General features: G+C 40.9%; 1 protein-coding gene and 1 long non-coding RNA gene across 3 annotated transcripts; one reads left to right on the top strand and one right to left on the bottom strand.

Moving 5' to 3' along the window:
• Positions 1-8,509: 8,509 nt before the first annotated feature.
• CDH5 (cadherin 5) lies at positions 8,510-39,407 on the bottom strand. 2 transcript variants are annotated; one of them, XM_042438287.1, is made up of 12 exons: positions 39,262-39,407; positions 26,236-26,447; positions 23,056-23,344; positions 21,511-21,627; positions 20,492-20,659; positions 18,859-19,046; positions 17,570-17,823; positions 16,539-16,669; positions 15,606-15,733; positions 12,840-12,948; positions 12,279-12,524; positions 8,510-11,965 (listed from the first exon to the last, which is right to left on the bottom strand). In XM_042438287.1, the coding sequence occupies exons 2-12, from the start codon at positions 26,416-26,418 to the stop codon at positions 11,457-11,459; spliced, it is 2,322 nt and encodes a 773-aa protein (XP_042294221.1). In that variant the 5' UTR covers positions 26,419-26,447; positions 39,262-39,407; the 3' UTR covers positions 8,510-11,456. The 2 variants fall into 2 exon arrangements, with proteins under 2 accessions (XP_042294221.1, XP_042294222.1); XM_042438288.1 differs by lacking the exon at positions 39,262-39,407 and adding an exon at positions 28,832-28,911.
• On the top strand, positions 32,829-46,424 carry LOC121914674. Its single transcript, XR_006100557.1, has 3 exons — positions 32,829-33,165; positions 43,233-43,460; positions 43,792-46,424. It is a non-coding gene; the product is annotated as an uncharacterized LOC121914674 (long non-coding RNA).
• Positions 46,425-58,902: the final 12,478 nt, after the last annotated feature.

Here is a 58,902-nt window from a genome sequence, read left to right as displayed (position 1 = left end):
AAGGGGAAAATATACAATATCTTTCTCATACTGAGCATTTTACCTCCTACACTGTACTTCTGCTAGGCTGAATAGAGCTCAGGTTGGCACTGCTGGAGGCCATGCTGGCCTCTTATTAACCTTCTGCAGCTCATGGCATATTTTAAAAAATGAGAGCGTATTAGCATCCCTGGGACTTGGCGTCCCAGTTTAGAAGGGAGAAGATTTCCAAAAGAAGCAGCACAGAAATAATTCCGAAGGTGACAATTTCAAAGCTTGCCAGTTTTTCCTTTGGTGTGAAACAGATTCCCCTAGAGGTCCTCCAGGTAACCTCTCTTGGCATCCCTTTGTATCCTCCTGGATTGTTCTCTTTATTATGAAGCGAGTGGAGAATTTCTATTTTAGAGCCGTGGCAGCTGAAAAATGTCAAAAGGACTCTTATGAGAATGCAACACACATTTCTTCCCCGAAAGTATGTTTTAAATAAGCTTGACCCGTGAAAGGTGAGCGCACAGTAAAACGGCTGAGCAGCAGTGCTTTGTACATAATAATACCAATGTCTTTCGGAGCAAGAGGGAGGGCGGAAGGGTCACGGTCATAGGTACAGGAGAGAATAACATCCATAAAAGACTTAGAGGTAGATTGAGACTACGGGCAATCCATTTGGAGTGGAATGCAAGCGAGATTTAAGAGACTAAAAGATGAGAGGATGGAAGGTACAAAGAGACACTTCTTCCTCTTCTTCGTGCTCTTCTTTCTTTTCACTCCCTCCTCAAATGTACTGTGCATCCACCTTGGCTTTTTCAGATGCTCCTCATTTTTCTTCTTCAGTGGAATTGTTTGTGATTGTGCTTTTAGCAGTTCCTTCTTTATGAACTCCCACCATGCTGGGTATCTTTGTTCCTTGGGTTCCTGCCTAATGTTTACCTGAGCTTGATAAAATCAATTTTTGTAAAATCCATGGTTCATGTTTGACTATACTCTTCTTTGGATTGCTCCACAATCTTGAACTGTAGCATTGTATAATCACTTCCTCCTAAAATACCAACTACTTTGATTCCATTAATAAGGATAATTAAAAGATAACGACTTGTTCTTGCTTCTTGGGAGATTATCACACACAGCTTTTAAACTACAATTAGAGCAGTGAAATGGCACTTTTGGTGCTACCATGCCATTAATTTTTTCCTATTTCTTTCCTATCTCTTTTTTTAACTTAAATCACATCTGCAGAACTTCAGAATTGTGTTAAAAAGTTAAAAAGTAAAATAAAAACCAAAAGGCATGCTGGCTAGTGAACAGCAACAAATAACCATCACATCCCTAGTGTAGCACCTTTAAGACTAATTGAAAGAAAGAAGTTGGCACCATGAACTTTCATAGACTTGAGCCTACAGTACTTCTTCAGATGCATGGGAATCCGGAATCTGGAAATATTTGTGTTAAAGCAAAGACTGTTGTGCTATTGAAAGGTAGTGCAGAAATAAAAGACTGAATAGCACAAAAATTGTGCAGTTATGGTGAAAAGCACACTCGTGCGGTATCCTAGTCTTAAAGGTGCTACAGGATCCTTTTGCATACTGGGGGGAAAAAATGAGGTGTCAGAGGATGGACTGTTTGTGCCAAAGTGGGACAGTTAAAGAGTACCTTATTTGCAAAGAAAGCACACCTTTTAGGTTGTCTGAAGCACTTACCTCCGTTTACTGTTTCTTGCTTCATTTGACAAGACCCAAGTAAATGACTCTTATCAATGAAAGGTTCTAAAAATCCGTCACCCAACCTATACATTGTGCAATGCATAGTTAAATTTTGATATTCCCTTGTAACCAACACTAGCCTTTGGGCGACTCTGAATTTTAACAATGCAATTCTGCATTCTGATGGAACAGTACAGTTCAGTTTACTACCTAACTGTGCTACATTTAAGGGACACTGTGAGGGGCCTAAATAACTATGGATATTTTATTTTATTTATTTATTTATTTTATTTACATTATTTATATGCCACCTTTCTCTTGGAATGGGGCCCATTGTATGGCATATGTAAACCACATAATACCAACACACTTTATGCAAAGTATGTAAAATAGAGCAGTGGCAAGAAACAAGAGCTTCAGAATATATCAGTAATCACTGCATTGCTGGCACTGAGTGCCACCTGGCGTTCATTTATGTGCATACCACAAAAATGTTGATTTCAGCGCACTGAATATTTGCTTATACAACTATTTGAAGGCCGAGCAGCATATTACATAGGAGAGCCATGATTTCCCAAAGTATTTTATTTACAGCAGGGAAGGAAATGAAGTGGCTATCCAAAAGCTGTTGGATTGTAACACCTAATATTTCTCTTTATTGTGAAGTGTTATTCTTCTATTTTATTGTGCTTTAAGTGTGCTTTTAAACTGTTTCAACTGGAGGAACACTGTGTGTTCAAACAGGACGAGGATCGAGGAAAGGATTAATTACTTTGCAGGTGCGAAGCCGGCCTAAGTGAGACCCAAAGCTAGTTCAAGCAAATATATTTATGACTATGAATAGAGAAGGTGAGGACAAGATTGTGCCTGGAGGCCTCTACTGTGGTCTCAGTATGAATGTATGAATAAGGAGGTCTTGGCTCTTACAAATCCAAATGTCCAAACATAGGGTCTGCCCATGCCAACGGGCAGACCCTGCAAAAACGCAGAGGCCTAAATCACATGGAGAAGACTCTTGTGCACCTTTTTCATGAGTCCATAACAGCTGGAATTGACCACAAATGTAATCTGGCCCAAACCCCTGTTGAAGCAAGAAATCTGCTCCAGCAGCATCTTTTATAGATCGCATACTGTAAAGATCATGACTCTCAGTGGGTGAGAGAAATGGACACAATTCTATCTCCACAGGTTCATATACATGGGGAAGAGCATGTGGACAGAGCATCTGGTATGTGTAGTGTCTAAGCAGATGCTGCTCCAGGCTCCTTCTTATAGATGTTTTTCATTCCCTTGAAGGGAATTCTTGTTTGCACTTTTAAAAAGGGGGGAAAATAGGTCGGTTCACCTGATCATTATTTGGGAAGGTATCCAGTGATGCCTAATCCAACAGCTGTTCCCTGCTAATTTGTTTACTAAAGATGCCAGATGTTAGCAATTATTTTATAAAGCAGCTTTTAAGTCAAGAACAATGTTTGAGAACAAAATGTTTCATTCTCTGGGGCAATGGGTTTTCAGAAAGTGGAATGGAGCGTATGTGTTGAGTAGGTGTTTTCCCCAAACACCTATGAAAATGGGAAGGAGGCAAAGTGTGTTTTAGAGTATGAACAGCAGTTCTAAAATGCACTTTCCTGAAAAGCAAGCATATTGCCTGGCATGATAATTATTTTGAATGAATATGTCCATGATCATTTTGCAAATAAACGTATTACCATTGAACCAAACAAAGAATCTTTCAGTCCTTCTAATACTTTTAAGGTATTTATTTTGACATGAAGGAGGGCCAAGAAGCTTTGTGCCAAATAGAAATGTGTTCAGCTGCAACCACACTGCAGAAATTCTCCAGTTCAAGACCGCTTTAGCTGCCCTGGTTCAGTGCTAGGGAATCCTGGGAATTGTAGTTTTGTGAGAAAGAGCTCTGGTCCCTCAATAAACTACAATTCCCATGCACCTGAGGAATTACGCTTAAGTCTAGGAAAGCTCATGCTGCCAACTTTTCTTTCAGTGAGTCTCAAAGGTGCTATCATAGTTTGCTGTGGTTTGTTGAGGCCTAGTGCCACAATAAACTACAACTCCCACAACTCTATACCAGTGAAACATAGCTGGATTGGAGTTTGGTCTTGAATTAGGTCGCTGAAATTGGGGGTCAGCTGATGGGAGCCTTCCAGGTGGTTCAACCCACCTCCATGGCCCTGCTCTCCCTCGCTCAGCCATGCCTACGACTGCTGAACAAGAAGGTTGTAACCTGACAGCCAAAAGGTGCCAAAACAGATGTGCAACCCCTTAGAGACTGGCTGGCCAATAGCAGTACAGTGGGGGAAGTCTATTGCAATATGAAATTATGAAAAATAGAGTATCACACGTATTGACAAAGCCATCTTTGGAGCCCTGGTGGCGCAGCGGTTAAATGCCTGTACTGCAGCCATTCACTCAAAACCACAAGGTTGCGAGTTCAAGACCAGCAAAAGGGCCCAAGCTCGACTCAGGCTTGCATCCTTCCGAAGTCGCTAAAATGAGTACCCAGACTGTTGGGGGCTAATTAGCTTACTTGCTAATTAGCTTACTTGCTGTTCACCGCTATGATCTTTGGAATAGCGGTATATAAATAAAACAAATTATTAATTAATTATTATCTTACTGGCTCTGGTGGCGGAACTGGAATGAATACGTTACTCCCAATTCTTCTAATTAAGTGCAACTGGGACTCAAGTTGTTCTGTGCATAAAAACGAAACAAAAACAGAGTAAATAGGAAATACGATTCTGTTTATTTATTTTATTTATTTATAGTATTTATACCCCGCCTTTCCAGCCCTAAAGGCTATCAGAGCGGCTTACAGTTGTTATTTTTAATTAGAATTTTAATTCTATGCTTCTATTACTTTGTCTTTGAGTAGGGTTGCCATAACTGTCTACCTCCAAACCGGGACAAATGTAAATAAAATGTAGGACAACTGCAGGACAAAACCTGTTTTTATCAGTCTTTTAGGCACATGCCAAAAAGATTTAAATAAATAATTCAAACATGTTGCTCAAAGGTGGGTCTGGTGGTGGGATTGGAAGATGGAAGCCATTATCAGTCCTTCAAATACGTTGCAATTGAGATGCAGCATCTATATTGGCACACCCATTTATTTCTTAGTTGTCTTTAGGATGTAAGTAATTCTGTGTGTAGAGGAAAAGAAACAAAGAGAAAATGGGAAATATAATTCTATTTATTTATTTTATTTATTTATGGTGTTTATACCCCGCATTTCAGCCCAAACGGCTATCAGAGCGGCTAATAGTCTCAACCCATATTTATAGTATTAAAAATATACAAGTCTGCCTTGGTTTTTATTTTATTTCATTAATTTTTATTATTAAAAATGAACAAGTCTGTCTTGGTTTTTAATTTTATTTAATTTTATTATATTTAAAGGTGGTTCTGATGGTGAGATTAGAAGATGCAGACCGTTTTCAGTCCTTCCAATAAGTTGTATTTGGGACGCAAGACGTTCTGTGCATAAAAAACAAACAAAAGCAAAGAGAAAATAGGAAATATGACTCTATTTTATTTATTTATTTATGGTGTTTATACCCCGCTTTTCAGCCCTAAATTAACCTACCTTGGCCAGGTGTAGGTACTGCTGTTGGCTTGTTTTGAGCAATATGAACTGGTGGTAGAAGTAAACGTATCTTTCCTTCCAGTAATTTGCTTCTTCATTCACAGCTCAAAAATACAGAAACAAGGTGTTATTTTATTTATTTATGGTATTTATATCCCGCCTTTCAGCCCTAAATTAACCTACCTTGAGCCATCTGTATATACTGTTCATGCGTAGTCTTTAGGATCATAAACTGGTGGTACAAGTGTATGTACTTTTTTCCCCCTTAGAACTGTATTTCATCATTAATAGGGTTGTCATAACGGTACCTCCAAATTGGGACAAATGTGAAAAAATGTAGGACAACTGCAGGACAAAACCTGTCTTTATCAGTCTTTTAGGCACCTGCTAAAAAGATTTAAATAAATAACTCTTCCATGTATTGGCAGAGCCAGTTGCTTAAAGGTGGCTCTGATGGTGGGACTGGAACATTTAAGCCATTATGAATCCTTCGAATACGTTGCAATTGAGACGCAAGAAGTTCTGTGCATGAAGAAAAAGAAACAAAGAGAGAATAGAAAATACAATTCTATTTATTCATTTATGGTATTTATACCCTGCCTTTCAGCCCTAAAGGCTATCAGAGCGGCTTACAGTTATTATTTTTAATTAGAATTTTAATTCTTTGATTCTAGTACTTTGTCTTTGAGTAGGGTTGCCATAACTGTCTACCGCCAAACTGGGACAAATGTAAAAAAAAAATATGTAGGATAACTGCAGGACAAATCAGTCTTTTAGGCACCTGCCAAAAAGACTTAAATAAATAATTCTTACATGTATTGGCAGAGCCAGTTGCTTAAAGGTGGCTGTGATGGTGGGATTGGAAGATGTAAGCCATTATCAATCCTTCGAATACGTTGCAATTGAGACGCAGCATCTATATTGGCACACCCAGTTATTTCTGCCTGGCTCAGCCGGTGGTTCTGGGAGATGCAGGCCGTTTTCCAGCATGTTGATCAGTTGTCTTTAGGATGCAAGTAATTTCTGTGTGCCAAAAAGATTTAAAGAAAGAATTCTTACCTGTATTGGCAGAGCCAGTTATTTAAGGGTGGCTCTGATGGTGGAGTTGGAAGATGCAGACCTCTTTCAATTCTTCCAATAAGTTGTATTTGGGACACAAGACGTTCTGTGCATAAAGAAAAAGAAACAAAGAGAAAATAGAAAATACAATTCTATTTATTTATTTTATTTATTTATGGTATTTATACCCCGCCTTTCAGCCCTAAAGGCTATCAGAGCAGCTTACAATTATTATTAAAATTTTAATTCTATGATTCTATTACTTTTTTTTGTCTTTGACTAAATACCATTTAAAATTAATCTACCCTGAGACAGCTGGACATTTTTCTCATATGTTGCTTATAAAACAATATACTGATGGTATAGACGTATGTACTTTTCACGCCAATATTGTGCTTCATTTGTGCCTGAAAAGTATAGAAAATGGGTGTCAGAAAATGTCCTAATAATCCAGTTTGACACCACTTTAACTGCCATGGATCAATGTTATATTATTCTGGGAATGGTAGTTTTGTTAAGGTCAAAAACGGAGTTCCAAGCCCAAGTTCGGTTCAATCAGATGGCTTTATTTGCATGCAAACGGCACAGGGGGAATTTGCTCTCCGAAAGTTGCGCACCAAGCAGTGAACATGGGGTTCTTTTTATTGGGTTGCAAGCAGCAAAGAAACATACATCTGCGCATGAGCAACACATCTGTGCTCGCAAAAGTTTCAATTCTTATCTAACCCACATATTCCAGTTTTTCTCTTTTCTCCTTGGACAGCGCATTATGGCTATACCATTGCTGTTACTGTTGCGCCTTGTTATTATTGTTGTTACTGTGTCTACCTATATATTTGCCCTTACAGTTTGCTGTGGTTTGTTGACATCTAGTGCCTCAATAAACTACAACTGCCACAACTCCATACCAGACATGGCAGTGAAAGGAGATTTGAATCTGAGGGCTAGACATTTCTTGTTCAAAACTTACCAAGTGTGAAATTTAACATTAGAAGTTTCTAACAGATCAGCAGAGCTCTGTTCCTGAAGTATGATTCTAGTTTTTTGTGGGTTTTTGGACTCTGTGGCCATGTTCTAGAAGATTCTAGTGTTCACTAAACAAGGTTTCTGGGAAAATAGATCTCCGAACTTCTTTTAGGTATCTGTTTGGTCTCAGCCAATACCTGGGTTTGAGCTTGGTCTTTGAGGTCAGCTTGCTGATGGCACCTGGCCGAACATCTCTGCCCCACCTTCGCCGCAGCCCACCTCAGCCACCCCCACAGACATTGGAAACGACCGTTGGCACTTGACAGGAGTACTCAACACTGGCAAATACAATTTTCACATAATTTTTGATGGCCATGCTACCTGGGAAATCCTGGGAATTGTAGTCTAGACTGTCATGGCCAGCCAAGAGCAGGACTTGGAGGAGGCCGTGGCTCCTCAAGTGCAAGAGGAGAGGGAGGCTATAACAGGTCCTAATCCTGCCCTGCCAGACCCCAGCCCTGATTTCCCAGCCCCAGGGGTTGAAGCTCAGACAGGTCCTAGCTCTGTGGGGATCCTTGCTGAGGCTCAGCAGCCTAGTGGTGACTCTGGGAAAGAACCAAGCCTGGAGGTTCCTTCCTTTAGGCAGTGAAGAGCTGAGAGTTCTTGCATGCATTGATCCAGGAGGCTTGCAGAGAGGCAAGCTGCTGATAAGCCACAGCTGGCACAAGGGAGGGCGTCTTGCATTTAAGCAGCTGGGGAATGCTGACCCTTTGCCAGCAATTATTGCAGAATCCTTCTTGGTGATTGTTGTCAGCACTGGCTTCTTGTTTCCGGAACCCTTGTTTGTCTTGGACCTACGACTTTGGAACGAACTGGACTCTTGTTACCTTCTGGCTGCCCTGACCTTGGACCAAACTGACTTCTGTGAACTCTGGTATCCTGACCTTGGCTTTGTTTGTGGCTTGCTTCTCTTGGACTAACAGAAAGGTCTGTAGACTGTCTCCCAGCTCCTTTCTTGCTAAGCCATCACTGTCAGCGTTTGTTTGGATGTGTGCTGGCCGCAGTCCAGGACACAGACCACCACCACCACAAAGCAACACTTTTTTGAGTTCTGCCTTTGGCATTGATACTTGCTGATGGATATACGTTAATATTTTCTGGAAGGATCCTACTGATATGAAGACAAATGCAATTGCAGTTGAGTTTGGCTTTTTTATGTAGGTAAAAAAAACATGCAGGTACAACATAAATACAAATGAAACTCACCAGTGCAAAAAACATTGATGTACAGTAGAAAACAAAGTCAGTACTTATAAAAGTTTCAACACATATGGAATACAAAATATAGTGTTCATAAGACATTTTGGGGGGGGTGTCCCTAGATATTATTCATAAAATCTATAAACAGGTGCTCTAATAATGTTATAATTAATCACATTAGTTAAACAGCAAATTGGTTAATTACAGATGGGTATTATTGTTAGTAGGAATATTTTTAAAAAATCCACAATATATTCTTTAGTAGAACCATGCTGATACATGAACTCAATTTTGCAGAGTAAACCTACTCTAATATAACGTTGCAAGAGCAAAACAGTGGTGCTCAGCAATTTGGGGATGCATGAACAAGACTTATAGAACAGCCCTGGGCATCTTTACATAAAAGTCTTCCCAGGTAACTGTATACAATTGCAGGTCTTAAAAACACAAAACAACAATATGGTACAATTTGCAGCTGGTTAGATTCAGCCTTGACATAGCCCTTGGCAAAGAAGAATTTCAAAGAAGCTTCTTATACCACTGGTTTTCAAATGTTGGTCCTCCAGTTATTTGGATTTCAACTCCCAGAAGCTCTGGCTAGCTTGACCAATAGTCATGAATTTTGGGAGCCTAAAGTCCAAAAGATCTGGAAAGCAAAAACCTGAAGGCTACTGATCTATGTTACAAACTGGAACAAGGATGCATTTATGAAATGCAAACTACTGAGGTTCTACTGTATTTCTAAGATTATTCTCTTATATGCATTAACTACTACTGTAAAAATGATAATATAAAAAAATTAAACATTAAATATACAACAAAATCTGCTAAACTATTTCATCTTATCACACTACAGATCCTGCAAAACTGGGTATGGTGTTGATGGCACACAGGGCCAGAGTGTTCTTTGCTCTCATGCTAACAAGGGTAGAAATAGACTCCAGTAAAGCCATAGGTCCATCTTTCATGGATAAAATAATTACCAGGAAAGGCACTTTGGTTTCACATATGATAACCAGAATGGTCGAGTAAAACAATTAACATGGGATTTTATGGCATGGGCGCCGCCATTTTGACGTCTTGGACGCTGTGCATCCAGACGTGTCGCGGCGGAAGCGAGGGCGTGCTCCGCCCCTTGCGGCGCCACTTCCGCGTTCCGAAAAGGAGCGCCATTTCGGCGCTCCTTTTTTGCTGCGAAGGGAAGCCTCACGGTCTGGCTGCTGGGGCTTCCCTCCTCAGCGAATGGCGGCGGCGGGAAAACGACCCCTAGAGGGCCATCTGTAACCCGCCAAAGGGACTTTAGTATGGGTCAAAATGACCCTGTAAAACTCTGTAGCAACCTTTGGCAGACCACATGGACCCATGTGTTCCTTATGACCTGATGGACCCACATGCTCCTTACCTTCCTCCACCATTCCCACTTCTAAGCAGACCCCTGTTGATGCATCTGAAGTGGAAACAGGACACCTGGTCACGTAACACGGTGACAGGGTCTGCTCAGTAATGGCAATGGCAAAGGAAGGTAAGACGCATGCAGCGGTAGCAGGTCCATGGCATGGTGCTGGGTGACTAAACTAAGCCTATTGTACTTTGGACACATTATGAGATGACATGACTCATTGGGAAAAGATTATAATGCTTAGTAAATTGGAAGGTAGTAGGAAATGTGGGAGATGGCATTATTTGATTAAATCAAGAAAGCCACGGCCCTATATCTGGAAATCTTAAGCATAGCTATTGATGACTGGGGAATTTGAAGATCTGTCATTCATAGGATCACCACACATTGAACTTGACTTGGCAGTAAATAACAACAACAAATGGCCAATGTGGCTTTTAAAGAAACGGACACTTTCAGTTCCAAGTAGATCTTCTAGAACCAAGTAGAGCTTTTGAATTAGGGGTAGTATATATCTAGAATGAAAGATGGGTGGAATTAAAGATATGTATAATTAAATACTATTTTATCACAGGAAAGAAACAACTAGGATTTCCTTCTTGAGGCAGTAGGAGGTGGGTTTTCCCCAGACCGATGAGTGTTATCTTTTGAAGAATGTGAAGAATATAAGAATGTGTGTTATTGTGCCATTATCAGATACAGATAAGGGATTAAAAGAGATGACAATGATGAATACAGAATGATTCTATGGTGTATGTGTGTGTTCACATCACTGTGTGTTCCAGCATCAATGCTTGCGGGAGCTGCATATGGATGGAAATACAACCATATGAGGAAGTGAGGACTACCCTTGAGTTGGGTAGTGTGTTTAATGTCTTATACTTACATGACATGAAGTAATATGACCTGTGTTCAAATATCTCCCATGAATTTGCAGGGAGGTAAATCACTAGAACATGGAAAATCACTAGAACATGGAAAATGTTACAACCAGTTGCTATGCTAGATGGGGATTTCTGGATGTTGCAGTTCAAAATGCAATCTTTCCAAGCTCTGTAAACCTCTGTCTCTCAGTTGCATTTTCCCACCAGTAAAATAGAAATAATAAAGACCGCCCTCAGAGGTCTCTTGGTGTGGGATTTCGACTGATAATGAAGTTCATTAGAATAGTTAGAGTGTATGGAAGCTCAGGTGCCTTCTAATCTTTCACTCAACAAGAGAACATTTATGCCATAAATAAAATGTATTTCCACATTAAACCTTTTAAATTTCCCATTATGCAACAGGGCTTTTTTTTGTTCTTGTTTCTATGACCCTGGTTTCATTATTGGTTTATATCATCCTGATTATCTAAGGCTTGATAATCTTCTCTGCAAGTATATGTAGACCCAGTTTGTGTAAGGAAAATGTATGAAGAGCTGACTGGTCCTATCTTCTGAACTGACAGTCTCCCAATCTATTGCTAAAGGCTGGGAAAACCTGTTGACAACACTCAGTACACAAGGTCTTCGTTGGGTTCCAATCCATAAATCTCAGCTAGCATTTTAAACCTGGGACCCCAGTCATTCAGAAAATCGTAATCAATATCTGAGTCTGAAGATCCAGATCCCAAAGAGCTGAGAGATTCTGCAATGGACTCGGCACCTTCATAACCATATATGTGGAGAGTGTCATAGGGTAGTAAATCCCCATCATTGTCAGCTTCATCCTTTTTCACCTCAATCATAATGCCCATTTCTCCAGTGTGCGAAAGTCCATTTCTAGGGGGCTTTTGTATTTGGCTGTAGACACATGGTTTGGTCTCCATGGTCATCCTCGGTGACACCATTCCTCTCTGGCATGCTGAGGTGAGGACTGAAACATCATAGCTGGTAGTATCCATCTCACCACCCCCTTCTTCATCATAGGCCACCAGCTGCTCATGGATCTCTTCCACGTTCTTCTTGAGAACGTTCAGGTCCTTTTTGTGTCTCTTCCTCCAGGCTATGAGCAGCATGATCACTGCAGACAAAATGGCTGAGAATAAATCACTTATCACATGGATAAAGCAAACAAAACAAACTAGTGGATGAAAAGTAGAAGATATAATCTATCCGCAAAGATTGTGATTCTACTGTGATGAAAAGTAGACATTCTAACAATTTTTATCTGTAGTTTTTGCTTTTTATGTATTTTTATGTATCCCACACTAGAATGCAGATTCGACAAAGACTAGATATTTTTGAAACAAACAAATTTCTTAAAAGTCTTTCCCCTCCTTCCATGCCCTCTCAAGGAGAATTTGTAGAGTAAAAAAATGTGAATATTTATTTACCGATGATGATAAGGAAGCACACAAAGATGGCCACCAGGGCTTCGAAGGTGACTCCAACTTGTTTAGCTGCCTCTTCGCAAACCATGGCATTGCCTTCCTCATCGCATTTGCAGATACGGATGGAAAGGGTGCTTGTGCTGCTCTGCTGGGGTGAGCCATTGTCAGAGATGATGATAGGCAAGTAATGGGTTTTGACTAGCTCTCGATTAAACTGTCCATATTTGACAGTGACATTCACTGTGTTATCTGGGGAAGGCAATGACAACTTATTAAGTGATAATCTCAAATGGCAATTGCCTCATAGGATTACCAGACAGCTAGTACACTCCTGAAGCTGAGAAAACTCTTAAGGAACCCAAATATGTCTGGACCTGGCTTGCTGTTCTTTCTTTACAGCCAGACTTAATGTATTTATAAAAAGGAATAACATCCCCACCTCAAACCCCCCCCCCCAATAATTTCACATTAAACAGCAAGCCATCTTCGGAACATGGTTAGTTAACATTTCCACAGCATTTCTTTCCTCCCGCTCTCCGTCTCATGCAATCGACAGGAACATACCATGATTATCAACGAGAGTGAAGTTGCTCTCTTCAGAGACCAAGGAATACTTGAATTTTACTCTGGGTGACATTTCATCCTTGTCCACAGCAGAAATCTGTATGATCACCTACATGAATTGAAAAGGTCACTGTCTTCAATTATTTTCAGTGGATGTACTGTCAGGGTCCAAAGCATCTTGCAATGAATTCTGTGAGGGACCATAACTCCATGGGAGAGCTCACGATTCGCATGCGGAAGGCCCCAAGCTCATTCCCTAGCATCTCCAGTTACAAATTCAGTTAGTAAGTGAGGGGAAAGAAGATCTCTTTCATAAGACCCTGGAGAGCTGCTGTCTGAGCTAGACAGATGAATTGACTGACCTGGAATGAGCCAGCTTCTTTTGTCACCATGCAGCTTATATCCGAGTAAATACACAGAGTTCCTCTAACGCTGCAAGGCTGACCAAATTTAGAGGGTAGAGAAAGTCTCACTGAGGTCAGTTAAACTTTCCCTTGAGAAAATATGCTTTGGATTACAGTATAAGGCTAATACATATCCAAACATCTATTAGGATTAATGAAGATGCCAAAGCCACAGATGCTGGCGAAACGTCAGGAAGAAACTCTTCTAGAATATGGCCACATAGCCCGAAAAACCCACAAAAAAATATGGATGCAGGCCATGAAAGCCTTCGACTTCACAATGAACAAATGCATTATCTTTATTAAAATAATGAATTCCCTTTGCAAGTAATGCAAACAAAACAGGCGGGTTACAAACCGCCATAAAGTACGTATTCACTACGTATTAGGGTTAGGAAGGGGCGGTGCTTCCGCACCCCCTTACCCTAGTACGTAGTGAATACGTACAATATGGCGGCAGCCATTCCACATGGCCGCCGCCATATTGACGTATCGGAGCTGTGCGTCCGCACGTCGCACAGCGCTTATGATGTCCCGAGTGCGCCATTTGCGCCTTGCGGCGTCATAACTGCGCCGCAGGAAGAAGCTCCATTGGAGCTTTTTTGCTTTGCGCGGGAGTCGCGTGGTTTGGCTGCTGCGGCTCCCTCGCGGAGCAAACAGCAGCGCCAGTAGACCGCCGCAAAGTGGCGGTCTGTAACGCACCAGAGTGAATAATAATTAGCAGCTCTACCAAGAATGAAAGTCCTTTCCCTCTCTCCCTTTGCTATTTTTCTGGGGATGCCAACCATCTCCTTTACTCTGACTGGTTTTCTTTGAAATCAGAAATATAGAGAAGAATGCCTAAGCAGTGTAAATCATTCTTGAAATGACCTTTGAGGTGTGAGCCAGTTTTTCCTTCTATATCTTACAGAGGGGACAATGCGAGCCTGGCTAGGAGCCAAGGTGAAATTACTTTATTTCAGATTTGTCTGAACTTTTAGAGTGTCAAAAGCAAATTATCTCTAAAAGTAAGAAATATTAGGTTAAGGATACACTTAGGAAATTATAGCAGCTGAACAAGATAATGACTTTATAGAAAGTATGCACTTGACCCCTGCACTAATGTTAGGGAACATTATGCATTGATATTTCAGATGATGTTGATGTTGGCCAGTTACTGTTTTTCACTGCAGTAAGGTATTTTGTATGATATGTTATTAGATTTCTTACAGATATTGAATTGTTATCATTTTAAAAACCATCAATACCTTTATTTATCAAGGTGACAGAATCACTGACAGGGAGGAGATCCTCCATGTCAGGTGAGACAAATGAGAGAAAGTACCAGTTCCCATCTGAACTTGCAAACTGACCATGGTCAGGAGAGGTTAGTACTTGGAGGGGAGGCCACCAATGAATACCAGGTGCTGTAAACTATATTTCAGATGAAGGCAGTGGCAGATTCTTTGTGGCTGGAATCTGCACAATCCTTTCGCACAGGTGTGTGACGGAGGACAATGCATGGGGTACGTGCCAAAAGGTTGTGAATCAAAGGGTACTTCCCTCTGGAAATGACAACCTTTTATGTGAGATATCTGGATTGATTACACTGCCATTTCCTCAAATTCCTGGCCATTCTTCCTCCTGGACTAATCCACTCAAATGCCTGAGAAACTGACTCAGGACTAGTTTTTTCCTATAAATATGCTCATTTGGAGCAGTCCCAATTCAGTCTCGATTGAGTACAGACAGCTATCCTATCTGTTTCTCCCATGACTCCTTGGCACATGCAGGCCTCTCAGGTCCCAGCTGTGTGCGGAGACAGACTCATCTACTGCATGCCTGAATCTGGTAAAGAATTGCCTGCTGCTAAAAATCCTCTGAAATCGCTATTAGCTGTCATCTTTTAAATCATCAGTTCTTGTATGCCTTGTGCCAGTGAGCATCTTTGAGCTCCCATTGAGCTTAGAACTCCTATTGAGCTAAATCAATTCCCACACTGAAGTCAACTGTGGGTGCCCTCCTTGGACCCCAGCATTTTGGGTAATACCAGGTAGGAGTAATATTTGAATTAGCCTGTTATTAATACAATTGTCATCATCAACAGTGTTTATATCATATTTATATTCTAATCTTGGACACTTCCAAAACTGTTATTTTGATACATCATTTGAAGATAAATACTTCTAGACTTCAGGCTCAAAATACTTTGAGATTAGCCATTTTTCCTGGATATCCAGTATTTTTGTAGCCTTATGCTTTGCTACTCATTCTTGATGGGTGGCGTAATTATAGGTCGTATGTATTGGCAGGAGAAATTTTGAAACTTGAAATTTAGCGGCAAGTGATTGCGAGACATGGCATTTTGTTTCTGATACCGTACCGTTCCTTGTGCAGCATTTTCGCACACGTGAGGGTTATAAGGTTCAGCAAATTCTGGTGCATTGTCATTAATGTCTTCAACCTTAATGTAGACTGGTACATGGGTTTCTAGGTTAGGCACTATCATATCTGAAACAGGAACAAAACCATATATTCATTGGTCAGATGCTCTACTTGAAAGCAAAGAGAGGTAGAATGCTTTAGCAAAGAAGAATGTTTTCACTTGGTGCTGAAGAAGAATGCTATACTGGGGTTTCTAGGTGAAATAAAGGGTCTTGAACCTTTAATGAATGTGTAGGGGAGGGAATTTCAGCACAAGCATTAAAAGGAGATGAGTTCTTGTCACTTGATTCACCTGGCAATCCTAGCAATATCTTGTTGAAGGGATATTCTCTGTGTTTTATGTTTTGTGGATGTGTGCAAACAGTATCCATTCTATATGTGATGAGTTAAACTGAGAATGTCAACCTTTTAGCCAAATCTGTCCAGGGAGATGAAAAGTTCTCCACTTGTTTCCTGGGGTGGGTGGGGGGCATCTCATTATTAGCAGTGACAACATCAAACTTTCTTTTTCTCCTACAATGAATTTTTGCTTTTTCACGCTGTTGCAAGTGTCAGCAGGAGCAATCATTAAGGCAGCCTGGTCTCCATTTTGCAGTCTTCACCATGTCCCGTATCTAGTATAGTTATGGGATACTGTGGGAAAAATGGGAGCCACTAAAAATGGAGGTGGGTATTTGGAGAAAATTGTTGAAACTGGTCTGTTTTCAGGGGGAGGATGAGTATATATATAATATATAAGCCTTTTGATAGGTTTTGGCTCAGCTCTACCCTGTTTATTGAGAAGGACAAGTTATCTGCTGGAATGGCTAGTGGATGCACAATGGGTGGTAAGGTCACTAAATTTCCACATGGCAGCAATTAAGATACTTACTGTTTTGGCCGACTTCATTGGCTGCCACTGTGATGTTATGCCAGGCGTATTCTTCTCTGTCCAGGGGCTTTGGGGCAAAAATGCACCCATTGGTAGATATTTCAAAATACTTGGTCCTTAAAACAGAATATCTGCATTGGGTGTAAAAACAAAGAAAGTGTCGACAATTATGCACCAATCCACATACAGGGGAGAGGAGAGGGAGCATGTGTATAACATAGCTTGCGCCTTGTAGAAATTACCCTGTGAGTTCACTATACATTTTTGTTCATAATTCATAATTACAGCTGTAAAAGGGAGACAAATGATCATTATTTAGCATGAGTTATTTTTAGTTCCAAAGCTAATCCTTATGGGTCGGACTTGTAGCTACAGTGTATGATAAATCAAGTTTTTAGTTGGATCAACTAAATTAATCCCCATATAATATGTACTTGGCATTTCAAGACACACAGACTTCCTTTTTGGGATGTGTGGGTATACATTCAAGATTCTACAATTGGTGTCTGTAACTATTAGAAACATACTGATAGAAATAACAGCTACATCAACCTTGATGCTGACAATCTTCCAGCGCATTGAACTACCCTCTTAGGCAGTCAACCAGCACGTACTGCTTTAAAAAAATATGAACAAGCTCAGCTGGGGGAACACCTGATAACTATCTGGATTGCATCAAGTGTGGACAGAATAATTCTCTGTTGAGTCCCATGTTCGGTCCTGAAAAAAAATCCATTCTTTGAAGCTGATACTTGTTTTGCGAGAAAATTCTTCCCTTTCCAACAATAAAGGGGAGCATTTCATCTCACTGCAAAATTCAACCTTCAGAGTAGAGCAGGGATATTCCATTGAATCAAATTGGTTAGTTAAGGATTAGATAAAATTCCCTCACCGCAGTATCCAGAATTATGAACTTCTGTACTTTCTCCCCAGTTGATGTATTTGCATATTATATTACACATTTTAATGCCAAGTCATTTTGCTTCTTGGGTTCCCAACAAATCTTCCATGTCTGTCCAGCTTCCCGTTACCTTATTCCTCGTTTTGCTTTGTCAGGATCGTTTGCAGAAACACATCCAATAGACTTCTTGAGAACAGTTTCCTCTTTTAGCGAAAATGTGTATGATGGTTGAAGAAAGACAGGAGGTTCATCAATGTCGATGACTTTGATAGTTAAGCTTGCAAGGCTTTTGGACCCCTTTGTTCTGGAATATGCGTAGTTAATGTCAGCATCAGTTGCTTCAACAAGGAAACTGTACGTGGATATCGTTTCAAAATCCAGCAGCTAAATGAAAATACAGGCATTTTAGTATGCAATGGAAAGACTACTTCATAACGGGAATATTTGAAAAATATTTTGATAGCTACATTTCTGATTTATAAAGCCCTAATTAGAACAAACAGAGTGAGGGATGATGGAAGCTGCAATCCTAAATCATCTTAAGAAACAGCAGTTGCCCAAACTACTGACATCATGTTGAATTACACTGAACATTGAATTGCACCATATATTACTGAATGTTTATGCTTCTGTTTAGTTCATCACTTTGAGTAGACTTGATCTCAAAAGTCTTATTATAAGTGTTTATAATAACACACTGGCTCAGCAGTTAAGACACTGACTCTGATGATTACAAGGTCAGTAAATTCGAGACTCAAGTGCCGTGTGATAGATTGAACTCCCATCACTAGTCCCAGCTTCTGCTAACCTAGCCATTTGAAAGCATGTAAAATAAATAGGTACCACTTTGGCGAGAAGGTAACAGCATTCTGTGCAGTCATGCTGGCCACATGGTCACAGAGATGTCTTTGACAATGCTGGTTTAGTAACCGAGATGAACAGCACACCACTACAGTTGGACATAAGTTAACAACCTTGTCAAATGGGAAATCTTTACTTTTACCTTTTTTAAAGTACACACAGATACAATGATCCATGTAAACTGTGGGGCTCTCCAGACCTGCCCCAAAGGGGCAGGCTGGAGGTACCCAGTTTCCCTCTGGAGGGACACCGCAGCAACCAAACTGTGCGGTGTCTCTCTGGATTAAAAAGAACCCGGAAAAAGCAACTTCTTTTTGGCGCAAGGGGATGATGTCACCAGTGTGTCATTGATGCACTGTGAGGTGTCCAAGACGCAAATGCGGCATCCAGCGGTGTGGATGCGGCACCACCCTTGCATCATGCATGCGTAAAGATGTGTTAGGGTTCCAGAGTGTGCAGAAGCTGCGCCTCCGGCACCTTAATATCAACACCAGTACGGTGTTTTCAGCCTGTCTGTTTCAGGCCACTAACAGAATGAGTTATCTTTAGACACTTTACCTTCTTGGGTCGAATTATTCCTTCATTTGTTTCAGGGTTGGGTTCGATTTCAAAGGTGTCTTGGTAACGCCCTTGTACAAAACTGTACTTTGTATGTCTATTTTGTGGCTCATCAATGTCATCAACTTCCAGGCTGCCAACTTTACTCCCTAGCCTGATATTTTCAGGGACTTGGAACGTGAAGCTGTCTGGAAAAACAAGGCAAAATGTAAATTTGAAGATATATTTGAGCAGGCATTTTTACAAATAAAAGGGTGGCATTACTTATTTCAGTTTTTGCCATGAAATAGCATGAGAAGGAAAGGAAAACAGAGAGGGGCCAAGGAAAGGATGGGCACAGAATGCATCAGGAAAAAGAGAGTGTAAAGGGCAAAGATGGCTGTAAATCTACTGGACTGGATAAACTGCTACAATAGTCCCCATCTGCTAGGCAGAGTATGGAAAATTACTTTCAAAATGGAATTAGATGTAGTTGACTTTATAAGCCTGCTGTATGCAGGAATGGAAGTAAGTGAGAGGAGAAGAGAAAAGCTGGGACATTTTAAAAGCAGCTGAAAAGGTTTGATGACAGAGGATTAATCAGGATTGTTCCCTGTCAGTTTGGGACATTTGGAGGGTATGATATTGAGGACCATGTGAGGCAAATATGTGAAGGAGTGTGTGAATAGATTCTACTGTCACAAAATATTCTAGAATAAAGATCCTCAGTACTAAAATAAAGAATATATAGGTGCTTTCTGCACCGCCATTTGGGACGTCCTCCGGACGTCCCATTTTAAAAGAGGGGCGTCTCTTATAGACGCCCCTGGGCCTAGTACGGACTCTGTCCGTACAAGATGGCGCCGGCCCTTCTACATGGCCGGTGCCATCTTTGCATATCGGACGCTGAGCGTCCGTACGCGTCGCGCCACTTGTGACGTAGCGAGCGCGCCCCTGGCGCCTCGCTACGTCGCAAACGCGACGGAAAAAGAAGCTCCATTTTGGAGCTTCTTTTTCGGTCCGCGCGGGAGTCGGGCCGTGTGAAGGCTCCGGCTCCCCCGCGGATCTACTGGCGGCGGCAGCAGACCGCCGCAAAGCGGCGGTCTGTACCCCGCCATAGTATGTAGCTGGTGTGAAGACATGCAGAGAAGACATGCAGAGGAGATTAATTTCTGAATGGGATGCCTGCTTCTCTTGATTTTCCTTGTAATCCTTCCAGGATTAATTGAGGTGAAATCCCAACTGAACATTCATTAAACAGGGCACTAAGTGTGTGTTGTTTATGGAGATGCTGAACACAAAACAAACAGATCAGATCTTTCCATAGATTTGTGAGTCTTCCACCTGTGAGATTATTGAACGTATGCACCCATATTACAAGTGGCGAGTCTTCGAATATTTTTATTCTAAAACATTAAAATATTGTTTTTATTTTAAAGCAGGTGCTATTCCTGCAAACAGCAGGCTTGTATCTAATGCCATTTTGAAAATGGGGTTGCTTACTGTAGCATGTTTGTTATGTGTGTGTGTGTGTGTGTGTGTGTGTGTGTATAAAAGCAAGAAAAGTCTACTTTAAATAACTGCTTTCAGTACAAACAAATTTGGTTTAAAATTAGAGGCAACTGATTTAATTTCTCGACTCTGTAAAACGCACCTCGCCTAAATGTTGGGAAGTTGTCATTGATATCAATCAGCCGAATGCGAACTGTAGCAGTGCCTGATTCTGCTGAGTGCAGACCCTTGCCATCCATTGCTTCTATTACAATTGTATATGTGGAGTTTTTTTCTCTGTCCATATCAGGTGCAGCTGTATAAATTGTACCTGAAAAATAAAAAATAAATGTTAAAACGTTATATCACATCTGTTACTTCCACTAGCTGATCCAATTATGGGCAGAATACTACATGTGCCACTTAGTATACTTTATCACACCACCTTTCCTCCTGTGCTAGACACGAGATGTAAACTTAAATAGGAGAATTTTATCACGCACTTCCATACCTGGGCAGTAGGCATTCCGTACCTAATCCGGGCTTCTCCGGATTAGGAAAATCCCATTCTTTAAAAGGTGGTGGAGAAGCTAGGATCAGGTATGGGAATCCCAGTTTCGGTACGGAATGCCTGCTGCGAACAGACCCTTGTTGCTTGCAGTGGCTGCTGTCTGGTGAATCAGGACTTGGAGACTTTTATGATCCCTATATATTCCCTACAGTATTTAATATATAACAACCATGAATATGAATCAATTATGAATGCATAACTCTAGGCTAAGCATTCATAACTGTGATCATAAATTCCAGCCAGTACAGTGGGCCCTTGGTATCTACTGGGATTTGGTTCCAGGACCCGCTCATGGATACCAAAATCCATGGATGCTCGTCGCCTTATATACAATGGTGTAGTCAAATGGTGTCCCTTATATAAAATGGCAAAATCAAGGTTTGCTTTTTGGACTTTATATTTTTTTTGGAATATTTTCAGGCCGTTGTTGGTTCAATCCGTGGATAAAAAAAAAATATCAGTGGATATAAACAGTCGACTGTATGTACAAAATCCTGATAAGAAGCTGCAAGCTTCCAAGACCTACAGAATACTGAATGTGTAAGGCAGGAAAGAAAGTGGTAGGCTACCTTCCATGAACTGGAAAGTTTATGTATTTCCTCCATACCTACCAAATTTATCTATTCTGAAGTACTGGTTCCCCTGAATAACTTTGTAGAAAACATCTGTGTGGCCATGGATGGTTGGATCATCAGCATCTACAGCAGTCACCTTAGTAACCGAGGTTCCTAGAGAGAAAGAATTGATAAATTATACTCATGTTGGTATTGTTTGGGTTCTCTTTCAATAGAAGAAAGCAAATAAGGACTGAGAGAACTATGTTGAAGCAAGCATGAGAAACTGGTTTCTTTTTAATCAGATCATATCTTCTTGTTTTCCTATCCTGCTGTGTCAATTTGTCTTTGTATCTGATGTCATGATAAGAATGTGTGCATAGACTACTGCAGTTATCTAGCAAAGTCACTCCTGTACGTGGGCATCTTCGCATAGGGCAAGTACTAGGTTAGAGTGGTGTGTATGATATGTGTCCCCATCATCAGCTTGACTTTCATGATCATCTGAAAATTTTCATGATCATAATAATAAATAATAATAAATAAAAGCTTTATTTCTAGCCCGCCTTTCCAGAGATCAAGGCGGGTTACAATGGTGGATTTTGCAATCCAACAACATACAATTTACAATAAAAACATTGTCAGATCTTCCCTGTTCTAGTGGAAGTGCACCTGCAGCATGATCGAAGAGCCATCTGTCATTTGATAATTCCCAGAATGCACTGATGTAGCATCACTGAGCATTGTGGGAACATCAAAAATGATAATTCTTAATAAGTGTGGCTCCTCAGTTGATTCAGACTAAAGCTTAGAATAAACATATTGATTATGAATTTGTTTCCACAATGAATTAATCCCAAGGCCAAGGGATAAATGTCTCTACAATCAGCATCTAACTCAATGTAGATGAAAACATTACAAGCACAATCACACCTTTAACACTCATTGAAGAAATAGATTAAGTGATTCTGAACTTTAGACTTCTGGACAGAGGAGGAACAAAGAATCTCCATCTACTCCTAGAAGAGAGATGTGTTGCCTCAACTACCTTAATTTTATCAATTTTTTAAATCTTATTTTAAAATTCCTAATATTGTTATTGCTTTCTTTTTATGATTGGGAGGGGGGTTGGGGTAAGGTATTTTTATATATGAGATTTGTACTGTATATTGTTTCTTTCTGTTATCTTTGTTTTGTAACCTGCCTTGATTCCTTCGGGAAAAGGCAAGATATAAATAAATTAGATATTATTATTATTATTATTATTTACACTGTTACACTGCAGAATTAAACTGATTTAGTACTGACTTCAGACTACATTGGTAGTTTCTAAAAATTCACCATAGTTCACTATGGTAGTTCACTACAAATTCCTTGAGCCCTTAGAATGGAACCATGTCAATGAAAGTGGTATCAAACTGTTATAATTATGTAGTGTGGATAGTAGTTTGCCCAAAGTATGAGATTTCCCCCCAAGAGACACTCACTCATTCTTTTAATCTCACTGTATAGTATTTCCTGTTTACTAGCATTGTCTCCTTTTTGCATGGAAATCCGCTTGCTTCTTTGCTTTTGTTTTAATAACAGACAAAAGGAGCTTACCTAGTGCTGACATTTCTGCAACAGACCCATTAAAGACTTTTTGTTCAAACACTGGTGCGTTGTCATTATCGTCGAGGACGACAATTTGAAATGTGGAAGGTGGCTCCAGATATTGATTGGTATTGCGATCAATAATGAGAGCCTTCAGCTGATATACGGCTTTCTTTTCTCGATCCAACCTTTCGTTCACAGCCACATCGCCGGTATGGTCATTAACTCGGAATAAAGTCCCTGCACCTTCTCCTTCGAGAACATACTTAGCATTGGGATTCTGTATAGTTGATTTGATCTAAAATGTAAAATTAAGTAAGTAAGTAACACTTGAAAGATAAAAACTGAACAACATGGTGAAAGGAGGAGGCTATAGCTTAATTCTGAGTGCTTAATTCTTTAAAAATCTTGCTTTGAATCCCTTTATATTCTACCATTCTTGGGCTGTTATTTCTTTCCCTTTTTCCCTTTTGCTGGGAGGTTTCCCATATTCAATAACTATAAAGCAGGGATCTATAACACGGTGGTAATATCTGTACCTATTGAATTTGGTCAGTGATAGTGGGGTAGAATTTAATTTCCAATTAATTTAAAAAATCATTTTATACGAATCCAACAAACAATAACAACAATAACCCACAACATTACAAAAACAGATCAGACTACAAAAAGAGAAACGTGGTGGCTTTACTCTTCTATATCTAGTGAACAGTTCACTGTGCCTTATCCTTTCCTTTTCCAAACCTTATTTCTTCTCTAGGTCTTTCTCATTCCATATAAATCTGTTTCAAAAGATACCTTGCCTATGATGAGTAACTTGATCACTTGGACCTGTTATTTCTGTATTTGTACAGTACTTATATACTGAATAAATGGATACCATATTGCCCCAAATTTGTCATCAGCCCTGCCTTCTCTTATTGAGTTAACAGTGGCGGGATACAGACCGCTGCTTTGCGGCATTCTCCCACCGGCGCCAAACCACGCGGCTCCTGCGCGGAGCAAAAAAGAAGCTCCATTTCGGAACTTCTTTTTGTGGCGCCTCTATGACGTCGCGAGGCGCCGCTGGCGCATTCGCGATGTCATAGGCGCCGCGACACATCTGGACGCTATGCGTCCAGTACGTAAAGATGGTGGCGCCCATGTGGAAGGGGCGCCGCCATCTTGTTCGTATTGTATACGTACTAGGGTTAGGGGGGTGCGGAAGCACCGCCCCTTCCTAACCCTAGTACGTATACAATACGTACTATATGGCGGTTTGTATCCCGCCTGTGAATGTTAACTTCTCTGTTAAACAACATGCCAAACCTTACATAACACCCCCTACACATCATTTGCAGTTTTCCAACAACATGTAGTATGTAATAATATCTAATGTCTTGTCTTGCTGTTATCAACGGAACATTTATGAGCTCTTTGTTTTTTAAATGTTCTTTCATAATTGAAAATAAATGCTTGAAAATAATCATTATTTTTCATAAAATGTGTAATGAGGTTAATCACATCTAGCCAAAACGTCTTATCTTTATTTGCATGAAATCCACATGTGGTATCATTTCTAGATATTGTGTTTTAAAAAGAAATTTTCAATGTGCATATATTTGGGACGAAAAGGACTTGAAGCTTAAAAGACCTGAATGTTGCAGAAAGTGATACTGACACACTTTCTCATCTCCAACACAATAGTTACATTATTCAGATCTTATGTGAACTATCTATACAATGGTATTTACAAGCTTAAGCAAAAAGTTAATTATATTATACTGTATTTTTCACCACTAGTTTGTACCATTCAGATGCTTATATTACATTATATTCATTTTATTTTGTCATGCTATGTCACTGAATCATTTACGAAACATAATTGAGGTGGCCTAACCCAGTGCTTCTTAAAGCAATGGTCCACAAACTGTTATCTTCTGGCAGGGAGGAAATTTCCAGGAAAGAAAGGAACAATGATCCTGGTTTCTGTGGGGAAAAATGCTGGTCAACCACATGAGATATTTTAAGAGGCACGGGTCTAATCAATTTCTTCATTCATTGATAAAGCAGTAATATGGGTAATCTCATATGCTTAGTAATAAAGTTAATGTTCGGTTTTCTGATTCACTTTGTGGTTTATGTTTAATAGCTAATATAAGGACAACCTGTAAGTTGAAAGCACAACCTCAGGATGGTACACCATGTCTCTAGGCCCAAGATAATGTACACTGGTTAGTTACACATATACATATGTGTGTTGAGAGACATGTGAAACTGACAGCACAATGTAAGATCAGCGAACATACTTTTAAAGGGAGAGTACATTATAAAATGTCTCGGTTAACTATCTGGTACTCAGGGAAAGCTTTTCAGATGTTGTCCACTGTTTGAATTTGACGCTCATCTTGATAGATGCAGCTGAATGTTTTCCTCTCCCTGTACATCAGCTCGAAGGCAAACTTGTCAGGCTGCCATGGCAAAGTGAAAGAGACCTTTCCAGATCAGTGCTGTTGATTGACAGGAAGCTGGAACAAGGACTGCCAGCTAACATGAACCAGCTCTGTTCCTGATGAAGTCTCCTCTCTTCTTTCCAACAATCCTCCCCAAAGAGACTGCTTTACATTGCACTTTTGCTATTAAGACTTCCACGAAAGTATCACATGGGATTCCTTATTGAAAAGTGTGTGTTCATTCTGAGTCTGAGCTGGAGAGTAACGAGTTACAATTAACTGATTATTTATAACTAGTTCATTTCTCCAGTAATGGAGGTATAATTATCTTAAATGGAAATTGTAACTTAATGTGGGATATTTTGCTCCTCTATGGTATGGTGGTAACATTTTAGTTGCTCTTATAGTTATAGGAGTGTGACCTTCTTGACTGATGGCGGATGAATATCACATGGTTCAAGCACTGGCAACACATACACTCTTCTGTGTGTACAGATGACAATAAGATGGATCAGATTGTGTTTTGTACCATGGGCCATCACTTATGGCTGTGCTTAAAACTCTTCAACTCTTTAGTTAGTAAAGTATAATTTAACTTTCTTAATATTTTAAATTGTTCTAAACTGTCACACTGAGATCATGTGGTAGAAGGTGGAATATAAATATAATAAACATAAAATTAAAAAATGAATAAGAATGCAAATTACTTCTAAAAATGAACTTTCCAAGTTCAGGCTGTTACCAAATTCATCCTTACCTTCCCAACATGGTGAGGTAGTGTCACATTAAGATTTTCTCTAATGTGCAGATTATTCCAGACCCACTCTCTCTTTAGACGTTTGTGGTTGGTGGCGTGTATAGCAGGCTTTGAGAAATCGCCATAAAGAAAACCCGGAGCCAGAACTATGAAAAATAGAGAGCAGAAGCAACGACTTGCCATCTCTGTAGGTCCGGTGGCCTTAGAAAGCCCTGTAATAAAAGAGTAAGAAAAACGATTGAGAAGTAAATGAACAGTGGTGTTTTCTTGTCCATATTTTATACTTAAGGAGAGAAACCCAAGTGCAAGACATATCTCTCCAATTTTCTATACCAAACTGGCAGTGCTGTACCAAATAGACCAGAACCAATTGTCAGCTGTTCTACCTTCCTGAAACTGTTTAGTTACCTCTGCCTGTCTTTGGGGGATAGGGAAAATTTCACTTGGGAAAAGTACCAATTTTGATGGAAAGGTAGGTCATAAATCAAAGCAAATGAACAAGCAAGCAAGCAAAGCATTTGCTTTGGTGAAACGTCAGGAATAGGCTCTTCTAGAACATGGCCTCATAACCCAAAAAACCCACAAAAACTATGGATGCCAGCTGTGAAAGCCTTTGACTTCACGTTTACCAAATTGTCCTTTAACCTCCAGTTCAGTCATCCTGTGTATGTTGGCTGGGGCTGAGGGCACTGTCTTTACCATCACCCAGAACAGCCAAAAACCTTGGGCCTTTCCCAAGTGTGCCAATTCCTCCTTGTACACTGAAGGGTTTCCCCTTTACTTTGTTCCTAGATGTGTGCTGCACAGCTGTTAATGCTGAGTATGTCCGAAATGACAGATCTTTACCCAGTCCATTAAAAAAGAAAGAAAGAAGTTATCACCCATGTACTAGAAAGAACAAACAAGGGCGATAGTGCATTTGTTTCACTCACGTGTTTCAGTTTGATTTACAGATTCCTCTTTCTGTGTTCCCAAAGCACACAAGTGATTTCACTTCCTATCAAGGCTTTTTGAGCAGACTAGATGTCACCAGATATAATATATCTCTTGACTCACTTCAGAAATGAAGCATCAGCTCCTTCCTGTGAACAGTTTGTTCGCTGAAACTTTGGATATATTTGCAAGGCAGTCACAAGATAACTTAAACATTATGCCCTAAATATGGTTAGTAGTTGTAACTATTCTTGTTTGTCTTCAAGTTCTTTTTGACTTTTGGTGACTGTCCTAAAGGCACCAAATCCCTCCTGATCTTGGAAGCTAAGCAGGGTCAACCTTGGATATGAGACTGCCAATGGCTACCAGATGTGTAGGATATAGTTCAGAAGAAGGAACCGCCAAAGCCACATCTGAGTATTCCTTGCATAAAAAAAAAGCCCTATGAGATTCATGGAGTTGCCATAAATCGATGGTTGATATGAAGGCACATACGCATATAAGGTGACTATCACAGGTGCTTCTTGGCAAGATTTGTCCAGAGAGAGTTTGCTGTTGCCAACCTATGAAGCTGAGACACAATATGACTAGCCCAAGATCATTTAATGGCTGAGTCAGGATTTGAACCCTAGATTTGAGTGCAAATAAAAAAAACATTGAATCTTTAGATTTTCCAGCACAACTCTATGGTCAACATCCGCTAGATGTGAGAATTGTACCGAAGGACCAACAGATGCCGAAAGAAGTGTTCACTCTCGAATCTGTAGTTGTTTCCAGTGTGACTTCTTATTTTGTTTTTATTTATTTATTGGATTTATATCCTAACTTTTATCTAAAATGGTGGAAGGTGGCCATAGATTCTCACGGGAGGACATAGAGTCTTCTAGAGAGAACATGTTAATCAAATGTGTGAATAATCAAATCCGCAAAAGTCAAAACCGCAAATGTGGAGGGCCAGCGGTATACTCCATGAACCACAGAAAAAGGTTATCGGAACTGTGACTGTTTCAAGGTCTGTCCCCTTTTCTGCATTCTGCAGTTGGCCTTCTATATCTACTGATTCTTTATCGATGGATTCAACCAGCCATGGCTTGAAAATATTTTAAAAATATATAAATTTTGAAAAGAAAACCTTAATTTTAACATTTTATGTAAGGGACACCATTTTACTATGTCATTATATTTAATCCCATTGTGGGAGAAAGGCAGGATATAAATCTTTGAAATAAAATAAAATAAAGGGACTTGAGCATCAACAGATTTTGGTATCTGCAGGTTGTCCAGGAACCAAACCTCAGCAGATACCAAGGGCCCACTGTATTTACCAAATTATTTTCCTCCTGGGCCAAACCACAAGGCATGTCTAGCTGTCATTTGCCATAAAAAAGCACCCACAGAGTATCATCTAGCTGTTAGAATCCATTAAAAAAACTTATCCAGCTACATACAATCCTAGAAGTGGTACAAAAATCCTAGTATTTCTGTATACGGTCCCAAGATGTCCACTCTTTCTAACTATAGCTACTTCAGGAAAACATGCATTTGAGCAGTATTGTGCCTGCAAGGAGTATATTAATCCAAAGTAGGATACAGATTTTAATCCAAAATAGGATACAAATTCCTAAATAGGAATTTAACATATAATATTAAGAAATGGAAATACCTGAGCTGTTGCTGTTGGTAGAGAAATGTATCCAGAGCTGATCTCTGTGTCATTTGGTCTTGGAAGCAACAAAGTGGTCAACTTAGTTCAAATTGTAAAATGCTGGCCTTTGCACTTTTGAAATGCTCACTGTATGCAGAAAAGTTTAAGAAATCTTGCTTTTTTTTGGTGAGAAAGTTAAACAAGGTGAAATGGCCACTTCCCACCTCAAAATAACATAGAGCCTGAGATTTCAAGTGGCATCCAGCTTGCTTTTAATATTAATTATTAAATCAGTCATATTAAATTATTTTTATTACTAATGTATTTAAAATACATTAAGAATGACAAAGATTGAGAAAAGAGAAAAAAATTGAAAATTGAAAATAAAATACAATGGGCCCATTCACACTATGGAAATAACCTGGTGTGAAACCGGGTTATTTCTGCAAGGTTCCCACTGGCCCCCAAATGTATCCGGTACTGTTTGCGGAGGGGGGGGGGTATGGAAAAACCCACTTAACTTGGCGTATTTGGCACTGCATCCTTAAGTGCGCCTTTTTTTAAAGTGCCACAGTGATCCAGATCTTCAGTAGTGTGATTGATCTAGGTCACACTGTATCATTTGTGGAAATGGAGGCAGCTCCATTTTAAATTAATACGAATGGCAACAGGGTTAAGTGTGAATGGCAACAGGGTTAAAATGGCATGGAGAGATTTGGAACAGCAAACGTAGTGGGAACATCAATCTCTGAAGATGCCAGACACAGATGCCAGTGAAAGGTCAGGAATAAACTCTCCTACGATATGGCCACATAGCCCAAAAAACCCACAACTATGGATGCCAGCCGTGAAAGCCTTCGACTTCACACTTTTTAAAGAGAATTTTCAAAGAATATTAAAAAGATGTTATACCATACATCTGAGACAATTAAGTATGTTATTAGTTTTTCCAAAATGACTTTATTGTGTCTTTATTATTTAAAACTTCTTTTTGGAATTTAAGACCCACAGTAAACATTTATCTAACCCAGTAAGTTTCTAGCTGTCTAGCTGTCTAACCTCTGCTCTTGCCTTTCCTCCTGGTAATTCCCAGTTCATCTATTTCAGAAGCATATGGCAGATAAAATGGTGCTTGTTTAGTAAAGAAGAATAATGTTGTCGTGAATAATATTGCCAGTAAAGATATTGCAGCAAAATCAACAGAGTTCATGATGCCTTAAATATTCCTCATTTAGTCATGGCATGATGGCATTTTACTTGGCTTTCACCGAGTTCTTCGTTGTATCCTGTTGTTTTCCCTTCTCCCATTCCTTTGGCTTGGCTTCCTATGCATTGTTTGCACATAGGCAGACTTGTTTTTTTTTTTTTTGCAAACAAACAATGCTTTCCTTCAAACCGCAAGTTGAAGGAAGCTCACTTTGGTAATTTAAATCTCTGTGGAGCAAGCTGTGACTGTGAAACTTGACTCATTTGCTAAAAACTGAAAAGTAGCAGGTTCATTCCTTGCAAAACAAAGCTGCTGAATGTTTTTCTGCACTAGAAAGGCAAGAGACTTTCTTTTTAAAAAAAGAAAGGAAAAAGCTTAGAATCTGGGTCAGTTAATAGTCCAAACATGCATTGTGCCGAATGTTTAGAATCCATGTGAAATCTTGGCAACTAGGAAGTGTAATGTGATATCAGGAAAACCCAATGCAATTCATGGTTGCATCAACAGAATTATAGTGTCTGAATCAAGGTATATATTGTTATTGTGCTTTGGTTAGACCTCACCTAGAATCCTATGTGTATTCCTGACTACCACAGCTGTAGAAGAATATTGACAAGATGGAAAGTGTCCAGAGAAGGGCAACAAAGATGGCAAAAAAGTCTGGAAATTAAAGTGACAAATAGGAGAGTATCGCATTAGCTTTGCTCCCAACATAGATAGATAGATAGGTAGGTAGTGTTTTCTTTTACAACACTAATTCCAACCTCCTAATTGTTCCTTCTTCAAAGAATCCAAAGGATGCTAAAAATTCCATTCAGCGTTGTCAGTTCTGTGGGGAGAGAGAATACTGGTAAACTAAAAACTCTAACATGAATCCATCAGCCAGAATATTGGCCATGAAGCTCTCCGCATGGCAGAAAAGCTGTTAAATGCCACAAGAGGCTGTGTCTTTTCCTGCCTTCTTTCACATGCAGATGCATCCTTCATGTGGTGGGAAGTATAGTCTTCTGCGTATGTTTTTGGAACAACTGTACAGGAAAGAAGTTGGCTTATAAGCCCCTTGCACCAAAGACTCCCAAAGGACAAAGCACATCTGAGCAAATAATTGATACAGACATTAAGCTTTCACTGCCAATAAGCAACCTGGGGCATATAGACACTGCAATGAAAATACAGCAAAGTGTATTGTAGACTAGCACAGAACACAAAACAAGCATCCTTATGGCTTGTTTTTCTGTGATAACACAGTTGCTCATTATTTTTACTATTTCAGTACAAATAGGTTTTTATTTTGGTCAAACTTAGTTAATTTACAGAACCCACGCCTAATAGGATTTCTTGATTGGGATAATACTGTTGGGAATTTTAAGAGATGCAGTGTTTAAAGTTTGGAGAAGAGGCGGTTGAGGCCAGTGGCCAAAGGTTTGCAAATCCTGAGCTGCTCTTAGAGCAAGTTATTTTGCATCTCCACCCACCTGGAGTTTGCTCTGGCACTGAAGAGCCCTGTGCACTACGCAGGGCATGTGGAGGTCACATAGTAAAGTTTACAGCAGGAAGAACTTCTATAAATTGTTTATAAATTGTTCTCTACTAAAGGGTGGAGAAGTTGGAGCAGACTTGTTCGCTGTTGCTCCAGAGGGAATAACTGGAGCTGGTGAGTGGAAACAGCAAGAAAGCAGATTTCCACAAAACATTAGGAGAAATCTCCTTAAGAACAAGAGATGTTTAACAGTGGAGCAGACTAGAGGTGTAAACGCTTGAGTATTCCATCCTTGCATGCAAGGATGAATGATTACAGGAGCTTTCTCTCAATTGTGAGAGAAAACAAATATTCCTCTGCAGCACTTTCTTTGTACTTGAACATCCTGAAGTGTTGCAGAGGAATTATTTAGTGGAGAAAAATAATTAGGCTGTTTTTACACACACACACACACACACACACACACACACACACTGTTTTCCATGCATAAACAGTGAGCGAGATCCTAGATCAGGGGTAGGCAACCTTTTTGAGACGGGGGCCGGGTTGCTGTCCCTCAGACAACTGGGGGGCTGAAGTCGGGTGGTGGAGATTACACCACCGCCACTGCCGGAGCCCTCCTGGGGGCCCCCAGTGGTGGCATCGGGCCTCCCAGAGGCCCTCTTGCATGACCTCGCTGCCATTTTGGGGGGAAAAATGGCGGCGCCCGGAGCGTCGAAAAGCAGCAATTGGCGGTGGCGGTGGCGGCAGCAGCCAGGGGCCAGCTGAAAGGCCTCCGCGGGCCGGAGGTTGCTGACCCCTGTCCTAGATCATGGATTTAGCTAAGTATATTTAACCCATCCTGTTTTATTAGGCATCAGCCACTTCAAGCATAGAGGTCTGTTCTCTGGTTGATTGGGTCACATGTGAAATTTTCATCCCATCCTTCTAGCAATCTCAGATTTTATTCATTTTTATTTATTATTTATTTTATTCTATCCTGCCTTTTATTGCAAAAAGGGACCCAGATGCAACAATCGGAAGCAGGATCCCTGTTACAATTACTTCTTGCACTGGAGATCACTGGCAGAGGGAGGCTGGAAACATTAGGTATGCTGGGCCCTGATCATAGAAGAAGAGACCTCTATTGCTCATGGTGTCTGCTACTTGGTGAGGCTGGATTGTGGGACTTCTGTAATTGTGGCAATAGTGCCATGGTTCTGAATGTACAGGGATTGTGAATACAAATCAGTTACAGATGCGTAACTTTCGGTTACACATTTGGTACTGCCATAGTTAATTCAAGTCAGTATTTTCTAGTTATCTATTCTATAGTAACTCAAGAACTACTAAGATTTGCAAATATCCTTCATGAGGAAATGATATTAAGAACGGTCCTCTATGACCCTAAGTATGTGTACGTGCATTTCAGTTTTAGCTGCATGCAATTGGGTTTCCTTTAAATGAACTGTCGGGGGAGTAAGGAAGGGCCAGATGGCTGGCTTCCTGTGGATGGCAGAATAAGGAGAAATCCTGAAGATGAGAAATCCAAAGCCAGTTCTTCTTAGTGCAGACAATGGATGAACATAGCTTGAGCAAATACCATGCCTGACTTCCAGAATCTTCCTTTGTGTTTCCATATGGTTCTGAGAAAATGAACTGGGGAGATGCGAAAGAGAAATCCAGGTGATTTTTGTTTGTTTGTTTTTGTTAAGCAGTCATAAAAACAAATTAATAAATTACACAAAAAGTTTTGAATCATGTATGAGAAATGCTGGCTTAATGAATGAATTATGTCATACATTGCTTTGCTTATTATGTTCTTTGGGAAAAGACTGTGGGAATAGTGATCGCATGATGCATTGACAATAGTGGTACTTGAGTCATGGAGGGAAAATTTATTAAAAAAAGGAATACAAATCCACTCAGGGCTTTAGTTTTAACTTTAAAAGAGCTATCCGAGGTGCTGGACCAATTTAAATTTAAGCTCATGCCTTGTAGAACTTCTTACAGGTTAAGCTTGATGAGATCAACCATCTCTTTAACATGGAAGCTGCAGCCACCATTGGAATGGGTGCCCAAACATCCTTTTGCCGCTTCCCCACGGCCTGCAAAGCGGCGGATCGGGGTCTTGGAGGCTGCCGTTGTGGCAGCTGAGGCCCCGATACAGCGGGGAAAGGGTGGCTTACAGGCCACCCCAAACGGGCGGTCTGTAACGTGCCAATAATTCAATGAGATCCATTGCACATCAGCCATGATGCTGGCTGCATTTGTGTAATGTCCCAAAAGACATTATGGGGCAAAACAGATGGGCAGGAAGAAGTGGCCAGAGGCTGCGCCCGACCTGGTCACCCTGGGACTGTGGCGACCACAGGCCATGGACCTAAGGATGCCTGCTGCCGTGGTCCCAAATGGACCAAAAAAAGGAGTGGAAAATATCACCTCTTTTTGGGCTGGTTTTGGGATGCCTTAGGTCAGGGTTCGGCAACCCCCGGCCTGCGGGCCAGATCCTGCCCAGCGAGACGGCAGGACCGGCCCCAGCCCGGTCTTGCTGCCGCCGCCACCAAGGTCGCCGCCGCTTAGGGATGGCATATCCCTAATGTGGAGAGAGGCCTGGGGCCACAAGGGCCGTGAGGGAGCCCGCGGAGGCGGCAGGCTGCTTCCACGGGCTCCTTCTCGGCCCTTGTTCCCCAGGCCTCCCTCCGGAGAGAGAGGCCTGGGGCCGCAAGGGCCATGGAGAAGCCCAGGAGGTGGCCTGCTCAAGCCCTTCCCTTCGGCCGAAAGAGCCCCTTGTAGCCCTTTTGGCCGAAAGGAAGAGCCAAAGGGCCTGGGACGGGTGCCCAAGCCCTTCCTTTCGGCCGAAAGCTCTGCCCCTGGCATGCAGCTCTGCCCCCGGAGGGTGGAAGCTCCACCCCCGGCACGCGTCCCCGCCCCCAGAGGATGGAAGCTCCCCCCCGGCTTCGGCTCCCCAGTTGTCTGAGGGACAGCAACCCGGCCCCCGGCTCAAAAAGGTTGCCTACCCCTGCCTTAGGTGGTCCCGGCACAACCCTGGGTTAGCTTCAGGGGCATGTAGTGTCTAAACATCAGCTCCAGACCGGCTGGAAGTATCTGTGTCTCCCATTTCAGGTCTATGTCTCCCTTTTCTTCCTAAGAATATGAATGTCGTGAAATAGTGTAGTTCAACTTTATGTAGGTTTATGATGGCATAAATACCCAACTGAATGCCAGCCAATATTTCTATTTCACACTCTTCATCCATTGACTTTCAATAGATTGCTTAATCCTAAAAGACAAATGGCTAGAGTTCTTGAGGGCCAAGGGAGCAATAGCAATTTTGCACAAGGCATGGGGTGCACCTGAGACCTACATTTAGTTATGAGTCCCAGTGTAGTTGATCTACTGAGTCAGTGAGAGCTTGGCAAATAATCTGAGCTCTTTAGAAGATGGGTGTGATAAACATCCTGATTATTTTACTCCAACATATGGCAAGGCATTGGATAGATCCAGTTGTCCCACAATAGCTGTGCAAACTGATTAATCTCTATTCAGAAGTAAGACCCACTGAATTGAATGCAATTTACTCCCAAGTATGTATAGGATTGCAGCCTAAGAGGTCCTATCTGTATAAGAAAACAGACAAAAGACCATAAACAGCATTAGGTGGATTCAGTAAAGAACTCTATTCACCCCCTTTGCTGCAGAAATTTCTATTGGGTCTGCTTATGACTGCATAACGTTTTGTAACCTGTACACAGATCTTTATGTCAGAAGGGTGCATCATTATGAGATTCCTTTCTAAACGTACCTTCCCCATGCTCTCTTCTCTTTGTGGGGATGATTGCTTGGTAAAAAATTGTTTACTAGGTTTATTTAAAAATAAACTTTAAATATAGTATGTCTTTGATTACACAAGAGTTCTCCTTAGTCTTCAGAGATAATGAAGGGATGAACTTGTATTAACTTGAAAGTTCAGCTTCCACTTAAGTGTTGGCCCCTGCATTTAATTCTTTCCCTGCTGTGCACATCTTCAGATTGCTGACAAAACTCCTGCATAGCAGATACCGACGGGGAAGCGAAACCAATCTAGCAAAACAACCTTCTGAACAGCATGTATTAAGTGTATATAGCATAATGAAATGAATGGGTCTATAGGATGGGAATCAATTTACATGCCTATAAGGACTTTCTTATTAAATTACTAAATCTGACAACTTCCAGACAATGTAGAATTCTGCTTTCTTAAAAACATATATATTCCTCTCAAGTCATGCATCTGCTTGTACTAATTTCTCATACAAATGATTAGGGTTGTGCATATTTGCAGAAGAAACCAAAGAAGTGAGCCAAGAAATTAGCCAAACTGGGAAGACTTGAAATGGATATTGCCCATGGATAAAAATGGGTAAGGTCCCTAGGCTTAAACTGGTCTGGCTCAGACTTAGCCATGCTATTCTGCTCAATACATGGAGAAGCTTGGTTTCATTCATTCAATCCAGGCCCTCCTGGCTTCATATTATTCAGTGGTAGTAACGTGTGTGGATGCGTCAGTGCATGCATGCACCACCATTGAATAATAGGCATGATGATCTATGGGCAGTCAAATCCACAATCGTCAGCCTGCTGATATGGAGGGCCACTGTATTTCTGAGCTTTGAATTCCAAGTCTCAGCCACATATCAAGATTAGCCTTCGGACATAGATCCCTGTGGCAGAAATGTGGAGTCTCCTAATCTGACACTCAAAGAGCTACGCCACTCTGGCTTTCTTCAGGGTTGGTGTCACACAGTGCATGGTGTCGCCCACTCATGGTGTCTTCCCCTCTATGACCTCCTCTCATACCACACCCATTCAGAATCCTTAGTAACATTTTTTGTACTAATTTACTCATATATCGTAATTCCCATATGTCACTGAGTGGAATGCTAACAATTGTGACATAAACAACTAGCAAAACTAAAATGATACTTTAAAATTACAATATCACACACACACGATAACTGTGTTTACGTATGCATAGTTTCATGTGGTTAAAGTGAAAATTTGGTAAAATGTGATCTGTTTAAAGAAAACTTAAAAATTAAAATATATATATATATTTTAAAAAATCAAATTTTTGAAATTTTAAATTTTAATTAAAAAAAGAGATGTGTGTGTCATTTAAACAGCATACCTCCAAAGTGACCCGAAGCCCCTTTATTTTGGCCTGTCTGTATGGGCCCAAAGTTTCAATTTCATGTGCTTTCAGATAATCCCTGGCTTTAAAAGTACAAGTGTGTATGTGTGTCCATGTAGAAACTATATTTTCTTTCCCTGTTTGTTCTGCTCGAAGAAAACCAAGTCTCCTTGTAGCAACAGACTCCTTGTAACCTGGCACCCCCCTGACATGTTGGACTAAAAACCCCATCACCTCCACCAAGTTGGGCTGATGGGAGTTGTTGTTCAACACACCTGGAGGGTGGCAGTGAGGAGGGGAGAAGCCAGGCCTCCCTTTTCAGCCTCTGACAGTGCAGACGCCTTACTCTTGAGGAAGCAGTAACATCCCTTCTCTTGGCAGTGAGCTTGAAAATCATTCTGGGGAATAAAAAAGAGGCAACCACCCTCCATCTTTTAAATAGTAGCTGCTATACGTACAATTTGGCTTGGCAACAGCAGTCAATCAAAAAATGTCTCTAAAGGTTAAAACACTATACAAATCCCTTTACATATATCCTGTTTTCAATTACAGCATTTGGCTTCAACAAAAGGAGGATATGAGGCAAGGTTATTCCATTTGGCAAATCCCTTCAATAGCCATTAACTGTTTAAGGGAAAGCTTCCCTTCCCTTTCATTTCATTTTCTTCTGCTTGGGGTGGTAAAGGTGGGCAGACAGAAAAACAGGATAGGGCACATGGACCCTCTCTTTGACTCATTGAAGCCCAGACGATATAAGCAGGGATTTGGGGAGGAAAGTCCAAAATTTCAGAGGTCAGTCCTTTACATAAAGACATCTTCACGGTGCTGTTCAGTTCAGGTCCACAATCCAGTTATAGTATCGGAATCCCATTTTAACTGCTGAGTTACAGCACTACAAAGATCCCGTGTGTGTGCACTTTCAAATCAACTTTTAACTTATTGTGATCCTAGGGTTATCTTAGGCAAGGAATACTCAGAGGTGGTCTGCCATTTCCTTCCTCTGAAATATAGCCTATAGTATGAAATATAGCCTACAGAGACTGTACAGTATATATAGCCTGATATTCCCTGATGGTTGCCCTGTTTAGGGCATCTGGTGCTTGCAGGGCATAGTATGATTATGCCACTAACTCATGATATCACTATAATTCCATTTTAACTGCCGTGGTTCCATCCTACGAGATCCTGGGTTTTGTAGTTCAAGGCAGGCTGCATAGAACACACAGCTAGAATTGTAAGCTAATTTATAAACTTTTATATCACATCTTTTCCTCCACATCTTTCAAGGTGACATAGAAGACTCAAAAGTTATCTTTAGATTTCAGCAACTACAATCCCCAGCGTGCTGTGGAGTTCTGAGCATTTTAGTCCAAAAATGTTTCCCCAACTTATGGTATTTCCTCTCCATTTGATCCTCACATTTATTTCATCAGGCAGGTATCATAACATCCAAAATCTACAAAACTGCAGTACCTTTATTGGAGCAACCAAAATGCACAAAATACACGATCCAAGCTTTCGAAGCAGCAATATGCTTGTTTATGAACAGTCAACCAATTATTTTAAAGTTTTAGGGTAGTTTAAAAAACAACAACACATTACCACTTTCTTCTTATTCCTAACCAAAATCACTCTCAGAAACTCAATGGAACATCCTTTTGCCTAACTGCAACCATACATGGACCTGAAGTGGTTGAAGTGAGCCTGCAAGAATGTGGCAGTGCAATGTGCTCCTATTCACTTTTGCAGCAGTAACCAACACTACCTCTTAACTAAGGCTCTCCAGGTACGGATTGTTGTTGTTGTGTGCCTTCAAGTGGTTTTCAACCTGAGGTGACCCTAACATGGGTTTTTATTGGCAAGATTTATTCAGATGAGGTTTGCCATTGTCATCCTCTGAGGCTGAGAGCATGTGACTTGCCCATGATCACCTAGTAAGTTTCATGGCTGAGTTGGGAATTGAACCCTGGTCCAGATTCATAGTCCAACACTCAAGCCACTATGCCATGCTGGTTCTCAGGTACAGATTAGAGAATGGAATATATTTTTAAATGCCTATTTTAAACATTAATTGGTAGCAGTTGGGGAGCCTGGCTTGTGATATGAACTAATGCCACTTTCTAATAAACATTACTCAGTGTCCTCAGAGATTCTGTGACCTGAGAGCATCCTGGGATGGTGAATATTCTAGATGGAGATATTTGAGTATCTCAATGTAATTTGAGCACATATCCTGGGGCAATGTAGAGACTTGGTCCATCAAATTTTGCACCATTCCAAAACAGCTGTTAGCTAGGAAGCATTCTTATTTATCTGGTTTTTTGCATTTATAAGTCACTTATGAAACAAGTAGCTCAGGTATCTCACAATTAACACAAAATAATAATAGGATGTAACATATCAAAACCCCACAATAAAGCCAACAATAAAATACAGAAGTAAATATGAAAGTCATGATAAAAATGCAATACAACGCCAATCCAACAGATATTTTTTAAAACGAGCGAGGGGAAAAAATAACAAGTTATACAAGATCAAGTGTACTAACTGCAAGAATCCTTACATATCTCAGCATCAATATTTTCCTGCTTTCCTCCCATGTTTCTTACCTGGCTTGGGCTTTATCCAAACCAACAAGAGTCTGTTGACTATGTCCACTTAATACCCTCCAAGTACTGAGTGGATACAGTGAAATATCTAAAACAAAACGAAAATCTGCATTAAGCAATACAGGGAGTGTTCAGCTTTCCAGTCTCCAAGGTTTCCCAGCTGGGAGTCTGCCCTTTTCCCATCCTGCATCCCGGCATCCTGTTATTGTTCCAAGCCTTTAGTAATGCTGGGTGTGGAGGAAATCAGATAAACTTTTTTTGACAATACCTTAGGCCTGGGAGTAATATGCAAGAAGCAGCAAAAGATGGGTCTCAAGAGAGGCGAAAGAAAGAAAGAAAAGAAATATTGATTTACTTAGGACCATTAATATCAGTTTAATATAACAGCAGTAACTAGATTGAATTACACTACTGAAAGCGAAGCCTGCATGTTCTGGCACTCCTTGGCAAGTTGGTCCTAAGGGCCAGTTTAAACACTGGATCCCATAGCATCACACAGCCAAAGAGAACGTTTGCATGTTTCATGCGGCAGGCAAAAGATTTAAAACTGAAGAACATAGGAAAATGATTTATCCTAAGTCAGGCGATGGTCCCCCTAAGATGAGGTGGCTGTTACAGCAGTTTGAAACCACTTTAACTGCCATGACTCAGTGTTATGGAATTCTGGGATTTGTAGTTTTGTGAGATATTTAGCCTTCTCTATCAGAGACCTCTGGTGCTCCGCCAAGCGACAAATCCCACAATCCCATAGCATTGAGCCATGGAAGTTAAAGTGGGGCAAAAGTACTTTGTTTTTGCAGTGTGGCACCAGCCTCACTTTTGTCTTTAGTATCTTGCTTGAAAATGGTGGTTGCACTCTGTAAGGGGTGTTTTGATGGTGTATTCCTGCATGGCAGCAGGTTGGACTTAATGGCCCTTGAGGCCGTTGCGTCAAAATGGTCACGTGTGAGGGGCGTCTGGAAGCCCCGTCCCTCACACGTGATGACGGCACCCTATTGCGCCCATCTGCCCTGGGCCTTAGTCTCAATTTAGTCATCTTTTATTCTAGGGATAGTTCAGGCTTGATTTGTTCTAGGACCTATTTGTTAGCCTTTTCCACTATTCATGGTACCCTCAGAACTCATTCTCAGCCGCACATCTCAACTGAGTTGATTTCCTTTTTATCAGCTTTCTTCACTGCCCACCTCTCCAACTATACATTGTGATGGGAAATATGATGGTATGGACAATCCTAAATTTTAGTGTTCAGTTGTATATCTTTGCACTTCAAGATCTTGTCAAGTCCTCTCATAGCTGTGCTTCCCAGTCCTAGTCTTCTAATGTCTTAACAACAGTCTCCATTCTGATCAGTGATTGAGCCAAGGTATGGGAAATCTCCCCCCCCCCTCAATTTTCTCATTGTCAGCATTGAATTCATGTAAATCTTCTGTGATTATTTTTGGAGTTTTCACACAGCTAAATATCCGACTTACCTGTTTCATCCGTCATCCATTGATTCTTCTCTTTTGTTTTGGCTACAGATAGTGTCCTTTTGCATTCCTCCTTGACTATGTGCCTGGCATCTGTCCATAGTTCATTTGATTTCCGGTCAATTAGGCTTAATAGTGCAAATTTATTTTTCACATTATCTTTAAATTCTGCTGGGATGTTCTTCAGGTCATATTTCAGCATGATGGTTGGTTTTGTAGTCTTCTTTAGCTTTATTCTAATTTTGGATCTTAGTATTTCATGGTCTGTGCCACAGTCTGCACCTGGTCTCATTTTTAAACTTATTTAACTGCAGTAATAAATTAAAAACAGATTTAAAAGATTTAAAAAACATTTTAAAAACTATGTATGCTGTATTTGGGATGAATTAATGAGGCTGAAAGGCTTTGATGGGCAGACAAATTTTAACTTGGTGCCGACATGGCATGAATGCTGGTGCCAGTCAGGTGCCAGGGGAGAACATTCCACAATTGGGGTGCCTCAGCTGAGAAGTCCTCTCCCAAGTCCCAACACAATGTATTGATCCGACTGATAGGACACGGAGGAAGGGACCCCTGGTTGGTCTTATTCCTTGGGCAGGCAAACATGTTGAGGAACACTGATCTCATATTCACCAACTGCCCTAATTTTGGCAGGGAACGTCCCCTGTCATCCCATTTTCAGCTGCTTCCCCCCAGGTTCTCTTTCCTGTTCCTGCTTTCCTCCTTTTTGTCAGCTTAGTTCAATTTCTGCAAACTCAGTTTAAAGTGCAACAGTACTTTGCCATCAGTTAACTCAGTAGTGGTCCCTAACAGGCAAAGACAAACTGCTGCCATTGTGACCACACTATGATGTCACTTGTCCATGTGTGTCCCACTTTTAATCTGTGAAGTGCTGGAGGATATGCGATCTCCACTAACTGGCAGCAGCTCTCCATGGCTTTGGCAGATACACTTTTATAGTACTACCTGGAAGTTGTACTTTTACTTGGAGATCTTTTCCATGCAAAACATGTGCTTGCCTTTTGTGTTATGTCCCTTTCCTACTCTGGGTGAATATCTGGAGCTTAGCCCATGAACAAATAAGATGGCTTACCACTTCCGGATTGAATTCAAAAGCCCCCGGATGTTATCATACTTAAATTGCCACCTATCTAGCCAGGATGCTGCTGCTTGGATGCATCTGGGTCAAAGCCTTGCTCAGACAGCCAATTTTTAAAGTCGGAAGCTCCCCGACTTCAGAAAAGTGCTGGCTGAGTGAAGCTTTGACCTGGGATGCACCCGGGGGCTAATATCCCTTGAATAAGAAAACAAAGCATTTGGAGAATAAAAGTCTATTTTTTAAAAATTAAAACATTGTTCAAATAATTAAAAAATAGAGAAAAGAAAACAAAGCTTTTGGGATCTTCCAGGCATGACTTCAAGGCATTTTCAAATTCAGGTATAGGTTCCCAAAACAACAAACTGGTTATGCACAAACACTCCACTCCCTCACAATGAGAGTCTGTAACAACCTGAAGACACATTGGCTCGTTACAGATGGGCACCCTAGGACAAACTCAGTCTGTGCTAGGGTTAGAAAGGGGCATCTCTTCCAGACACCCCTAATCCTAGCACGGACTGAGTCCGTACGAAATGGCAGTGGCTGTTACACACAGCCGCCGCCATCTTGATGTAGCGTACGCGCTGCGTCCGTACGTCGCGCCCCGGAAATGACGCCGCGATTTTCGCGCTCCTTCATTGCAGCATCCGGGAACTGCCGTTTGGCTGCTGCGGTTCCCGGACGCTGCAACCGGCAGCGGCGCGAGACTGCCCCTTCTGGGTGGTCTGTAATGCGCCACAGTGATAGTTTAAACACATGAAACTGCTGTACAGAGGAACACTAGAATTCATGTGCTGAGTTTGGAAAAGCCTGAAAAGGGAAAAACAAAACAAATGTCTACTAGGAAAGGTAAGACTATGTGCCCACCTTCCTCCTCCCATATGCTGAGTTAACTGTGCAAATTAGTCTGGCATTTTGAGTTCAAGTGCAGCAATTGAAGTAAAAACATCAGGTTTTAACAATTTTAAAGGTTCAGGGACACTACAAGGAAAACATGGCTTCAAGGTACCTACAGTTTCATATGAGAATGCCTCTGGCCCCTTTAGGTAATCTCCTACAGAAATTATGTGCCTATGTAACCTGCATTTAAAAATAACAAATAAAAAAATTAACACCGTTTAATTTATTATGTGGGCATAAAAACCTTCTTGGTTACAAGAGTTAAAACCACATTGTAAGAATTAAATTAATATATCTGAAATAGTCAAATGCCGTAAAAGCCAGATAACAGTGTGCTGTCTGTCGCTTTACTTGTTGTCTGCTGAATCTGGCATGGTGGCTTCAGAGTCGGTGTCGTCATCTGTTATGCAATCATTTAATAGGTCGAAAAGTTCTTTTTTAAATGTTTTACTTCTTTTAGAGATTTTATATTTTTTCTTTATAATTTTCATTTTTCGTTTCAGTTCATGTATACAACTGCAACACTCGTGAGGCATGGCTTTAGTGATAGGTGGGAAGCGGCTGGTGGATTCCCCTTCTTCACATTTGGCCGGCGGCTTCAGATCGGGACAAAACTTTTTGGTTGTTTTTTTGGACATTTTGAACAGTTTTCCCACAACTGACTCAGAACTCAACGGTGGCCATCGGTCATTTGGCTTCATAGCCACCCATTTTCAAATATGCATTCAAGGGTGAGCTTTTCTTTCATCATCCTCCAGTTTTCTTATGATTTCCATTTTGGCAGCCAAACTTATAGATCTATGTTTTTGTTTTTGGGTTTTTAAAAACAAACAAACAAACATTGGAGAATTAGTGAGGCAGAATTACCTGCTCTTCCCTTTTCTCTGTTTTGCTGTTTAAGTAAGGGATTCTGGGTGCAGCTACTTTTCCCATTGCCTGTTGCAGGCATGCACAACTACAGTAGTATCAGATACAGTAAAATCCTGCTCTTTTTAAGCTTATTGCATTGTTTGCCACAGATACACTGCTGCAACCTAACACTGAAATTCTGTGTTTCTCCAGCCCTCCTTCAACGTCTTCTTAATGCCAGTGCTGTTGAAAAACTTCCAGCTAGACAGAGGAGGAGGGAGAAAGTGGGCTTGGCAAGTACAAAAAGCCTTTGTAAAAAGGAGCATCATTGTCAGAGGTCTGTATTTTGGGGTAGGAATTAATATCAACTAGCATCACAGAAGGCTTGCTCATTGTGGAGATGAAAACTGCTAGAAATAGTTTATTGACATGGATCAAGTGATTTTAGACGCTTCTTTGGGGTAAAGAGATGACAGCTGTCGCAACGAATGCCTACATTTCAAAAGGCTTCACTTTACCACTGACAAGCACCCATACATTTTCCCTTCAAGGGAACCCAACCTTGCAATCCAGACTGGATTTTTGTTCCATTTGGAAAGAAGCAGTGAGAGATCTGAGTAGGAATCCACTCATCTTGCAAGTAATCGGGACCCAGAATGGAGCATCGCCCTAAATAATTCACAAACTATCTTTGGTGCTTCAAATAAACAAGAAAAAGAGGCCGGCTTGACGGTTTCATTGCCTTATTACAAATGTGGCCAAAGGAACTGCAACCTTTTTATGGGACACTTTCATAACAACTGCAAGTTAAATAGCTTTTCACCTCTATCCTTCATCACAGCTTAAGAGGGCTGATTTCCCTGTGTGAGAGAAGGCTGAGCTCAGCTGACACTATTTCATATCTTTTTTTTATGACGGGCAGCAGCAAAAGACAAATAGCACTTTGAGAAATTTCGATGCATCTATTATTCAAGAAGGTTAAGCAACTAATGAGGGAACATTTTTCAAAGCTTTCCCTGCAGAAGCTGTTTACAATTAAGTTTCCTGCAAAGAAACGAAGTCTTTCTTTCAGCTTAGATAGAGGAGCAGGAAGGATGTTGAGTGCCTTTCTAATCAGCAGCAGTTATCTTGAGCTGCATCCATGATGCAGAAATAATCTGGTTTGGCACCACTTTAACTGCCATGGCTCAATATTATGAAGTTCTGGAAACTGTAGTTCGTTTGTGGCACCAGGGCAGTTAAAGTGGTGTCAAACTGGATTATTTCTGCAGTGAGGATGCTGCCTTTATGATCACAACACAGTGAGGGTGGGGAAACTTTCTGTGTGTATTCTGGACTCCATGTTCATTACAGCAACAGTCACATTTCTAATGTGAAGCTGAAGGCTCTCATGGCCGGCATCCATAGTTCTTTGTGGGTTTTTCGGGCTATGTGGTCATGTTCTAGAAGAGTTTATTCCTGATGTTTCGCCAGTATCTGTGGCTGGCATCTTCAGAGAAGTCACATTTCTTCTCCTAATGATGTCTTTTTTGGCCCCACATGCTTACCACGATTTTCACATGAGTATGCTCCTAACTTAGGGGCAAAGCAGACTGGCAAAAACACCAGTTTAAGGGAGGCGTGAAGTTTGGCATATGCACTCCACACATACTGACGCTATCCCCAAGGTGGCACCATGCTGCCCTGCTGATCACAGTGCAAGTGGCATCATGGTGTTTCTGCGGCACAGCATTTATGCGCTGTGCTACATAAATGAGGAAAAATTGCTGTGGCTGTAGAAAAGCTGGCTTTTTACTAGCTTAAAAAGGAGTGGCATTTTGACGCTTCTTTTTGAGCCAGCAAATAGCTGGATCAGGACTGTGGCATGCAGTTGCCACCCCTTTGCAGCCATCTGTTTCGACCCTTACTCATACAGGGATGCGGTGGCTTAGAGGTTAAGATGCCAATTCTGATGATCAGAAGATTGGAAGGTTGGCATTTCGAGGCGCAAATACTGCATGATGGGGTGAGCCCCCCCATAATTGTCCCCTACAATCCTTGTAGTTTTAAGAATCTATTGGAGGCTGTCTTACTCTCCTTCTGTGCTGAGTATACTTCTAGCTAAGTCTGCCCTGCCCCCCTGAATTATTCTAAAAAGTTGGAAAACATTTTAAGAAAGAGGTTGAATAGCAGAAGAAAACTGTGCTATTGTAGTCAAATGGGGACTTGCAGAAAGATAATGCAAGGGCTAAACTGGAATTATGGCACAGTTTGACTGCAACAGTTCAGAACACCTCCGGGAAAACAAAACAAAACAAAAGCCATTGCCATTATTTCCAGGACTTTGAATTAGAGCTATGCAGTTCTGTTGGTCATTTTCAGTTACTCTTTTCGTCAATGATGGTGAATTATATCACAGAGCAAGGGGTCCGACTTCAGTTTCCTGTAATGAGATTTGTTACACAAAGGAATGTAAGACTTAATGATTTCTCAGGGAAAGGTATTCATTCAAAAAAATAAAGAAACACTTTAGAACCTCTCCAGTACACTCATGGGACTGAATGAGAAGAAAGGCCTTTTGTCAACTTAATGCTTCCTTGTGAAGTTAAGAACAGATATAGAGGAATGAAATGGGAAGCCTGGCATAGGCAATGCGGGGAGGCTTAATTGCCTGGCTTCGGTTGTCGTCTTGATATGGATCTCATCTTCCACCTTTACTAGCACCTTTATGAAGATTGGTGCCAGTGGAAGATCTGCTACTCCCATCTCCATACTCTCCAATTGTCCCCATTTGTCAGGGACAGTGCTGATTAATCCTTTGTCATCCCACTTTTTCAACTGCTTTTTAAATACAGCCAGCCCTCCACATTTGCAGCTTTGATTATTCACGGATTTGAATGACAGGTTCCAGGAATCTCTAGGTCTTTGTTCCCGCCATCCCCAGATTACTTTAATTGTTAGAAAATGAGTTCAAAGTGCAATAGGAGATTATTATTATTATTACCTTTTATTTATACAGTGCTGTAAATTTACATAGTGCTGTACATACAATCAATTAAAATAGATAAAATAAGCCTGTCTATGGCGTACATTCTACAAAAATAATTAAATATAATACATATTAATACATGTTAACATTCAAACAATAAAATGTTGAGTTTGTACTAAACTCAAATGAGGTGGGGTGGGGTGAGAGAAGAGGTTACCTTTTCCAGTAGACTCAGGCAAAAGCAAACTGTTGCTACCTCTTCTAGCTTATGCCACCTTCCTCATCAATAACGTTTGCCATCTTGATCATATTCTGACGTTGCTTGGCCATATACATTTCGGTTTTTATCTGTAAAATGTTGAAAAGGTATGCATCTCTAGTGATGCATGAATCTGTCAGCAGTGTTGTCATGCTAAATTAGGTAGTACAGACACTCATCCTGACAGTTTCGATAGTCGCATCCGCAAGGAGACTCCAAAGATGCAAACAGCTGTCTTAATTCATATCAACCAACCAGTTTGAGAGCTTTCATCTCTAGCAGAAACTCAAAGTAGACAGGAAAGTTGCAGATGACACCATTGCTCCTGCTAATCATATTGCCTTGTTGTTTTGATCCTGTGAGCCCTAGCTCCATTATATCACTGTACAGACAGAAGGGAAGAGCAACGTTTCATTGGTGTGCTTGGAAAATTCAGAAAGAATTGGTGAGCTTCAGGAGAGACGTACCAGACAACCTTTAGCACATACAAACCTGAATTAGATACCTGGGTAGCTTATCACTGTATACTGATCTCTCTCTCACCCGCTCTCTCATTCAAATAAGTCCTGGTTTTCATGTTGATAAACATTTCTTTTCTGTAATTTCCCCAGGGCTTTAATATATTTCTTGCCATATGGCAACAAGTGGATTTCCTCAGAGTATAATCCTCCCAGTGTGCATTGTAAACAAATCCCATTCTGCTGTCATTACTACAGTACTTACTGCTTCATTTTGGGTATGTTTCCCCAAGATTTACATAACAGTGTTAGTTTTTCCCCCCATTACTCTGGTTGCAGTGGGTTTATATTACCTATATAAAAAGAAGATACAGAAACTTTGGTTTGTTACCCAAAGAACAGGTGTGGGGGACTGAGGGGTCCCCACCAGCTGTCAGCGATTCTTCAAATGTTGAGGAAATTAGCTTTGCAATAGGTTTGGGTAACATTTGGGTCATGTGCACCAGAATCTACCAGTAGTAACTGGGAGGATTCCAGGTTCTGGGTGAATTTAGAAGGTTTTATTTATTTCGAAAATATTACAGAGTTCAGGCAGGCACACAAGGTAGCAATTCACACAACACACCATTCAGAGCTAACTCAAATGGAAATACGGAAAGGGGATAGAAGAGTTTTTACTGGATGCAGAACCTATCTGATGGGAACCTGGAGTGGGTCAGACTGGGAGGTTTGTGTGCAACACACAACATACAGAGAGTGTCGGTGTGTATGCAGGCTGGACTGTGTGTGTGTTAGGTTTTGAAACCATATTTATACCTTAAAACTAGCTGTAGATGATAGGCTATCTAACCAGGTAAGAATGGCTGAATGGCTCATCTTTTGTACCCAAGATTAAAAGGGTAAACCTCCACTTCTAAAGGAGTGAATATGGTCAATGGGCATGGAATAGTAGGAGAATGTTATGGATGTGTTTGTATGACAGAAAAGTTGAGGGAGAATGGAATGGAGCATCTAAGAAATTGGCATGGCTGACTAGTTGGCATCTTGAACAAGAACATCTCATACTGCAATATTTAGTTGCAGGTCCCAGTTGCTTCCAGTCTGAAGGCCAGTGATTCATCTATAATGACAAAATTCCATGTGGAAGTAACAAAGCAGTTGGGATTCCATTACTAGCTAGTCATATTTGGTGATACATTTGAGCTTTTAACTTATTGTTGTTGCAAGTACCTTACTTTACTGGCCTTGAAAGCTGCGAGGACAAAAGGAACTTCTTTGTCTCCTTTGCTGAGCAATGCAGTTGGAAATCCAGGGGGAATTCTAACATTTAGACTATCAAGAGGATTTCCTTTGTATACAGCTCTTTAGGCTGGCTATAAATGGACGGAAACACATTGTACACAGTCTTTCCGAAACAGACTGCAGGTTACAGCTGAACTTAGTGAGTGTCGAACCTCTGACCCTGTTTTTGAAAATGTATATCTTTTTAAAAAAATCCTTTTTTCCCTAGTTGTGCTAGAAACACGTTGGACAAAAAGAGAGTGTGTGAAAGAGAAAGGCTGAGCGGAGATTTAAGGGCGAGGGAGGGTGGTAAAAATGATATCCATACAATAGTCAAAATATGGAAAGCAACAAAAAGATGATCATATTTGTTGCTATTAACTCAGATAATTCAACAAGCATCTTTTCTCAGACATAATATAAAGACAGTTGTTTTCTCCACATATTGATGAGCTGCAATTCTGATTTTCCCAGACTGTTGGTCCATACTCTGCAACTGTCTACATTTGGCAGGAACGGTCTCTATTAATCCTCTGTCCCTTCATTTTAAGCTGATTTTAAATGTCCCTGTTTTTTCCTCTCCCCCTCCCAAGTTCCCTCTTTGTTTTCAGATTTTTTCAATTAGCCATAACTGAGTTCAAAGAGCAAAAGTAGTAATTGCAGACATTTAGCTCAGGAAGGAGAGAGGCATAGGTTCTCACATTTCCCAGCTGGCTCAGGCAAAAGCAAACTACTGCAGCCTTTCTTAGCTTCTGTGCTCCTTCTCATTAATAACGTTTGCCATCTTGACCATGCTCAGATATTGTTTGGTCACACATGCCCCAGTTTTCATCTGTGAAATGTTGGAGGGTGTGCCCTGAGAGTTAAAGATCCAGCAACAACCAAAGGGCCAACCCCTGATATAGTTAACAAACTTATCTAACAGAAAAAATGATCTGTATCACAAGCCTATATCAATAATATATTACTTGAACTTTTATGACTGTACCAGAAGATTCAGGAGAACTATATCTGACAAAAGGATCAGAACACAAACCATAATTCCTCCTAAATATCATAAAGGCACCAGATCCTGTCGAATTTTGCGAGCAGGGCCAGCCCTGGTTAGCTCTTGGATGGGATACCGGCACTGAAGACCAGGTGCTATAGGCTATACTTCAGAGGAAGGAACTGGCAAAACCACCTTACCTAAGGAAAAACCTATGTGATTCATGGGGGTCACCATAATATGACTTGATGGATGACTTGAAGGAACACATGGGTCCAAAACGCACTGCAGAAATAATCCAGTTTGAGACTGTTTCAACTGCTCTGGCTCAGTGCTAGGGAATCCTGGGAATTGCAGTTTATTGTGGCACCAGAGCACTCTGACAGAGGACGCTAGATGTCTCACAAAACTACAATTCCCAGAATTCCCTAGCATCGAGCCAGGGCATTTAAAGCTGTCTCAAACTGGATTATTTCTGCAGTGTATTTTGGACCATAAACGCACATAAGCATAAGCACTTTTATTAAAATTACTTGTCCTCTATGGGGAGTGGAAATGACAATATTAAATTAGTGTCTTTGTGATATAATGCACCCTTAGTCGTCACGCTATGCCAACTCTACAGATTGCTTGCTAGATGTGTATTTTCTGATGTTTCTAAATAGGGGAAAAATTTTTCTCTCTCTTTTTTAGAGCAGTACTCTGTGTTAATTACATTAGCCTTTTCTGTGAAGTCCTAACTGGAATGCATGTTGAGAACATATATTGAATTTCTATCAGTGGCTCAAGGTGATTTGGGTTGCTTTTGATTATCGAGATAGATCTGTGCACTTTTCCTGACCCTTGGCTGCTTTCTCTAGCAAAGGCTTTGTATAACCACCTTCATGTGCTAGTGCGCTATCCATAATGTAATGGCCAGTGCTTCAGTCCAGCATTCCAAAAATGTAACTCCACCTTTTGGGTGTGAATCAAGTCTTGAGAAAATGATCAAAACACACAATGCATTCATCATAGTGTAGTAGGGTCTCTTGGGAAGGCAAGAGTATGTGAGTTGTGATTAGAAGGTGCACTGAAAACTGCCATGCTTGGAAGATGTATTTATTTTTTATCACAGCTCCCAGAATCCTCTAACTGTGCTGCAGAAACAGCACTCCAGATTTGTGGCCAGAGGCTATCCGGTATCTTGGATCACAATGGACGCGAAAGTCATCATTTAACCATAGGGACTCTTTGAAGGCTCTGAAGGACCTGGGGAAGAATGTCAATTTGATGCGTCTGCCTCCTTTCCTATTATGGTTAAGGAGCTCAAGTTAGTGGGCTTCTCGGGGGGGGGGGGGGAGATGGTAACAATGCAGCCATGACAGTGTGAACGTGACCTCTTCCTCTTGAGCCCCAGTGTTCCCCTTTATAATATTACATTGTTAAGAGAGACTGGGGAGAAATATTTCCATTCTTTGAGAAAGGAAAGGTAAATTGATGTGACAATATGTGCTGAAGCTTACTGAGGAAATGCTTGGAAACCTGGAACTGGAAGTCATCCAAGGACCTCTGTCTCCCACCAATGACAGTGAAAATTGTACATTGTCTGTTATATACCAGTGTATTTAGTGTTGGTGATTATTATCCTCCAGATGCTTTTGTATTGCAGCTGTCACAGTCCCTCATCACTGGTTACACTGGAAGGGCTAGTGGGAATTATAGGGCATTTGGAGGCCTTCAGGTTCTCCACCGTGACCTCACCCTCGCCTCCTGTGCCATGAGTACTTGTTTCTTTCAACTCATTAAAAACTAATTTGATAGATGGGAGTCCTTGGTAGAAAGTGGAAGATGGAAGTGGAAAAGGAGCCATGCATACCCTCTTCATGGCCTTGCGGCTCTTGCTGTTATGCACCTTGAGTCAATCCTGGCTTATGGCAACCTTCTCATAGGGTTTCCTTGGCTAAAGCCCTGGCGGTTCAGTGGTTAAATGCCTGTACTGCAGCCACTTGGTTCAGTCTCAGCCAGGGGCTCAGGTGGACTCAGCTTGGCACCGTTCTGAGGTCACAAAATGATTACCCAGCTTGTTGGGGGCATTTAGCTTACACTTTGTAAAACAATGCTTAAGTGCACTGATAAGAGGTATATAAATGTACTTGTTATTGCCTTATGTTAGGTTGGGCAAAGTGGAGCTTGAGGGTTACATTTGAACCCTGGGGCAAGTTTTGTGGCATCCAGGGTATCCCATGCCCAGAGTTCAAAATGCTTTGCCTCAAAATGCCTTCTAGCATCACAGGGGACCTTTTTGTTCCACTGGACCAATTGAGAGCCAGGAAAGCCCTTTTTATGAAACTAGAAATAGGCAAGAAGCACTTTCAACTCACTATCTGTCGTTAAAAAAAAAAGGCCTCTCCTAATCCTAAAAAGGCCTCTCCTGGTCCAGGGATGGTTGAAACATGGCAAAAGTGTCTCAATGCCCCTTAAGGGCATTTGGAAACAAAAGTTTTATGATTATTTTTTGCAGGAGGTGTGGTGATGGGGTGCAGCCCTCCAAGGTCTTCAGCCTTCACAATTGCCCACCTCTGTTTTAGGATGAGAGAATGTGACTTGCCCGAGGTCACCCTGTGAATTTCCATGGCTGAGTAGCAGTTTGGACCCTGGTCTTCCAGAGTCCTCATCCAACTTGCAAACCATGACACCACATTAACTTGCGCCTACTAGGCTGACACTGAAAGGGGGTACTCATTTCTATGAGTGCTGTGTGACAACTCACAACGTATCTCACTCCTTATCAATATTCTTATCTTGCCTTTCCTTTGCCATTAACCCCTCTAAAAATAACTTGAGCTAAAGAGCAAGCTGTATATTGCATCAAATACCATCAAGTTAAAATTCTAATAATGAATTCACATCAGGTTATAAAATGGGGCTGATTGGAAGACTATCAACGTTTTGTAGCCTTGCCAATTGTAAATTATGACTGTGATCTTTTAGTGGCAAGATGGCCATAAATACTCATAATCATTCTGAATTCTGTCAGGTATTTCACATTTAAGATTGTAATGCATTTAGTAGTAAAAATATGGTCGTATAAATTATCGCAGAGTAAAATGGCAACATTTCTGAACTGGTTTGTGGAACTCTGTGCATTACTAGTACAACTGTGAATCTATTTTAATATCGGAAAGGCCTATGAAGGCTCCTGCTAACAACAATCTCCCACCAGTTTATTTTCACTTGATGACTATCACTGCTCTGATGCTAGTAGATCTTCTCTTGATTTTAGTCCAAATTTTGAAGAAGCTACCAGAGCTTTTTGTCGCTGTTGTTAATTGCCCCTGAGTTGATCTCACATCATGGCAAGCCTGTGGGTGAGACATCTCCAAGATCCCTTGTTCTCCAGTGCTCTGCTCACTGTAGGTCCAGGTTCATGTCGTCCCTGGTTGAGTTTAACCATCTGACATGTGGCCTGCCTCTCTTTCTATTGCCCTCTACCTTTTCCAGTATTATTGTCTTTTCTAATGAGTCAGGCCTTCTCATGATGTGGTCCAAGTACGACAGCCTACATTTCGTCATCTGGCTTCAGGAAAGTTCAGAGTTGATCTGCTCTAGAACCCATTTGTTTGTCTTCTTGGCTGTCCACAGTATCCTCAGCGCTCTTCTCCAGCACCACATCTCCAATGAGTTGATTTCATTTACTTGGAGGACATAACTTTTTAGTTTGCATCAAAACCTAGAGTCAGTGCACCATTTCTTGGCTATGAAAGCCACCAGGCTCCACCACATAAATTCATTGCATTTCTGTTCAGTGTCGAATGTCCTGATTTGCCATGAACATGCATGGGAAACAGGGCCTTTTCTGATAGTGTCTCTGTATATGCAGAACTCTACTTATGTGTAGGCATAGTTTTTAATCAGAATTTGGAAAAATTACATTTTGGATTAGAGTTCACAGAATTCCCATTGTGACCATCTGGAGGATTCTGGGAGTTGTAGTCCAAAATGTGAAATATCTCTCTCCAAATTTTCACCCTGCTTTGTCAGTTTTAAAACTCACATTAGATATCTTCCTATTTCTAGCTACTTTGAACTAACATGGAGGATGTATTTGGGATTGTTTTTCAACCCTTGTTATTCTAAGTTTCTGTCATATGCTGCTTTTCATGAATGTATGCTGTGTTTTGTCAAACAACAAAACAATACAACAGAACAACAGAACAATAATCAATACAACAGTGATCAATGGGAGCAGCAGTATCTCTTTATGGGAGTTTCCTGAGGCCAGGTTGGCTGTTCTGGAAAGGCCTGCTGGAAGAGATAATGTAAATGCACATTCTTAAGAAATTGTTTTTACAGACATCCAAAATGTATGTTTAGATGGTACCAAAGTAGTTGGTGCCAAAACCTATTAAGGTCTTCATTTTTGCCCTATTAAGTACAGTGCAAAATCTAGTGACTTGACAGATCAAGCGAGCGGATTTGAATAACATAAGAGACAGAGAACAAGACAGCCAGCCAGGCGTACCCTTTAAATCATAGTATAGATACATATTATGAAGAATTTAATAGAACTTTTTGTTATAGTACAGTGCAAGTCACCTTGGAAAAATTAGCCCCGAAAGACAGCCTATAAATGTTGACTTATATTTTTTTCCACATGTTCAAAGTGGATGTTATTGCACTTTGCTGTATGGCCAACACAGCTACCCCTGGATATGTTTTATTAAATCATACCATCACAGAGTCTTAGGCCTGTTATAGATGGGCCTAAAAGTGCATGCTCCGCGCGTGCTAGGGTTAGGAAGCGGCGGCGCTTCCGCACACCCCCAACCCTAGCACGTGTGGAGCATGCACAAAATGGCGGCGGCCGTTCCACATGGCTGCCACTATGACTACGTAATGACCACGCCACCTCCAAACAAGGTGGCGCGGTTGTGATGTAGTGGGGCCGCGCGAGGGCACTTAGTGCACCCTTTCCGCGGCCCCGGAAGGAGCTCTGTTTTGGAGCTCCTTCCAGGTTTGCGTCGCTGGGCGCAGCCTTTAGATGGCTGCGCCCAGCAATGCAGAGGAGAAAGGGGCCAAGTGGCCCCTTTCTCCTCCTCCCGGCCATCGCCGGGTGTCCTTGGGGCTTGAAGCCCCAAAGACACCCCTTTCCAGGCCGCGGGGAAGCGGCCTTTTGCCACTTCCTCACGGCCTGGAAAGTGGCAGATTGGGGCCTCGGAGGCTGCTGGTCTGGCAGCTGAGGCCCTGATACACTGGGGAAAGGAGCGCATACAGGGCGCCCCAAAGGGGCGGTCTGTAATGCGCCTTAGAGTTGGAAGGAACTACAAGGAACCAATCCCTTTCCATGCAGGAATACACAAGGATGGTAGCAGTAGTTAAAGATTCTCATCCAACCTCTGTTTAAAGACCTCCAAGGAACGAGAGTCCATACCCTCCGAGGCACCATCTAACAGCTCCGATAGTCAAGAAGGTCTTCATAATGTTTAGGTAGAATCTTTTTTCTTGATTTTTGAATCTATTGGTTCATGTTCTGATCTCTGGAGCAGCAGAAAACAAACTTGCTTCATCTTTCATATCATAACCCTTCAGATATGGGATGGCTATCACATCGCCTCTCAGTCTTCTTTTCTTCAAGCTAAACATAAAATGATAAAAGTTGAGCAAGAATATGGACATAGTTATGTTGTTATGTCAAAGGCTATATAATGATCACACTCAGGGGCATGCTTTAGTTTTTATGCCTACATCAACATTTTTCCTCACAGCGTCTTTATAGTATGAATGTAGAGAAATTCTCCAGAATGCTTTCTCATTTTTAAATCTTTCCTTATAGTCTGCAGATGTCCCATTGTTCTTCACATCAGAGAAGCAAGTTCTTGGAAGTTGCTGCCAGAAGTGTAAGCCGCCCGGCTGTCTTTTTATTTGAAGCATCCACATGGCAACAGCTGGAAATGATGAGACAAGCTCAAGTCCTCTTGTTTGAATGGCCGAACCTTTGGACAATCTGTAAACAATTAACTGCTGCTTTGTGATGAAAGTGACATGACAAAGTGATGACTCTTTTTTGAACCTTCACGGGGGTCAAAATAAACATTTGGAAACCAAGGGTATATTTACATAGTTGTAACAAATACTGGTACTTTAGAAAGTTGAATGGACTTAGCATAGAGAGCTAGTATAGTATAGTACATTATATATAAACACGGATACTTGTGGCTTTGTATGCCATAACACCATTGTAGTTCCACACTATGCTGTGGATTCTTGTAGATTGCTAATACAGTTATTGAATAAACATCCAGACTTGGGAAAAGTTATAGCTTTGACTATAACTTCCAGAATCCCTTGCAGCCAGAATGACTATTGGCTATTGGGAGAGTTCTAGGAGATGCAGTAAAAAATAACCAGTATTTCCAAACTCTTGTCTTCCTAATGGGATCCTTACTCACTTGGAGACTTGTCAGTTCAAAATTCATATTTTTAAGCTTCTACTCAGAGAACATTTATTCCTCAGTTGTGTTCATGCTGTGAGCATTTCTACCGCACAAATGGATTTAGTAGTCATTTTGCATTCCCGGGAGTATGGGATTTGTAGCTCTGGAAAGGACTGTTGGAGAGAAGAAAGACAGTGGGGTGGTTGTTGTCATTATTGTTGCTATGGTTATATCTGTGTGATTTTTATGGTTTTCCATGGAGAAATATATAATCTGTTTGCAAACAGTGCTCGAAAAATATACAGGTGTACATTTGATGCTATAAAATAAAGTAACTAGAAGTGACACTAGTATAAAAATGGCAGAGGTCTACACTACATTTTGGGAAAACATGAATCCCTTCCTCCAGTTGTAAGTTGCTGGCTGTCACAATGGCCTTTTGACTCAGATTTCTTCCTGATCATAATGTATACCTGCAAAAAGCTTGTGAAGGAATTGAAACTGCAAACATCTGAAAGATCAATGGAAAGATGTGCTGTGAATTTCATTGTCACTGACTTGTGAGCAAGAAGACATAGATCAAAAGTATTGCTGAAGTGGGCCAGTGGGCCCTTGGTATCTGCTAGGGTTTGATGTCAGGAACTCATGTGGATAACAAAATCCATGGATGCTCAAGTCCCATCAAATACAGTGGCATAGTAAAATGGCATTTCTTATATAAAATGGCAAAATCAAGGTTTATGGGGAGTACCCATGTATGTTCTATAGAGTGGAAGAACTATGATTTCACTGATGAATATAGTCCTCTGTAGAGAAAAAAATCTGTGGATACAGACGGCTGACTGTATGACCACAAAAAAAATCAGTCAAGTTTCTAGAATAAGACACTATTCCTCTGCTGTCCATGTGATGGGATAAGAACAAGAAGGAGGCCTCCAACATGCTGGGTAGATCTTCTGTTCAAAGTTTATAACAAGATATGGATGAGAATTGCACAGAACAAGATGGTACAGAATCGTTGCCATCTGCATCATTGGAAGGACTATATTCATTGGTGAAATCATGGATCTTCCACTCTGTAGAACAGCTAGGTTTAACATTTGTGAGTAGTCCTTACTTTAAACTTCTATCGCCTAATTTTTTATGTATTTTTATTTCATTTACTGTATTTTTATGCCACCTTTCTCCCAGGGACCCACGGCGGCTTCCATAACAACAAATTAAAAACATTTATAAAAATGTTTTAAAAAACCACCCACTTTAATTACATTTATTTTATACATAAGATATACATTAATATTGAAGATCTTGCTTATCTATAAGATATAGACTAAGAAGAGGGAGGAGAAGTTGGGACCACAAACCAATCTTTCCAAAGCTTGCTGCTACAGTATATGCTTTAAATACTAACACTGGAAGAATAACATCTTTTTGCACAATCTATTTTGAGATAACCAATTTTTTCACAACCAATTTTGAGTGAAACTTCACCATGATCTGTCTGCACTAATACCATCTACCGGCTGAATTATATATTGCAACCATTCTAGCAATTACATTTATTAGTAGTGTACATTCACTGAGGGACCCTAGCATTCTATTGGTTAGTCCCACATTGAGTAAACCTATTCAATCAACTGTAGAATAATGAGTCAACACATAGGTAAATACCACTGATTCAGTGGGTCTACTCTAATCATTTTCCACCAACAACAGGTCTTTCATCTTTAAGAACTACACAAATCTCAGGTCAGGGAAGAGCCATTTTGTGCAGTTGGGCAAGGAAAAAAAAACACCAAAATTTGCACATAGGAAAGAATGAAGCTATCAGAATTTCCTATCCTTTGTATGCGATACCTATCTGTAATCCTTTATGGCTGCCAATTTTGGAAAAGTTTGGAACTCTTAATTCTGCGTGTGCCTGTGTCTTGCTGACCTGCATATTCAGAAAAACGCGGTGATACTTGCTGTTTGCAAGAAGGATGTCATGGCTTCCCTTGGATCTTCTGCTAACCTCACAGTATGTGTGGATTTGATTTAATACCTTTACCCAGATAACTACTTAAGTGCAAGCTCTGCAGTAAATCCCATCAAAAGGTTTTTACAGTGTTCTGCTTAATTATTTTGAAGAAGGAAAGTGACCTTCCCTCTTGTGCTTGCTGTTGCTCCAACCATAGAGGGGAAAGGCAGAGTGTTTTAGGATTTGCACATTTGTTGTGTTGAATCTGGCACAGAAAGTGGGAAAAAGAGTTGGAAAGGTGAGCCCTGGACCAGTTAGTTGTGGTGCTATCACAAGACACTGGAATGTCCTGATCAGCAGGGACAATGCCATCAACCCACCATCTCACTTAGGCTCCCTTCTTTCCTATGAGCTTTCCTGGAATATTTACTCTATATTATCAGCAACAACAATATATTGTGAGATATCCGTTATTGGAGACGGCTTGGTATTGAATGGATAATGGGATGTCATTAGCTTTACAAAAGGCCTGGTTTTGGTGGAGACAAAAACTGCTTGAAATGGTTTGCTGATAACAGATTGACACAGCTGTTTGCACGTTTGGACTCTCCTTGGCATCATGGTTATAAGGACAGTCAAAATGGCACCTGCACTTATTTACACAGATTTATACTACACTACTGCAGAGAATCCATTATGAGAAAAGGACACTATTTATCGCTGAAGCCTGTGTTTTACTAAATAGCTTCCTTGAATCTACAGTGTAGACATATCCTCAGAGAGGTTTGCCACCAGCATTCAAAGACTTGCCCAAGGTCACCCAGTTTCCATGGATGAGTTGGGGATTTGAACCCAGGTCTCCCAGAGTCCTAGTTGAGCACTCAAAGCATGCTGGCTCATAGAGGGGTAAAGAGTTGCTTAAAATGTAATTATGATTGTAACTATTATGGGATTTTGTAACTATAATGCCAATGCTATACAGAGAAAGAGAGAGAAA

This window comes from Sceloporus undulatus, chromosome 8 (assembly GCF_019175285.1).
Source record: "Sceloporus undulatus isolate JIND9_A2432 ecotype Alabama chromosome 8, SceUnd_v1.1, whole genome shotgun sequence".
NCBI classification, from domain to species: Eukaryota; Metazoa; Chordata; class Lepidosauria; order Squamata; family Phrynosomatidae; genus Sceloporus; species Sceloporus undulatus.
This window is presented reverse-complemented; position numbering and strand designations above follow the sequence as displayed.

Excerpts from the sequence above, each read along its gene's own strand:
- CDH5 (XM_042438287.1), bottom strand. The coding sequence starts at position 26,418 with ATGGCAAGTCGTTGCTTCTGCTCTCTATTTTTCATAGTTCTGGCTCCG. Across the intron at positions 20,660-21,510 it reads CTTCAGAATAGATAAATTTG|GTACAATTTATACAGCTGCA; the intron begins GTAGGTATGGAG and ends TTTATTTTTCAG. Across the intron at positions 15,734-16,538 it reads CAATGAAGTCGGCCAAAACA|ATATGATAGTGCCTAACCTA; the intron begins GTAAGTATCTTA and ends TTCCTGTTTCAG.